At 37.6% G+C, this 72,089-nt stretch overlaps 2 protein-coding genes and 1 pseudogene across 4 annotated transcripts in view; all 3 read left to right on the top strand.

Moving 5' to 3' along the window:
- The window catches only part of LOC149011052 (protein FAR-RED ELONGATED HYPOCOTYL 3-like), a 13,985-nt gene extending 4,979 nt beyond the window's left edge, over window positions 1-9,006 (top strand). Inside the window, exon 3 of the mRNA XM_089162067.1 lies at window positions 8,305-9,006. Within this exon, the coding sequence (XP_089018193.1) occupies window positions 8,305-8,508 (204 nt within the window). The 3' untranslated portion in view covers window positions 8,509-9,006. The remainder of the gene's footprint in view (window positions 1-8,304) is intronic.
- Window positions 9,007-13,371: 4,365 nt separating this feature from the next.
- Window positions 13,372-45,654, top strand: LOC149011051 (cell division cycle protein 48-related / CDC48-like protein). Of its 3 annotated transcripts, none has more exons than XM_089164440.1 (12): window positions 13,372-13,609; window positions 13,988-14,082; window positions 14,506-14,733; window positions 18,316-18,420; window positions 18,556-20,355; window positions 20,439-20,627; window positions 20,751-20,893; window positions 25,237-25,482; window positions 42,633-42,819; window positions 44,224-44,289; window positions 44,374-44,623; window positions 45,131-45,654. In XM_089164440.1, the coding sequence occupies exons 3-12, from the start codon at window positions 14,515-14,517 to the stop codon at window positions 45,529-45,531; spliced, it is 3,606 nt and encodes a 1,201-aa protein (XP_089020566.1). In that variant the 5' UTR covers window positions 13,372-13,609; window positions 13,988-14,082; window positions 14,506-14,514; the 3' UTR covers window positions 45,532-45,654. The 3 variants fall into 3 exon arrangements, with proteins under 3 accessions (XP_089020566.1, XP_089020564.1, XP_089020565.1); XM_089164438.1 differs by having other exon boundaries at window positions 13,373-13,609; window positions 45,128-45,654; XM_089164439.1 differs by having other exon boundaries at window positions 13,373-13,609; window positions 14,449-14,733; window positions 45,128-45,654.
- A 23,452-nt stretch (window positions 45,655-69,106) lies between these two features.
- LOC149011050 (putative carboxylesterase 8 pseudogene) lies at window positions 69,107-70,415 on the top strand (annotated as a pseudogene).
- Window positions 70,416-72,089: the final 1,674 nt, after the last annotated feature.

The following is a 72,089-nucleotide window of genomic DNA, read 5'->3' as shown; positions in this document are numbered from 1 at the left end:
CCCCATCAGCTCTTTCTACGGTCTCTAGTTCCACCTCCCCTGCACTTTTTACCTTATTACAGTGGCATAGTCATCTTGGCCACGTTCATTTACCTATTTTGCCCAAATTATTCCCTTATCTGATTAAAATGTGCAATTTAAATAATTTTTATTGTGAGGCATGTATTTTGGCCAAACAAACCAGGCATGTTTACCCTATTTTAGATAATCGTAGTAAAATTCCTTTTTCAGTCATCCACTCTGATGTGTGGGGTCCTTCTCGGACCGCGTCTGTATCTGGTCATAGATGGTTTGTTACCTTTATCGACTGTTGTACTAGGACCACATGGGTTTACTTACTTCACCAAAAAAGTGACGTATTCTCGTGCTTTCAAAATTTTCATAATATGATTAGGACTCAGTTTGGGGCGACAGTCAAAATCCTTCGTATGGATAACGGAACTGAATACTTGGGTGGCGCATTCCCTTCCTACTTAGCAAATCATGGCATCATACACCAAACTAGTTGCGTCGACACTCCACCTCAAAATGGTGTTGCCGAACGCAAGAATAGACATTTACTTGAGGTAGCACGTTCCCTCATGTTTTCTATGTATGTGCCTCTTTGGTTTTGGGGTGAAGCCGTTCTTACTGCGGCATATTTAATTAACCTAATGCCTTCCCGACTCTTAGACCAACGCTGTCCCCTTGAGGTTCTTTTAGGAACAACAGTTTTTACAATCTCACCTAAGGTTTTTGGATGTGTTGCCTTTGTCCGGAACCACCATGTTCATGGAAAGTTAGATCCTCATGGGTTAAAGTGCATTTTCTTGGGTTATCCTCCTATGCAGAAGGGGTATAAGTGTTATCATCCTAGTTCTCGTCGTTTTTTCATCTCTATGGATGTTGTGTTCCAGGAACAAATCCCCTTTTTTTCCCCTACACCTCTTCAGGGGGAGAGTTTTAGTGATGAGGTTCCAATGTTGATTCCTCCTTTTGATATTTCTCCTGAGATTCCTACAGATGATCCTCCTTTGGAAGATGGAATGACCGGACAGGAACAACTAGTGGATGATATACAGGGGGAGACTAGACCTCTGAAGACCTATCAAAAAAAGCAACAAGTGACCCCTTCTGAACCAAGCCAATCAAAAGCTTTGGTTCCTGGCCCCGAACAATCCGTTCCTCCAGGTGAGTCTATCTTTGACCCTTCTTATAATCCTACTTTAGACTTACCAATTGCATTAAGAAAGCAACCTCGAACTTGCACCAAACATCCTATTTCCAATTATGTTTCATATCAGTCTCTATCTCCAGAATTTCAAAGTTTTATTTCCTCTTTGTCCTCTACTTCTATTCATAACACTTGGCAGGAGGCATTATCTCACTCAAACTGTAAAGAAGCTATGGATGAGGAAATGCAAGCTCTGGAAAAAAAACAAAATGTGGGACCTGGTGACTTTTGCCCATAGGAAAGTAGACTGTTGGGTGCAAATGGGTGTTTGTGATCAAGTACAAGGTAGATGGGACTGTTGAAAGGTACAAAGCAAGATTGATGGCCAAAGGTTTCACTCAGACTTATGGCGTTGACTACCAGGAGACATTTGCCCCTGTTGCCAAGATGAACACAGTTCGTACTATTATTTCATGTGCAATTAATAAAGGGTGAAGTTTACAACAATTAGATATGAAGAATGCATTTTTGCATGGAGAACTCCAAGAAGAAGTATATATGAATATACCACCCGGGTATTCTACTATAGAGGCTTATAGGAAAGTGTGCAAGTTAAAGAGGGCTTTATATGGGCTGAAGCAATCTCCAAGAGCATGGTTTGGAAGGTTCCATAAGGCAATGATATCTAATGGCTATAAGCAGAGCAATGCAGACTACACTTTGTTTATTAAAAGAGATGGTTGCCACTACTATACTTTTAGTATATGTGGATGATATTGTGATCACAGGCAGTAGTGAGGATGAGATTTCAGCATTAAAGACTTTTTTGGGAACTAAATTTGAGATTAAAGATACGGGAAAACTAAGATATTTCCTAGGTTTAGAGTTGGCATATTCTACTAGTGGTGTATCTCTATCCCAAAGGAAGTATACATTGGATCTTCTTGAGGAAACTGGAATGCTAGGATGTAAGCCTGCTGAGACTCCTATTGAGCCTAACCTACACTTGAAGGCAAAGGAAGGAGAACAAGTTGACAAGATAAGGTATCAAAAATTAGTGGGAAAATTGATCTATCTATCTCACACTAGACCTGACATCACATTTGCAGTTAGTCTTGTTAGCCAATATATGCATGATCCCTATTCCTCACATTTGGATGCAGTATATCGGATCTTGAGATACTTGAAGACTACTCCAGGAAAATGAATTTTAATTTCAGCTCATGGACATTTGAAGATTGAGGCATATACAGATGCAGATTGGGCAGGATGTCCAGATGATAGGAGGTCTACCTCTGGGTATTGTGTATATGTGGGAGGTAACCTTGTGACTTGGAGAAGCAAAAAACAGGTTGTAGTTGCGAAGTCCAGTTCCGAGGCCGAGTTTAGGGCGATTGCTCAAGGCATTTGTGAGGTACTATGGCTTAAAGGGCTACTTCGAGAGGTTGGGACAGATTTGGAAGTTCGTATACAGTTATACTCAAATAGTAAATTAGCAATCAGCATAGCTCATAACCCAGTACAGCATGATAGGACTAAGCATGTGGAGATTGACAGACATTTCATCAAAGAGAAGCTTGAGGCTGGGCTGATCCATATCACCTTTGTTACTTCAAACGAGCAATGGGCTGATGTGCTCACAAAGAGCTTGAGCACGAAGATATTCAATTACATTATGATCAAGTTAGGCATGATAAATATCTATGCTCAAACTTGAGGGGGAGTGTTGAAAACATAGACTGAGGTTTCCTAATTAGAATAGGATTATGTTTCCTCATAAGTTTAGAGTTTCATTTTTATATTTCCTTTTCCTACTTAGTATAGGACTTAACTAGGTTGTAACTATAAATACCCTATTGGGGTCTTGTGAATAATATACTTTTAGAGGAGTAATTCCTCACATTACAACAGGCAAAAATGAGGATGCTAAGATGGATGAGTGGCAAAACTAAGGTGGATAAGATAATGAATGATTATATTAGAGTTGGTTTGGGAGTTGCTCCCATAAGTGATAAGCTTTGAGAAAGTCGTTTGAGGTGCCATGGCCACGTTCAATGGAGACCTATAAATGCCCCTGTACGGAGAAGTGATATATTCCAGATTGAAGGAACTAGAAAAGCTAGGGATAGATCTAAGATAACCTTAAGAGAACTGGTGAGAAAGGATATGCATAGCTTAGGCCGAGTATCTAGCATGGCCTAAACAGAACTAATTGGAAGGCAAGAATCCATGTAGCTGGCCCCATTTAGTTGGGAAAAGGCTTATTGTTGTTGTTGTTGTTGTTGTTGTACATGATCTCCTGTTGTTAGACAGGGATTGAAAATGTGACTTGAGTTTATGTCTGTGGGAGCCTATGTGGCTGGTGAGTGCGTGCTCCCTTGTATGCCCCCATCTTATGCAGTTTCATCTTCCCCTTTATTCCTATTCTTCTAGTTCTCCTTCTATGAAAGCCCATTATAGCAGACATTTCCCGGGTTTGCATCAGAAGTTCAACAATGTTTTGAATGGGTTTAAATAGGGTAGGGGGACCAAGGATAATGGTTGAGATTGATACAGAAAATAGCAGATACAGTTTCTGATTTTTGCTATTATAAAACCATTATCAGTTTTTCCTGGTAAATTCTCACTTGGACTTCACCTGGAACAATCAAATCAATCAAAACCTAATAAAAGTAAAAGAGAATGCGTGGAATTCCACAGATTTTTTTTTTTTTTTTTGCTTGAATAGAATAACAAATCTATTTATACTTAAATGAGTACATTCCATGAAAAATTTTGCCACTGTTTTTATATACTCTTTTTTTTTTTTTAATTGTTTTGACATTTAAGCCATTGTCTTGTTAGTCTTCGGCTGAGGTGGACCCAGAGTGATACTGATAGGGTTCCAAACCCCACGTTAACCACTGACTTGGAGATATTATCAATACCTTAACCATGTTAGCCAATGCTGAGAGTCTTCAATGGCTAAATTCCCATATATTGAAACAGATACAAAAATTAACACTTGCTGAAAGTGTTGATTCCATCACAGTGGCTGTGAGTTCCTTCCATACTATCATAATATCCATACAAGCTTCTATTGACCAATTGGTGCCTTTTGATAAAGTGAAAGAGCCCACACCAAACAATCTGGGAGTTCTACTAACCCCATCCCGAAGGGTCCGTCTTGGGGTACACCACTGCATTATGGAGTTGGTTGATATGATGAATATGGGGTTGAAGTTGGTTGGTATTATGAGTATTGTGCTGAAAGAGGAGTAGCTAGGCATTTATGATTTTTATGCGAAATAACTAGGCAGAGTGATATCTTGATTGGGAAATCCTTTTCAAATGGTACAGGCTGTTGAGCCATGAAGATTTTATTTATAGAGGTTAATCTGAAAGGCACATTTTGAATCTGGAGGATCAAGCGCCTGCAATGGAGTTGGACTCAATGCATTGGTATAATCACTACTTGGGATGAACTAGATGGATGGAAACATGAATCGGAGATTCTTGTCTATTGACTACAAGCAGTGCATACAGCTCAGGTTTCAAAGTCAGGACTGGAAAGCATAATAGTTGAGGAGTACATTGCCAAATTCTTCCTCAGTTGTCAAAGCAACACCATATTGGCCTTGGCTTGTATTAGATCCTCTCTAATGCCTTGGGTTGCCTAGATGCTGTGACAACCATGGATTGTACTATATTGTCACTCAATCTGATTTTTAGATCCTCTCTAATGCCTTGGGCATTGCTGAGTTCTGCAATGCTTTTCACCCTTAGATTAATGCTGCACTAGCATCTAGTCAGCTATCTAGTCGACAGACCTATAAGGGAGGATGCAGTATAAGTGGGATGTCTGGTAGAAGAAAGTCAGCAGCAGTCATACGCGTACAATACATTTATAGATACTTTCTCGAAGTGTAATAGTCTCAGTCGGCAGTCAGCAACAATCCTATCAACAGGGAAGTCATTCAGCAGTGGAACCTTTGAGGCCAAACAACCCTTATGCTCTGCCTCAGCTTGGTTCTGACAAACCTCCTGTAAAACCACATGCTGAATTTCAGTGCTTCACAATTAAGGTTATGGATATTTTTTCTCCTATAGTCCAAGTTATTTGATTTCTTTTGCCAATTAGTAGGAAGAATTTGTGGCTATTGATTCGGACTTCTGGAGTCAAAGTGCAATCATTAACCTAGGAAGCCAAGGTCTGTATAATGATGAGGAGCCACAACATTGCTATATTCCTTGTCCATGTTTGACAAAGCTTCTGACAAGGATGATTGGCATCGAAATAGCATTATCTACAGTGAGGCGCAACAACATTCTGGGCACCATCGTAATTGACAGTGTAGTTGCGCTTCCATGCTGTCACCAAAGATGGTATTTGCAAACTTAGTTTAAAGACAGTACCACATCCTAATTCCTACAAAGTTCCGTAGGAGAACAACACTAATTTTCAAGATTAACGATCAAGGTCTACCTACTTACTAGGTACTCTATTGGTGGGTTGATTGACACAGTGCAATGTGATGTGATGTCATACTGTAAAAGACACGTGACGTCCTATTGAGGCGGCCTCAGTTGATTGGTAAAAGTGCACAACATTTTTATGTGTATGTGTGCTCCTTCATAAGGTGGACTTCAAATGAGTTCCTCCTGGTTAAAGACTTTCTGATGTGTTTGTCCCAGCTAATGACCTGACAATCTAGCTTCAACAGATAGCAGGAGCTTTTCTCATCTAGCATGTTCAGTCAGATGGTTTTCTTGGTCCATGTCCAGACTTGTCTCTGTATTCTTTTCAAAGGAGGAGTGTTGATGCAGCAGACTTGACTAGTTGGATCAGCAAGACTGAGTTTGGAAATGCAATCCTTGATAGCTGACCTAGCCTGGGTTTTTGGTCCTACTAGGGTAGAAAGTAGAAAGTAGTGTAGTTAAATTTTTTCCTTCTCTATTTTCACTTCTTTTAATTATTTTGAGTTGGATACTGAGAGATAGGCAGTGCCGTTTCATTTTCATATTTCGATAAGGCTTCCTTTGGTTTTCATTTATTTAACCTTGTAACATGACATTAGAAACACAAATGTTGAATGGAAAGCATTGGGTTTGCGCTACGAAAGTGAGGGTGTGTCTGTGTTTTCTCTTCCACCCAGCAACTCTGAGTTTCTTCTCAGATTGCTCCTCTTCCCAAAGTGGCCCTCCATCAAATTATCTTTGGTGCATCTGCAATAAGATGGCCCTTTTCGAGCAGGTTTTGATCCTTCATCCACTGGGGTCTAGCCGACAGGATCTTAGGGCAGTATCGATGATCTTTTCATACCATTCAGTTAGAATTTTTTGGGGCTGTTACCACACTAGATCAAATAGGGGAAGGATCTAATTATTCTGTATTGCACTTGACCAAAAAAGAAGGCATCAAAATATAGAAATGTGAGGAATATTTGTTATCTTCATGAGACTCAACGGAGGCCTTTTAAATACCCTTCTGTGGAGAAGTGATTTAATTAGATTGAAGGAATTAGAAGAACTAGGGGCAGACATAAGCTAGCCTTTGGGGAAGTGGTGAGAAAAGATATGCATAGCTTAGGCCTTGTATCTAGTATGGCCTCAAATAGAGCTTATTGAAGGAAAGGATCTATGTAGCTGATCCCATATAGTTGGGATAAGGCTTCTTGTTGTTGTTGTATCTCCATTAGAATATGAGTGTTAAATTTATTGCAATCACTTCTTGGCTGCTCTTGTGACTGGCCAGGTCTGTCAACTAATACCACCCTAGGCATTTTGTGAAGGCTCACAGCTTGCTGACTTTATAATAAATCTTCCTCTATACAAATTTCACTATTTTGCTAGTTCTGATCTTAATTCCGTGAATAAACAGATGGATTGAATAAACTAGAAAAGCTAGAAAAATTAGTGACAGACCTCAAGATGATCTAGAGTGGCTTCAATAGAAGGTGATTTGAAAGAGAGATGTTTATATTGTATGAGCATTTGTGAAATAGGCCATTCAGTGTACCTATTGGAAGGAGTGATATTATGTTTGCCTTCAATTCTTGTATCTGGTTTCAAAGATTGAACTGCTCTGACATGCTTTGGTGGCGATTTGAATGACCCCTTTTCTTGAGATCTGTGATGGAAGTAGAGGCTTGTGCCGACCTGACAGCACGTTTACCCAATTGGAGCACTATTCATATACCTTGCATTTTCTTGTAAAGTCATTGTGAGATTTTGGGATATTTGACTAAGAGTTCTGGGCAAGAGTCTGTAACACCATTTTGGGTGTTCTAAGAGGTCTCAATTGTAATCTTCTTAAATATATAGTGAAAGCTTTTCAGTTTAGTCAGTTGATGTAGCACATTACATTGATGTGTGAACCTCCATTTCTGTTTTGTTGTTTCTTTGTGTTTGTTCTAACAAGTGATATGATGTGGATGAAAGTAGTTAAAATACTGTGAATTGAACTGAATATCAGTACCCAAGAAGTGGTGATAAAATATGTGAATGGCTTTGTGGTGATCATAAAGATGGCCATGAAGGTAGTTGAATGGCAAAGCAGGATTTATCCAGCTGAGCCCTCTTGAGAGTTTCTACATAATAAAGAAAGAGGAAATGAGAAGAAAAAAAAGTACACACATCGATCGTTATATTCTAACGTAAGTAGTGGTTAACTTGAATTCTGATTGCCAAATCACCACATTGACATTAAATTAATATGGAGTTTATTCACGTTTACCCAAAAAAATGTAGCTAATGGCCATCACATGTCAGAATACCCTCCCCCTGTGCGGGATTTGTACACACAATTATGATATTACTTTGTCAGTTAATGCATTTCTTCAGATTTGACAAGTCTTTTACCCTTGTGGCTTGTAGCTGTATCAAATTTTTACCCTTTCAGTTATCAGTCTTTCTTTGGTTGCAAGGAGAAGTAAAGGGAAGGGAAGTGATTCCTGTTGTTGTTGTTGTTGTTTTATTTTTTATTTTTTTTTTTTTGTAATCTTTATTTACTTACTCATAAATAGCCCATTTCCTTTTTGTATGCATGTTTAGAAACTACTGTTGTGTTCTGAATATACTTTGATTCTTAGTTCTAGCTGTATATCCATTTCCATGTTGTATTACATGGCTTTTATGTCTAGTGTGTTTATTTATTTATTTATTTCTTGTAGGATGAAAAAGATAAGAAAATCCAGAAGTTATCTGATGAGCTTCGTCGTGCAAACCAAGAATTAGCAGCATGTCATGAGCAGCTGCACTTGTGTATGAAATATATTGAAGAACATACAAACCACATCTCCTGTACAGTTGACCTAGTGGTTCAGAACATCAGAGAACTTGAATCTGAAGACCAAAATCTTCTGCAGCAGAGATAGGATCCAAGCATTTTACTCAATCTTCTGCACAGTGCCTTCTTGTATTTCCAGTAAGGAAATACAATGATTGTCAATACAGCAGCATAGTTTGGATACTTAAAATTTGATAATTAGCTTAGACACCTCTGTTTCTGAAGGTCTGTAAATCCATCTATGTCCAACCTAATGTCTGTCTTGAGATTCATCTCAATGTATATTTGAAAGTGATACCCCTACTTAGAAATTCAAATCGAAGGGCGTGAGAAACCTTGCATCAAGAACAAGCCCCTGTTTGACATTCTCATTCTTCTGTCTGGAATAGTTTCCCATCAAGTGAAAACCCAAAAACCCAGAATTATTGTGTAATCTTGTATAATTTCCAATGAAAGGAAATCCTAAATTCTGGATACAACTTTGCAAGTGAAACTTCTACTGGTTGGACCACTTAAGTTCAATGTGTGGTGTTGCAACGGATTTTTAGATAGATTCAACTTTCTATACAGTGTGCCTGATCTGTATCCAAAGTGCCAAAAAAAAAATTCTTGAAATTTCTAGTTTCTTTTTTTATTTTTTTTGGGGTTGGGGGGGGGGTTGTGGGTAGAGTTCTTAGTCATAATTTCAATTTGTGAAAATATCATCTAGAGATGCAAGAAAAAGTGTTTGTTATCCATCTTACAAACTGTTTTCAGCCTTTAAGCTATGATTTGATCTGAATTATGGTGCCAAAGGGTTCTAAGAAGCCAACAGATGAAGAGTGGAACAGAGCAGCAATGAAAGCCTATGTTCTTGTGAAGCTTTGCATATTGAAGGTGTCTAATTCTCATCCAGCTTTTAAAGATAATCTTTCCTTGAATCCCTAGAACAGATTTTGTTTTACCACCATATGGAAAACTTGATGGGCTGAAAGATTGTCCCACTTAATACAAGCCATTGCAGAATTTCTCTATATGAACATCAGATAACTTCAGGCACCACCGCGGTGGAACACGGAACATGAGAGCACTGGAAAATCGCAAACTCATTTGGGGTACCATAGCTGGTGACGACTGCAGGCGGACAAAAGATAATGATCATTTAGTAGAGAGGTTGGAAGCCCATGCTAACACAAGGAGATCTGATTCCTCACGTTTCGTTGAGGGCCCGTGAGTTGAGATTAGGGAGGACCCGTCTTAACTCGCATTAGAGAAAATATACCGACTAGTAAAGTCTAGCCTTTCTGGCTCGCTCTTTCGTTCCCTGTGCTGAGCTGTGGAACTCATGACTCCATACGCAAGTAGAATTACTGAATTTTAAAGAAATTTAAAAGTCAATGAGATTAGGCTTCCAAACACAAGGAGAATTTCTTTCCTCTTTCCATATCTCATGATCTGAATGCACAATGGAGAAGATCGATTCGAATCCCCTCACATGAATCTCAGAATAAGAAATTCACATGTATCATTTGAAAAAGATGAAAAAGTTGAATCTAAAAGGAATTCAAAATAATTAATTAGATAATCATCCATATTTTCATATTCTACTTTTTTTTTTTTTCTTTTTTTTGAACCAGAGGAAATATCATATCATATAAAAGAGTTCCAGGAGATCTGCTTGGTCAGAACAAGGGATTGGTCGATAATGAAAAAGAGTGGGGACGACCACCAGACGTGTGACAAATATAGTTTCTTTGCACCCAAAGCAAGGAAATCAGCTAAGTAATTTTGCTATCTATTAATATATACAACCTGAAACAAATCAAAATAAATACTTCATGAAAAAGACTTTTGCATAACCAATCAAAGCTGTAGTTTTCTTTAGCAAGTGTAGAAACCACAAGTTTGAATTCAGTGTGAATACGAACTCGTTGAATTCCAAGGTTCACAGCAAGCAGAATTGCATTCCTAATTGCTTCTAATTCAAGTAGGGCAACAGAAGCAATTTAGCAAGCAATAGATTTTGCCACTAGAAATGAACCAGATGGTGTCCAAATGATGCAGCCTCATCCCCCTTGAGAAGAGTGGGCATCCCAAGTAGCATCGGTGAAAATGAGGTGAGAGTGAACATCATCCACAGTTCTAGTTGAAACCTAGCTAGAGGGGGAGGGTGAAGAAGAAAGCACCAGAGCATTCTGCAATTTGCAATTCTGCAATCAAACTTGAAAATTGGATTAGAGTTTTATTCAAATAGGGGGTTTCCCCTTGAAATATGAACCTGTTCCTGCTTTTCCAAATGAACCAGCATAAGGAAGACCATAATGTGTCCACCCATTTCATATTTGAAGGACTTCTAAATCGGGTAAAAAAATGTCATCCATTCTTGAATTGAATTACCAGAAAAATCCAACACATACAATATAATAACATATATAATTGTGTCCACCATTTAGTCTTGCAACTTTATATAATAACATACAATATCCTCTACTTTCCAATATTTACAGAAAAAAAAAAAAAAAAAAGGGGGTTGGCCATGTAATTAATTACTAAATGACGCTGGGTTACCTTATTACATTGCCATCTATGGTTCAATCTAAATACGTTGTTTTCCATATTGGGTTATAAGAAAGCTCCCAGCCATAGTGATATCTTGTGGTCTTGCCCTTCAATATAGATGTAAGGAAGTTAATTCCATTTGAAGTTTGCATTGACCATGAATGACTAATGTAATAGATGAATCACTTTACTACGAAGCTATTGTGAGACATTTAGGGTGCGTTTGGTTAACGTTCTTAGAAAATGTTTTTGGTGTTCTTTTGTTATTTGGGAACGGAATAACGAGTTAGACTTTAGAGACGTCAGTTAAAACGACTCGTTCTTCTGTTCTTTAAGAACGGACCCATCAGAAAAGTGTTCTAAAGAACCCATTTTGTAATACATCAAAAAATGTTTTTACCAAAGAATAGAAATGGAAGTGATAAAATTAGTTCAAATTGAAACCTTAGATCGAGTTTATCAAATACCAACTTATTCTAATAATGTGTTGAAAATATTTTTGCACAGAAACATTAAAAAATTGTTTTGCATAAGAACCGGTCTCTCAAACCAGACATTACCAAACACATAATTAGTCTTTTCCCTTTTAGCATATGTCAATTCAGTAAATAAATTGTTTGACAACTTGTATATGATAAACAATCTAAAGATATTCTTGACCCAACACACATTATATAGTCTTAGGTAGATGTAATCGTCTTCATAGATAATTCTCTCATTTTCTACTGCTTTTTTTTTATGAAAAGAGAATAAAAAGAACAATGAAACTTATGGCCAGTCATTAGTGGGACTCATATCAGGTCCATTTCTAACAAGAAAATGGACTATTCATGTGACATGTGTTCCAAAATCACATCAAATGGTTATAATTCGTTTATAAGTTATATCAATCATTTATTTGATGTGACTTATAAATGATTTTCAACAATTTGATGTGATGTTGGGACACATGGCACACATTTATAAGAAAATGGACTTGATAAATTTCTGGCATTAGTGAAGCTTGTGGCCCATTGGTTGTATAATCTTGGGGGTACATTCTATGTTGACTTTGGAATCACTACAACAACCCAAAATATCAAACACAAATTTAGTATTATTAAATGGTGGAAGCAATGGTTATAAAGCAAGCTCTCGTTGGAGCCCTAAAGCACCAACAAATCCCGATTGATGGGGACAATTTATACCTTTTTCCAACTTCTCAACATAAGGATGACGTTGGAGGCAATCTCTTAGAAGATAAAACATGTACCTTTAAACATCTTGGAAGATGAAGAAGATCTTCAACAAGTTAACCAAGAGTTTCTCTTATTTTTACAATACCTCACTCTTTCATGTGTTAGTCAATATTTTTTTTTGATAACATATAATCTAAATACCTAAAATCAATGTAGCAGAAATGAGAATGATAAGATGGATGAGTGACAAAACTATGAAGGCTAAGATTATAAATTATTATATTAAAGTTAATTTGGGAGTTTCTGCCACAAGTGATAAGCTTCGGAAAATTTATTTGAGGTGGCACCACCATGTTCAACGGAGACCGATAAATGCCCATATATAAAGAGTGATATAATCCAAATTAAATGAACTATGAAAATTTAGGGGTAGACCTAAAATAATCTTTAAGAGAAGTGGTGATAAATGATATGCATAGCTTAAACCCTATATCTAGCATAACCTTAAACATAATTGATTGGAAGGCAATAATCTATGTTGCCGGCCCTATTTAGTTGGGACAAGACTTATTGTTGTTCTTGTTATATGATTTTTTTTTTGACGTATAGGATCTAAACACCCAAATGTTTCAAACTTAAATAAATTCATATTTTCATACATTCTACTTGATTAGCTAGTTTTAAGTTTTCATTTACAAAAGTAACCATTCAAAGTTTCACTTAACAAAACTAGCTAAAACTGAATTTGAGTTTACAAAACTAGCCAAAATAGTGATTTTTAATTTCTTTAACATTTTTAACCCCTAAAATTAATCATACCAATATGAGGGTAAAAATGTCTAAAGAGAATGAAAAATTAGTCTATTTTCCCTTTTGAACAAAATAGTAAATTTCCCTTTTTAGGGGTTAAAAACATCAAAAGAATGAAAAATTACTATTTTGGCTAGTTTTGTAAACTTAAACTTAGTTTTAACTAATTTTGTTAAGTAAAAGATTGAATGGTTATTTTTGTAAATGAAAACCTAAAAATGACTAATCATGTAATTTTTCTTTTTTTGTTTACATTGTATGAATATGAGATATTTTTGCTGATTTTCCATCTGTATCCTTCCCATTTGTTACCTCATTTATTAGGCCTCGCCTTGTGCACATTGGACTCCAACCATAGCCAATAAGAATAATAAATTTCCCCTCGAGTTATAAAATTACACGTGTGCTCTCTGTAATTCCGTTCCTTTCCCGACCGGAGAAGGCTTTTAGGTTCCCCCTTCTTATAAGCACTCCATTTCACTGTTTTAAGCGAAGCGAACAGAGCTCTCCAGCTCTCTCTCTCTCTCTGCCCGTCTTTCTCTCTCTTTCTCCATTCTTCTTCTCTCTGTCTCTGCTTCCCTTTCGTATTCTCTAACTTTCTCGTTTTCTCCATTTTAGCCTCTTAGCGATACTTCATTTTGCTGTCATTCTTGGCTGTTTCAGGTAAGTTTCCTTTGTTTCTACATTTCTTTTCCTCTTCTTGTGCATGCATACATAGCTATAATTGTAGACATACCACCTTTTTCAAGTTTTGGTTCGAATAGGATAACGTTTTTCTTCTTCAGCTTTCGTACATTCTACGATCGGACAGAGCTCATTGAAATATTTCTCAGAGACTCTGAAATTATGTTTTTTCTGTGCTTTATTACGAATTCGTTAAATTTTTTCTCTTTCTTTTAGAAAGATTTCAATCAGTTAGACTTAGGGTTTCAGTTGTTGAATTTTCAGAGCTTTGATGTTGCTTGTTGGCTTTTGTTTTGGAGCCTTATTCTGGTTTTCTTGATTGTTGCTGCTATTATCTTTTCAAATCTGTGCGTGTAGGAGATTGCTGCATGGGTAATTAGAAAGAAATATATATATACACCAATGTTAGCGGTTCTCTATGGATCATAAAAGAATCAGCAAAGTGGTCTAAGGTTAGTGTCCTTCTTTGTCATTAATCCTATATCGGTTCCTCTATTGATTTAACTTGCAGAGGCATCATTGATTTCAATTTCCAATTTTTATTGTTGTCACTATTTCTTTCTTGAGGCGTCCAAATTAGGATCAAACAGGGGTTTCTTCTAATGCTTCTGCCTCGGACTCTGAAACTGTTGTTTGGATCTATGATTCATCAGAACTCATGAATCTGTTTCACTTTTATATGTAGTCGTGTAGAATTATTGTTAGTTTGGCTTTTCTAATGTTCATTTTATGATTGTTCAGGGCTTTGATCTTGGAGCCATTATCTACATTTATTTTATAATTATCGTAGCGTCTATCTTTTATATTTCTCCATTTAGGAGATAGGAGATTTATTGCTCAAGGTGTATTTAGAAGGAAATATTTGTCAATGTTAGCTGTTTCATATGGATCATAAGAACTCCAGCAAAGGGGATGGGACAGAGACAACGCCTCTCCGCACAAGTGATCGGCTTCGAAGGCGACCTAGCATGTATGGTCGAACATACCTCTATTATGGTCCCACCATCATTCGCAAAAAGAGTAAAACCAAGCAACGGACAGCTTCTCAGATTGCTAAGATGTTACGCCCAGGAAATCGGCCAATGCGGGCATCCAACCCCAGTGTATGTGCTTCTGATTTTAGTTCATTGCATGCTCCAATATTTGTTGCTAACAGGTTAAGATGGGAATGTTGTTTGGTATGTAGAATGAAAAATTCATAAGCTTGTTGTCTTATGCCATAAACTAGCACAGATAATGTTTTTCGTTGTATTTTGATGATTGTCAACCTTCCACTGAAAGACAAGGAACTGTGGAAGAGGATCTTACGTGTTAAATGATTGTCTTGTGAATTATCATTGTCATTGTAATATTAGAGAACATCTATCTATCCAGATAAGTAATGTGATTACTGCTTTTCAATATGTTCCAATGAACGTTTGCTTCTTGCATTAAAAAAGAGGTGCTGAGGAAGTGAGGAGATCACTGAGGAGTAGTGTGTTTTGCATGTTAAGCTCATTGATTGTGTATAAAGCTATATGGTTTCTCCATTTTTTTCTGCTTTTCCTTATTTGAATGATTAAATGACTTGTAGGTCATTATTCAGATAGGAAGCTGATCTGCAAGCTCATGGCTACCTCTGTGATACAATTGCAAGGCTAGGCTGATCTTATAAAGATATCTAGCATACTTTTGGATTATTTATGTTTTTGGATTTTATTCTATAAGAAGTGGACAACAACGAAGAAGTTTGAGTTAGAATTGCCTTCACTAATAGAGTCTGATTAGGGACTTTTCCCTTTCTCCGTTATACTTGAACGCTCTCTGAGATACACTGTCGTATTTGTGTAGTTTTTCTACATTGTATGTTGCTGTTGCCCAAGCTCTGTGAATGCTTTCCCTCTCCTTCCCCTCATTGTTTTCTCTTGAGTTGAATCTGTATTCAGTAATGCTTGATCTTCTCTTTAGCCTCCTTCCTTCCTTTCTTCTTCTGCTACTTTGCTCTTTTCTGGAAGATAGTTCCAATAAGTATTTGGGCTATCTATTTTATTTACAATTCCATTTGAACTGGTATTTTGGCTTGAATTCCTCAACCTCGAGCGACATAAACCCTTGAGTTTCAACCACCCGTAAGACCCCCCCTCGTGTGATCAAAACCAACTGCATCAGAAATTGGTTTTCACATAGTGAAAACCTTTGTTTCAAATAGTGAAAACCTTTGTTTCAAATAGTGAAAACCTTTGTTTCAAATAGTGAAAACCTTTGTTTCAAGTACATGTTTTTTAAATTCAACACTTCTAATTTGATTAATTGTTGATTGAGCTTTGGATATATAATTGGATTAGTTACCTTATCCTATTATTTCTCCTTGATTGGGCATCTTGTGAGAGAGTTCCTTGATTGTTCTCGAGTCTGGTTTCTGCTCCCTTTTCTTGTTGAGAGGTAGAAGATGGTGCTTGGTGATGTTTATATAAATGCCACCTTTCCTACTTTCCCAAAAATACTTGTCTTTGTATAACTGTTTCCCCTGTTTCTCCAATGTTGAAGCTCTCTCAATTCAAAGAAGCCCCAAAGCTTATGTTGTGGGTCTGAAAGCCATGGCAGATTGCTCCTTCTCACCGTCTACCAATTTCTTGTACAAGTAATTGGTAGAAGAAGTTCTCCAAGAATATCAGTGGGAAATTATTTTTTTGGCCCACAAATTTAAAGCATAATATTAGAATTGATTAGATTCAATTGAAACACTAAAGAACATTATTAAACTTAAGATTCCCAATAAAGTGGCTTCCTATTAGAAGTCAAAAGAATTTGAAATTGGACTAGGTGAGAAACCATGAGAAACTGCATGCAGTTAGGCCGCATTAAGTATGGCTTCTTAATTTTGGGTTAATCTGATGAAACAGTCGACAAAGAGACTTCTGTCTAAAAATTAAAATTGTTTTGGTTGCATTAATATCATGGTTCAAATCTCCCCGAAATCTTGGTGAATTTCACCAAAATTTCAGTTTCCTAGTGAACTGAGACGAAATGCAGCAATAGAAAAAAAAGTAACATATTTTGGTCCATCAAATTTTGACCTAGATGGACCATATCGACTGTTTCAACCAGGATGGACCATTTTGGTCCATTTTTCTTTTAAGTGCCTGGTTTCAACGAGATCTGCACATTTCACAGATCTCGTCTTGGCACCACCCCTCCGTTTTGTTTTTGCAAATCTCAACCTAATATTCAACTTTTTGGCTTGATGTCTCTACTTTCCTTTGTCAACAAAAATCTACTTTTCTGGATAGTTGGGGGATCAAACTTAGCTTGAAGAATATCAACTATTTTTTATACAGCTTTTCCTGCCTAAGTCAAGTGCATAAGTATCAGGACCTAGAGAATTTGTGGAGTTTTTTTTTTGCAGTTTTACTCGGTGTGAGTTCGGAATTTCCACGTCAGAGTATGCATATTAAATCTTTGATGTGCCTTGTAAGACCTGTGTTACAAAAGAGAAATGAGTCAAATATTTCAACACTTCTATTCTTTGCCTCCCTATAGTTATTATGGAATAAGGGAGTTTCCTTCCTTTTCTTGCCTCTGAAATTCCAAACATCTATTACATCATTAATTTTGAGTTTGTGTAGTAATCCTTTTGGAATCACTACTTTATTATTAGGCCCCTCTCTTATTCCAATCATCTGTTACACACATCTCTCAATCAGTAGGATTTGAATGAGTTCTTTTCATTGATTTTTATGCAAAATACCTCTTCCAGTGTGTTAATTGTGCTTTAATAGGGTGTATGCAAAACCCCAAGTGAAAAATCCACCAAAATAGGGCCGAAATTGGCCAACAAACTTTCTGGCAAAATCACTCGGATGAGGTGGCCGAAATTTCAGCCATATTTCGGTTTTGAGGCTGGCTGAATATGCCTCGAAATCAAGATTTCAAACTTTTGTTTAACTTGAAATATTTCAAGAATAAAAGAATTTTATTTGGTAGTTCAGTTTCTGAGAATTGAATCTGTTTATTTTGTTGGGAATAGGGGAGTTCTGATAGTGGTCGGGTAGAGGTAGTGGTGGTGGTGGTGGTGAGAGTAGTAGAAATAGAAGGTGATGTTTAATGTTCAACATGAAAGTACTACTTTGCCTAAATTAACCATGAGGTCATTAAAGAGCAAGGTTGAAGTCAAATGAAATAGAAATACTGAAACAGCTTCTTATTTATTTCAGGATTTGAACTCCACTTAGTTTTTATTTCACTGAAGTAAGTTGTAAAGATCAGACCAAACAATTTCTGGTATGGAAATCATTCACTAGTTGAAATAGAAATCATACTGAGTCAGGACTTAGAACTCCTCAGTTTATTTTCTGCATTGGCTTGGTTGTGACTTCACACTTTTAATGGGCCATACTTTTGTTTCTTTGGGCTTTTCTACCATTTTGCTCTTAGAGAGTCTTTTACTGCACCTGGAATGTACTGACCTCCTTATGTGAAAAGAGATACGATATTTGGGAATTTGGGAAGAAATAGTCATGTTATTTCTCTTCTTTTACTTCTGACATCAGAACTGTATGGCTACATTTTTCGTCTTTGCCGTTTCAAAATTTTTTAAACTGATGTCAGTTGCATGTATTTTCTTTTTGCGTGTGATTGGGCTGCAATATTTACTGTTGATTATGGAGTCCCTGGGTTTCTTATAGTTGCTTCTGACTTCTTTGCAGTCAGTTGTCACGAACCTTCGTCGATCTACTAGAAAAAGGAAGATGTCTGTAAATCTGGAAGGCTACGACACCGACAGTTCTGATACTGAAGACAATGATCTAATGGTGAGATTTTATACTCTCCCAAGCATGGAATATTTGTGGAGGTTAGTTATTAGCTTGGTTTATGAGGAGCTTGAGGCTCGCGCTACGTTATAATATTATGGATTGATTGCAACTGAAGTTGTTTATTTGTTTCAGAGACCCAAGTACCGTGCTACAAGAAACAAAAATGAGAACAGTGCGAGTCGAGAAGAATTATCAACGCCTTCAAGGCATAAAAAGATCAATAAAAGTAAATCATTTCCTCGTCGCAAAGGATTGCGACCTCGCCGATTGAAGAAAGTCAAAAGAGATCAATCAGATCAAGAATCTGGGGATGGTCATGATAGTTCTGAGGATCAGGTTGGACAAGATGAAACAGAAAATATGAAGGATGTTGAGGAGGATGAGGAGGATGGAGAGGGTGAGGATGAAGGTGATGGTGAGGGTGAAGGTGATGATGGAGAAGAAGATGGTGATGATGAGGAGCAGGATGGAAGGAGACGATATGATCTTCGAAATCGTACTGAAGTTCGTAGGTTATCACCAGAAAAGGAGGGAAAACAAAGGCAGCAATCCCCTCGCAGAGTATTGCACCAAGGAATGGGAACTAAGGGAGATGTAAGGAAGGGTGGTTCAAGAGTTCATAAGCGGCATCGCCTACCGAGGGCTGAAGATTCAGATGATTCACTTCTTGTGGATGAGCTTGACCAAGGTCCTGCTATTCCTTGGGCACGAGGTGGAAGTAGAAATGGGCCACCTTGGCTCTTCAGTGGACTGGACATGCATGGGGCAACAGCATGGGGATTGAATGTTGCTGCATCTGGTTGGGGTCACCAAAGCGATGCTTTTGCTACTCTGACTTCTGGTGTTCAAACTGCTGGGCCAAGTTCTAAGGGAGGGGCTGATATTCAACCTCTTCAAGTTGATGACAGTGTAAGTTTTGATGACATTGGTGGACTGTCAGAATACATTGATGCTTTGAAGGAAATGGTATTCTTTCCCTTGCTGTACCCAGATTTCTTTGCAAGCTATCACATCACTCCTCCAAGGGGAGTCTTGTTGTGTGGTCCCCCTGGCACGGGAAAAACTCTGATCGCAAGAGCATTAGCATGTGCTGCATCAAAGGCTGGTCAGAAGGTCAGCTTTTACATGCGTAAAGGTGCAGATGTTCTTAGTAAATGGGTTGGTGAGGCTGAAAGGCAACTGAAATTACTTTTTGAAGAAGCTCAGAGGAACCAGCCATCCATCATTTTCTTTGATGAAATTGATGGCCTTGCACCTGTTAGGTCAAGTAAGCAAGAGCAAATACACAACTCAATTGTATCAACTCTGCTTGCTTTGATGGATGGTCTTGATTCCCGTGGACAAGTTGTTTTAATTGGAGCAACCAATAGAATTGATGCCATTGATGGAGCCCTGCGTCGTCCTGGTCGGTTTGATCGTGAATTCAATTTTCCATTGCCTGGTTGTGAGGCACGTGCTCAGATTTTGGACATTCATACACGTAAATGGAAGCAACCACCATCGAAGGAGCTAAAGATGGAGCTAGCAGCTAGTTGTGTAGGTTTTTGTGGGGCTGATCTAAAGGCCCTGTGCACAGAAGCTGCCATTCGTGCCTTCCGTGAGAAATATCCTCAAGTTTATACTAGTGATGACAAGTTTTTGATAGATGTTGATTCAGTTAGGGTTGAAAAATACCATTTCTTAGAAGCCATGTCAACGATTACTCCTGCTGCTCATAGAGGCTCAATTGTACACTCGAGGCCATTGTCTTTAGTTGTTGCGCCATGTTTACTAAGACATCTCCAGAAAGTCATGGATCACATATCTGAAATTTTTCCAACACTTACAGCTTCGTCAGATATGAGCAAACTTTCTATATTTTCCTATGGTTCTGCGCTTCCTCTTGTCTACAGGCCTAGACTTCTAATATGTGGCGATGAAAGCATGGGCTTGGTAATAATCTTTGAGTCTTCTGGTATTTCAAAAACTATTGCTTACAGTGCATATTGTGATCTTAATTTACTTATTCCTAACAGGATCATGTTGGACCTGCTGTTTTACATGAACTGGAGAAGTTCCCTGTTCATTCACTTGGACTCCCATCTCTTCTTTCTGATCCCAGTGCAAAGACGCCGGAGGAGGCCTTGGTACATATATTTAGTGAAGCGAGGAGAACAACACCATCTATTCTTTATTTACCTCAGTTCCACCTTTGGTGGGAAAATGTTAGTAGATACTTGACCTACTGTTTCATTTATAATTGGTGCAAACAATAGTTTGTGTAGGACAGGGTTTTGAAAATTCTTCAGTTGTATCATTCTCAAATTTTTTATTGGCTGAAATTCCAGGCACATGAGCAGCTTAGAGCAGTCCTTGTGACCCTTTTGGAGGAATTGCCATCAGACTTTCCCATATTGTTGCTTGGAACGTGCTCACATCCACTTGCAGAAATGGAGGGGAATCCTTGTGCAGTATTTTCTCATCGTAATGTGTATGCTCTATCAAATTTAGTGACATCCATTAATGTGAAATATGAGTGCACTTCTTCCTCTTTCATTTTGATTGGAAACAAATGGAACAATGTTGTGGAAAATGGGAAGATGGAGAGACTTTTGAGAAGGAACCAAATTATGCTTCCTGAAACCCCACTAATATTGTTTACCAACCTACACCAACTCCAGATGTAGATGTGAGGAAGTACCCTCTGCACTTCGAAACTGCGCTCCAAACAAGAATCCCAACCCCCACTCCAGACCATCAATGATGTGGATTGTTTTGGATGAATTGTCTGACAGTTGGATTGCTCTGGTTTCTTTTGGACTTACACTGATATGACATTTTTTGAGCGTCTTGCTTTTGAATTTGGATTGCCTATTATTGATGTTTAAAGCATTTCATACTATCTATTTACATACTTATCACACCCGACTAACAATAAAAAAAAACACTACGTGCATGACATTGCCACTTGCCCTTCAGAACACGATCACCGCTTCCAAGAACCAAAGAGGAGCCAAATAAACCGTAAAAAACGAAGAGGGGGGGGGGAGGCAAGAACAAGACTAACGAACTGGAGAGCTTAAAACTTTCTTGGAGGATGAGATTAGACAGTTATTTAGCTAATTTCCTAGTTAGAGGGTCTTATAGTATATAGGCCCTTTCCCAATCACATAGTTCGTAGGCTTATGTTTAGACCAGACAGCCCTTTTGAATTTGTGTGGTTGTTATTAAGCTTTCCTTGATGGAAAGTATTTTGTCCTGTGTTCTGCCATTCACCCTTCCACCTTTTTCTTTGGTTGGTTAAGGAAATTTCTTATTTCTGTATGTGTCTTTGTGTAGCTTCCTGGTTATTTGTTCATTTGATCTTGGCTTACCTGGTCCCCGGGGGGGGGGTTACTGTTTGGAATCCTTAGTATGCATCTTTGCTTTTCAGTGGGGAAGTAGGAGAATGTTAAATGTGAGGTAGAAAAGATGAAAGATGTATATATGTTTAACAAATCAGCACCCCTTAAACTATGGCTTGAGACAGCCATGGAGAGGAAAAAAGCTATAAAAAGAGAAGGATGGTTGACAAGGAAAACTAATGTGCTAGCCCTCTATTTTACACGACCAATGGTCTGTTCCATACGATCAGGTTAATAGCTTTCCAACCCATAGATGGCAACATACATCAATCGCCAATAAAACAAAGCTTTTACAAGTCTAATTTGTGATGTAGGATGGGACCCTGTAATCTCAGTTTCTTCTGTTGAGCCATTGGGATTTCAACCCTTTCTCACGGGTACTAGGTAGATACCACTTTATGTAGAGCTAGCTAGCAAGATGTAGGAAATGGGCAAGACGATTTTATCAAGCATGATTAGTTTCTAGGCCACAGATTTCCTTTGACATTATTTTTGGTAGAACTGTGTCTAAATTGTGCCATCTTTTGGCTATTTGGAAAAATGGTTTGGGCCTACTCTGCTGTAGTTGGGAAACTAGAAGGCTGGCCGAAACCTTTCAATTTGTTATCCATTTTCTGTTTTCTATCTGAATTATCTGACTCTAAGTCTATTTGTCTCACAGTCCTGTTTCTATTTTCTATTATGTTTGAGGTAGGTTGAATTAGGCTATACTCCTGCAGTCTAATACAAAAGCAGGAAAGGCACCAGGACCAGATGAGATTCTAATAGAAGAATGGAAAGACTTTAGAGTTTGTGGGGTTTATTTGTTAGCCTATTTGTTTAACAGAATTATGATCGCAAAAACAACGCTGGATGAGTGGAGAGAAGCATTTTAGTCTTGATCTACAAAAATAAGGGTGATACTCAAGACTATAATAACCATAGAAGCATAAAGCTTATAAGTACAGTATGGAACTGTGGGAGAAAGTTACTGAAGTAGGTTAAAAGAAGAAAAACTCATATCATGGTGAATTAGCTTGACTTTATGCCTAGGAGATCCACAACAGAAACTATCTGTTTATGAGATCCACAGCAGAAACTATCTGTTTATTAAGGAGACTTATGGAAAGACATAGAGGTGGAAAGATGGACCTCAAGTTGGTCTCCATATACATAGAAAAAGCCCAAGATCGAGTCCTTGGAGATTTAATCTTGCATCTTGTAATGAAGAGAGGAGTGTCAAGTAGCTATATATATGTACTTGAATGTATGTATCAGGGAGTGGTGAGTCCTGGGAGATCTGTGGAACGTCAGGGTAAACATTCCCAATTACAATTGGGTTACTTGAGGGAGATCAGCTTTAAGCTCTTATTAGTTGCACTTATTATGGATGTCCTATCCAAGAGAATTCAGGACGAGGTCACATTATGATGGATATTACAAAAGTCTATAATCTTTCCCAATGATATGTTTTTGGATGATACAAAAGTAGGGATAACAACAAGTTGAAAACAAGAAACTTACAATAGTAGAACAGAGACAGAATGATGAGTAGTTTGTCACATTATGATGGATATTAACATGGTGTGAATTGAGGACCAGAGTGACTATAATAGATATATGGTGTCAATCGTAGATAAAGAATGTGACACAGAAGCAATGTTCCATGGAGAATTAAAATGGGATGGTTGAAGTGAAGATGTGCATCTGGAGTGTTGTATTCCTTTAATGTTAGAGGAAAGTTCTGTAGAGTTATTTTAAATTGGCTATAATGAATGGGGCTGAATGTTGGCTGTTTCCCTTAGTCTGAAGTTGTGTAGTCCTTATTTTTTCTACTTCTTTCAGGTCATGGAGGGGTTTGATTTATTTTATTTTTGTGTTCTGTCTTGGGCAATTTGAGGAGTCAGTTCTAGAGTTGGGAAGTTGTTGCCTGGCTGCATTTCTTGCATTTTGTTTGCTGGTGTCCCTGTTGTCACCTTGGCAATTCCTTGTTGGTGTCGTCTTAGCTTTTTGCCCCTTCGAATGCCTCGATCTGCCTAGATGCTGTGACACCATGATGTTATTACTTTCTGTCTTGGTTCAGTTCTGTGTTTTGCTTTGCTTGTTGATACTTCGCTATTCTTTGACATGGGACCACCACAATGTTAAGATTCTTGGCATGTATTTGTAATGAGATTTTTATCCTGTCCATTTTTGACAAGGAAATGGACCATCCATTTCCTTTTGGATGAATGACACATGTTCATGGGTCACATCAAAGGGTTGGGATTAGATTTAAAAGATAACATTTTTTATTTTAATTTAATCTTAACCCTTTGATGCGACTTATAGACACATGTCATTCATCCATAAGGAAATGAATGACCCATTTCCTTGTCATAAACGGACAGGGTAAAATTCCATTTGTGACACTTTATTTAAAGACTCAAAATGGTACCTAATAGCAAAATTGATTTTTTTTAATATAATTTTTAATTTCAATGGTTTAATCTGTCTATCTAGTTAAAGAAAATAGCAACAAATCAAATGGTCAGATTGCTAAAACTCAAAAGTGAGTTGCCTATTTTCAGGTTACGGAATACCTACTGAAAGTTTCAGGCCAATGCAGGGCAGTTATAGTACTGCTAGGAGAAGGCAATTGAGTAGGCTGTTCAGTAAAGATCAGATAGCAGAGTTAATGCTTGTAATACCACAGGGTGTAAGTTAGGAAACTAAAGTCAAGGGTGGGGGGATCTTGGTCTGGATTCAGATATTTAATCATAACAAAGTTGTGTTGAATCTCATGATTTTTAAATTACATTTTGAGATCCTGAATCCTGATATGAATGGTATATGTAAATATTATGTGCTTTGATTGGATTGGCTAGTAATCTGATCCATTGATGGCCGTATCTGTAGCATTTTTTGCTACCAGTAGAATACGAAAGGGTTGGTAGTCCTTGATGTTGTGCTATTCTTGAGCCTAGTAAGGCTACGGTTTCACTACCTATTGTTTGTGCATTATATGGTGAGGAGGGAGACATTGTAGTAGGATCAGCAGAAGCATGTGGTATAAGTCTCTCAATACATGAAGCAACATAATCTTTGTGGTCCATTATCAATGTGGAACCAAATAATTTACATATGAACTTTATTGTCATTCATTATCCAGTTCAAAAATAATATATACATAAACAGGAACACAGGACCTATTCTATGAATGTTGGAACTTGGTTGGATTCTTTCCTTTCATGTGCATGTGAAAAATGTTCTTTCTGGAGCTAGCAACTTCATAATGTTTAAGTTGCTGAAATCCTTTCTCTATCTTTTATTTGCTGATATTTTGTGAATGCATTGTTCTCCTTCTTCTTGTTTATGTTTTATTTATTTTTGTGCTGAATTTTGTCTTGGATAAATTCCATGAGAACAGTCAGGATTGGAGTTTGTCTCTTAACGTACTTACTGTGGGCAGGTATCAAGTGGACAAGCCAGGTGTACAAGATAGGGTGATGTTCTTTGACCGTTTGATCCAAGCTGTCCTCTCCATCTCTTCTGAAGGGTCAACAGACAAATCAAAGGAGCCGGCATCCCTTCCTGATCTCCCAAAGGCACCAAAGGCCACAACTGGTCCAAAGCCATCAGAGATAAAAGCCAAGGCCGAAGCTGAGGAGCATGCCCTCCGTCGACTGCGAATGTGTCTTCGAGATGTCTGCAATCGGTTAGATTACATTTCCCATGCTTCAGTCTCTTCTACTAAATTAATCAATTGATCGTCAAAAATAGTATATTATGTATTTTTTTTTGGTTTCTCCTATCTTTTCATTTTCGAACATAGTGTTTACACAATTTGAGTAATGAGTGCTAACCTTCTCCATTAAGATATGTATGTTGAACTTCTATTTGGGGTTCATCACCTATCAAAGTGGTCAGGATTCTGATTGAGGATTTCTAGACTTAAGCTAGAATGGAGATTACATTGTTGAATCTTGAGTGGGATTAGACATGGCAATCAGACCAGGATATATTCTTATATGTTGATTGAAGGAGGCAGTGATGCAGATTCATCGCAAATTGGTGATGTAGGTCCGGCAGTAAGTTGGGTAAATTGGCCAACTTACCTAGAGATCAGTTTAGGTTTGATAGATATGGATGTTGGGCCTTTTTTCAGCAAGTTGATGTGGTCATGGGCCAATACTATGGGCCCACAAGTTTAATGTTTAGGCCAAGTATTAGGTTTTTATTTTAGTTTAATTGGTCTAGTTATGTAAAGTCTGCCCAACTTGAGTTTTAAGGGCAGATTCTTTTTTATTTTTTATTTTGGTTTATGTTATGTCTGATTCCTAGTCTAGGTTATGATAAGGAGTCAGTTTCAAGTTAGTTGTAAGGGTCCTATTGAATTTGGATTAGCATATTGAGTACAATGGGAAAAGTCAGTATCTAAGTCTTAATTTCATCAGGACTTCATATGTACGGCTATAAATGAAGCCCTGGGTATGAAACAGATCACAGATTTGAGAATACAATTAATAAAGATTATGTTGCTACTTAAGAGTAAGGTGTTAGTAGAGTTTCTCATCAATGGTAATGGACCTCCATGTGATCGAGTAAGCAAGTGGGATTTTCTATTTGACCAACACAAATCTTTGTTAAAATTTGGATTCACCAAAAAATTAATTATTTTAGGTTTATTTATTGAGCTAAATTTGTTTTGTTATTTTAGCATTCACGTTTGGGTTTTAACTGAGGATTTGGGTTACTTAGGTGTGAAGTCTTTTAATCTTTTTTATTTTTATTTTTTATATTGTAATCCCCTTTTAATACTCATGTAATCATTCTTATCGGGGATGGAATAGGTAGATGAATTGAAGTTTTGAGCTTGTATGTGCATTCGCCCTATTCTCCTCCCCCTTCCCCCTCTCTCCTAATAACTTCTTTTCTTCCCTTGTCTTCTCTGTTGTGTCCCCTTGACAATTCATCTTAGCATTGTAAGATATCATGGATAATCTTGGCCCGTGTGCAGTTCAGTTGTTGCTTAGTATAGTTTACTTTTCTTCCTTGTTGCTTAGTTGACAAGTAATCTCCCTAGAATAGTTTCTTTGTTAGTAATTTGGGAGATCCTATGTAGTCTATGCAATTTTTACTTTTTTAATTTTGCTGTAATTCAGTTTAAGAAACTTCTCCTAAACTGAGATTAGTTTCTAAGTTATAAATAAAGCCTCATAGGGGAGAATCTCATACATGCGAGGTCTCTCCCTCTTTCTCCCTTTCACCTTCTTCTTCTTCTTCTATTTCTCCCTGCCGTTCTGACCTCCTCAATTGCAGGAATTGGTACATGGTATCAAAGCAAATTTTCTGATCCTTGTCTTGGTTTTGAAAACTGCAGTTCTAAATTATAAATAAAGCCTCATAGTGGAGAGTCACATACATGCGAGCTTTCTCCCTCTTCTCTTCTTCTCTTTCTCTCTGCTGTTCTGACCTCCTCAATTGCAGGAATTGCTACATGGTATCAAAGCAATTTTTCTGATCCCATCTTGGTTTCTGAAACTGCAGTTCTGAGAGGTTCTCTTCTTCTTTTCCCTTCTGCTTCTACTACCTGCTACCTGATTACTAATCATACCATTATGTTATGAAGGACCATCCTTCTCTTAGTCTGATTAGTGCTGCTATTGCCTACAATGGAGTATAATGGGACCAGATGAAACTGTACTCATCTGTTTTGGCCAGCCAGTGGAGTATATTGATCAGGGGTTATTTCACTCCTAGAAGGGCCATTTGATTCAAAGAATTATTACGGCCGGCTATTTTTCTCTTCTGTTTCTGAACGCATTGATTCTTCAGTTGAGGTAACAACCTTTACTTCCTGATTTAGTGAAAGCTAGATATGCTTGCTGTCCTGGTTCTCTCCTAGTACTGCTTCTGCGTGAATGATGCACCATCCATGTGCTTCACAAGCTGCACTACTACTACTGTCACTGTCCTTGTGTTTGACAAGCCGTACTACTGTTTGTACCTGTTTATTGAAGTCTACTGCTTTTACTCTATTTTCAGCTGCTGACTACCCTTAGTTGAGACACAGGGCTGAAACAAAACCCCCAACTGACATTCTACAAGTCCATATTACTACTAGACAGCTGAATGTTGTTTCCAACTTTTTATTATGGGCCCAAGCTGTTGAAGCTTATATACATGCCAAGGGTAGACTGAAATATATTAAGGAAGATCCTCCAAAACCTGACCTTAAGGACCCTAAGTCTGTTGCTGCCCATGATGAGTGGATGCGAGAAAATTCCACTGTTAAGATTTGGCTGTGGAATAGTGCTGAGCCCTTTATTGCTGCAAATGTAATGTTCCATACTTTGGCTATGGGATGATCTTAATGAAAGTTACTCCTAAGTATCTCTTGTACTGATGAATTGTATGAAAAAATTTCTTAATTTTCTCAAGGAGATAAATCTCTTCATGACTACTCCAGTACTTAGAAAGGTTACCTCGAGGAACTACAAGTATATTAGCCCATCACTGTTGATCTTGAAAAATTGAAAGAGAAACAGGCTGAATTTTATGCTGTGACATTCTTTGCTGGAGTTCAGCCTGTTAAAGGCCAACTACTTACTGGAGAGAAGGTACCTTCCTTGAATAAAGTCTTCTTTTGTTTGAGTTGGCTGGTTTCCAACTGCTCTAAGGCCTTTTTTTCCTGCTCAACGAAGGAGAATTCTGCATTTTTTGACCGACTGTGAAAAGCCCTTCACGGAGGGTTGTGGACAGACCGGAGGATGTGGTCGTCGTAGTGTTGGGTGTGGGGGACAGCAACTGATGTGAACATTGTGACCCCCCTGGCCAAGCCATAAAGTCATTCCCAAGGCCCACACATGCAAGCTGGCCGAACCCTCTAGGAGTGGTATTTTGGTCATTTTAGCCCTAATTTAGTGGCTGGTTTTTTAAATCTTTTATTTTCTAAAGAGTTTCAGTCAGTTAAGAAGTTCAGTTTGAGTTGTGTTTGAATTGGTTTCTGTTAAGTTATGGATAAGATCAGACTCTTTTCCATAAAGGGTTCCTATTGTTTAGGAGGGTTCTTATCTTTTAGGAGTTTTCTTCTGATTAGATTTTGTTTTGAGTTAGTTATTGAGTCTTCGGTTATTTTAAACTCTAGCACTTGGGCCATTGGAGTTTTAATTAGAATAGAATTTAGGCATGTGCTTATTAGAGTTTGAGATAATTAAAGTTTTAATTTTCAGCATGTCTTTTTTAGATTCCAATTCAAGAGTCCAGATTATGTGTTTGAGATCCTAGTTTGCTGAGGAATCACACTTAGTGTTAGAGTCTTTTGGTAGGCTATAAATAAGGGGTCCGGATCCTCAACCCGTCGGGTGCTCCCTGACGGCTTTACCACCAAAAATTACAGGGGGGCCCAGGGGTTGGTGATGGGAGTTTTTTTATTTTTTATACTTTTTACCTGTGGGGCCCACCGATTTTGTGGTGGTAAAACCGTCAGGGAGCACTCTGTGCTCCCCTGACAGGGTGATGATCCGGATTCATAAATAAGCCTATTGTTCATTGTAATTGCTAAAGTCTGATTATTGAACAAAAATTATTGAGTTCGAGGACCGCGGTTCCTGTAGAGGGGCCTCGGCGGATTTAGTAAAAGTTCTTCAATATTCAACATCAATCCCAACCTCGAGCATCTACAAGCATTCAAGCACTCTTCTTCAACTGAACGTCTGTCTTCCTTGTATTTTTGCCTTCTCTTCTTCCCTGCTGTTCTGGCCTCGTCAACTGCAGGAACTGCTATGACCCCCATTAAGATCCATACTGGCTGCTTGTTATCTCATAAACCTGATTTCTTTTGTTCAGAACTAGTCTCCATTTTTATCGTTTCTTTGTTATTTTTGTTGCCTTGTGCATTTGGGTATGTATGGTTGTTTTTATTTTGCAGTTTCAAGCTGGAATTTTTCTCGATGAACAAAATGTCTTTCATGGGCATACCAGAACCCAAAAAGCATATTAGTTTTATGACCCCTATTGTATAGAGGCACTTAGCGCTGATGCTTCCTCTTTAAAGGTAATCCATTCTTTTCATTTTGTTCTATCCCTTCTAAGTGGTGGTCTGCTATTGAGTCTCCTCCTATTGCTACCTGGTTCCTTCTTCTGACGCTGAGTCCTCCGTCCTCACCCCAATTCAAACACATCAATGGTGGGGAAAATTGTTCAGCATAATTAGGCTACTTGTACACCTTCTGTTCCTATGCCTTTCATACGGTCTACTCCCTCTACTTGCGCTTTAAGGTCCTTGTCCTCAGATGACTTATCAGTTGCCCTTTGCTTAGGTTCTCAGCTGTTTTCTTTGAAATACAAGTTATGTATCCCAGTATAATATTTCTTTATCTCTTTTTCCTTTGTCTTTTCATAGCTATGCTTTTTCTTTGTCTACCTACATTATTCCTAAACATCATAATGAAACCTTGTTACTAGCTGGAAAGCAGTCGTGGTTGCTGAAATGGATGCTCTTGTAACTCGTTAGAGATGGACTTCAATTGATTGAATTCCTAATAATGACTTGGTGAAGTGTTGCTTGTCTTCAATATTAAGTACCATCTCGAAGGCTTTGTAGAATGGCTGGAGGCTCATTTGGTTGCCAAAGGACATACATAGACCTATGGGGTTGATTATTTTGAGACTTTCTTTTCTGTTGGGAGATCAAATTCCGTTCATTTACTTATTTCTCTTGCTGTCGAGTTTGATTGGCCTTTATTTTAGTTTGCTGTTAAGAATGCCTTCTTGTATGCTGTTTTGCATGATGAGGTGTATATGGGACAAAAGTGCAGGGTATATTGCTTAAGGTGACTAGGTGAGCGTGTTAGTTGTGTTTGCTATGGCCTGTGATCATCTAGGGCCTGGTTGATATACTTTGTGGACCTGTAAATGGATTGGATTTGGCTTGGGTACACCACTATCCGTATCCAAATCCGATAAGCAAAATCGTTATCTGACTCGGATCCGATATCCGGCGGAAATTTACCGAAGGTATCCAAATTCGGATCTGGAATTTTGTCGGATATTCGATAATAATCCAATTTAATAAACTATCCTATTACTGATTGCTGATTGTCATTTTTTATTTTCGATTCCTGATTTCCAATTTCCTTTTGCTGATTATTGGTTTCCGAATCCGATTATGAGCCTTTTTAGGGAAAAGATCGTTTAATCTAATAGGTTTTCCATGGTTTGGCCAGTTGGCTATGGATAATTGATGGGTATATTCTCACAAATTATTTTTTCATAGTTTAAGAAATTCACATAAATACACCCCGAATCAATAATCCTATTACAAAACCAGCATAGTTTATGAAATCCAAAGCAATCTAACACTATATCATCCATAAGAATCATGACTAACTGTTACAAACCAGCCACTGTTTAATAAACCAATCCATTACAATCACAATATCATCCATGAGGACCATAAACCTGTTACATTCAATGGAAGTTTAAAGAAGAGGATAGGAATTCAAAAATTAAGCACCAAAAAAAAAGGGAAAAAAAAAGAGAGAAGAAAAACTAGAAGATTAGGAAAAGAATAAAAGTTCTGTCACATACTTGGAATGGATGGAAGGATCAGAGCAGATAAGGAACAAGTACATGAGCCAAGCAACCTACCTACTCCTTAACTGCAATCCCAACAGTTATTAGTAGCATCTCACCATAATTTTTTGCGTCTCACAATAGTTTCTGAATCTTAAACAAATAAATAAATTCCTAAACAATAAATAAATCAAATATAAAGATTAGACAATTTGAAGTGGATACAAGAGAACTAGAAAAGGAAGCACAACATTCTAAAGGTGTTTTTAAAATAGGTTAGAGTTTTTAAAATAGTGAAACAATTAGAAAACAAAATAAATAAATAAAAGAGGAATTCCCAAACAAGGAAGCACAAAATTCTAAAGATTATAGTTTTGGGGAAGTTCATTTCGCTTAGCCAAACATGCTAGCCTTTGGTATGAGTTCCACCTGCTTATGGAAACAAAAAAGAAATAAAACTAGCAATATGTAACTTGCATTGAGATTTAAATATATCTGTATCTAAAAAAAGTAATATTACCTAAGAATGAAGCTTGAAATCAACAAACTCATAATAACAAATTACCTCAGTGCCTATAGCCAATGATTTGAAAATTCAGAATTGATTCTGAAACGTGATGAGTCGGAGTGCTTCACATTAGTTTCATTATAAGTGCATTTAAAAAAAAAAATGAAAAACCAACATCTAGATAAGTACTACAGTTATTGGATTGGTTAATAGGATCAAGAAAAAGAAGATCATTACAAGCTATTTCAGGATTCTCACCCCCACCTAGATAACATAAATTCCTTGTAGAAAAGCTATTGATCTGACTATATATATTTCCAAAAAATGGCACATTGATACAGTTCATGTCCCTGATTCTGAATCATCCAATTCCAAATTTAACAATAAAGCTACTTAACCAAAAATCCATATAGTTGGCAGGGTCCCAGTTTAGAGACTAACTAGTTCGGAAAAAAGAAAATTACTTCATACATAATGATACCTGCAAATTTGAAGCAATTGATCAGCCAGATTTAGTCCGAGAAAATAAGCCTAGAGCAGACATGACAATAATGAAAGAATAATGGGTCTGGAGGACTTAAGGTCAAAGTAGCTGCTGCTTGGGGATTCTGTTGGATTCTATTAGGAGTCTAATAAGAGTTTGTATAGGAGTTAAATTAGAGTTTGCATTCATGTAAACTTCTATTCCTTGTAATAGTCTACTTTCCACTTAATTATAAATAGAGGGCTTGAGATCATGGATCAATAAGCCATTCACCACAATCGTTTCTTTCAACATGGCATCAGAGCCTAAGTTCGATTAGGATCTTCTTCTATTTTTTTCTTTCTTCAAACCCATAAACCCATAGCAGATTATCTTTTTTCACCAAAACCCTTCGCAGTTTTTTCTTGTTCTTCTACTACCTAATTCTGCAACCATCGCAGAAATCAATTCTTCAAACCATAATTCTGCAACCATCGTTTGGCAGAATTTTTTTCCCTTTTCAAACCCATTGCACCGCTGCACTATCGTTCAGTTCCACCTCGAAGATCAGAAAAAAAAAAAAAAAAGGAAAAAGGAAAGAAGAAGAGAAGAAGAACCACACTTCCTGCTGCTTCTCGCGACAAGAATTCCTGTTGGTGCTATTCTTGAATTCCTCCTGTTGCTGCTTTTTGCGATAAGAATCATAGACTAGAATCGGTTACCGCTGCTTCTTCTGCAACTTCTGCTGCCGCTTTCTTTCGCAACTCCGCTTCGCTGCCCATTGCAGCTCTCTGCTATTGTCGCTTCTATCGCCGGAGCTTCTGCAACTTCCGCTGAAAGAGACTCCTGAAGAGTGAAGACTACTGCTGTATTTATGTTTTCTGTTTCGATCAGCCCAACCAAAATAAAAAGAAAAACAAAAAACGTAAATACTATGTTTGAGGGTTAGATTTGTAAATTTGCAAACTTTCAGGACTTGTTTGTGATTTTCCATAGAATCAGAATCAGAAAAAAAAAATGGTATTCTTTATAAGTAGTTTTTGAATTCTATCATTTGTTTGGGTGGTTTGGCTATTGTATTCTGCGACATTTCAGTTTCTTCGAAAGGTTGAAGACTGAAGAACTGCAGATAATTTTGTCAACATGACAACTATTGACGGTATAGCCTCGACCACTGCTTCCTCTACTACCCATACCAACTCCTACCTTGCTATATCAGGTAAAACTTTTACAAGCTTTCAAGCTTCTTCAGTTTCTACTCCTTGGATCATTGATACAGGAGCCACAGATCATATGACAGGTTTATCCTCTTCTTTCTTACAATATTCTCCAACTTCTGGAAAGGATAAAGTTCGAATCGCTGATGGCTCATATTCTTCTATTGCTGGAAAAGGAACCATTCAGCATTCTCCATCACTTTCTTTGTCTAAAGTTTTACATGTTCCCTCTTTCTCTAGTAACTTGCTCTCTATCAGTAGTCTTACACATGACTTGAATTGTAAAGTGACTTTTTTCCCATCTTACTGTGTCCTCTAGGATCTGGTCACGGGGAAGGAGATTGGACGTGGTAAACTAGACAATGGACTTTACTTGCTTGAGCCAATTGGAGAATCTGCGTCTGCTTTGACTACATCTTCTAATCCGGTCCATTCGGTAAAATCAGACCTTCATCAGTGGCAACGTAGGCTATGTTACCCCCCCTTTAGGAACTCTTAAGAAAATATTTCTTGATTTGGTTTCTTCTTATAATGAGGATAATTTTTTTTGCGAAGCCTGCATTTTTGCAAAGCAGACTCGTTCTACTTATTTACCTTCTCTTCATAATAGAAGACCTATTCTTTTTATGCTAATTCATACTGATGTGTGGGGTCCCTGCCGACGTGTATCTATTACTGGCCATAGGTACTTTGTTACTTTTATTGATTGTCACTCTCGTTCTACATGGATTTATCTTTTAAAACAAAAAAAATGAGGTTTTTCGATGTTTTCGTGATTTTCATAATATGATTAAAACTCAGTTCAATGCCACTGTAAAGATCCTTCGCAGTGACAATGGCACCGAGTATATTGATGGTGAATTTCAAAGATATCTCTCTGACTCTGACATAATACATCAGACCAGTTGCGTTGATATGGCTGCCCAAAATGGAGTGGCCGAAAGGAAGAATCGGCATCTCTTAGAGATAGCCCGTTCCATTATGATTGCTATGAATGTACCTGACCAGTACTGGAGTGATGCTATACACACTGCTTCTTACCTTCTGAATAGGATGCTCAGTAGGATACTTGGTTTTAAATGTCCTAATGAGATTCTTGAGGGAGCCTCTTCTTTTGTTGTTCCCCCAAAGGTTTTTGGATGCGTGTGCTATGCCAGAATCACAGCCCACCAGAGTAAGCTGGCTCCCCGCGGCCTACGTTGCATATTTTTGGGGTATTCTGCTATTCAGAAAGGGTACAAATGTTATCATCCTCCCTCCAAGTTTAAAGCTAGACTAGTTGCAAAGGGGTTTACCCCGACCTATGGGATTGATTATTAGGAGACCTTTGCCCCTGTTGCGAAACTAAATACTGTCAGAGTTCTGTTGTCTGTAGCTGTGAACAAACACTGGAACTTGCACCAACTAGACGTAAATAATGCCTTCTTACATGGGGAGTTAGCAGAAGAAGTCTATATGGAAATCCCATATGGTTTTTCCGATGACAATACTGCAGGGAAAGTCTGACGGTTGAAGAGGTCAATATATGGGTTAAAACAGTCTCCTAGATGCTGGTTTGGACGCCTTCTGAAGGCAATGACTTCTATTGGGTACAAGCAAAGCAATGCTGATCATACACTATTTGTCAAGAAGTCAGGTACTAACATCACACTTCTCATTGTTTATGTAGACGATATTGTCATCACAGGGAATGATGGTGAAGAAATTCAAAAGTTGAAAGACTTTCTTGGCAGAGAGTTTGAAATTAAAGATCTAGGGACGTTACAATATTTCTTAGGGATTGAGGTGGCTCGATCAAATAAAGGTATATTTCTATCCCAAAGAAAGTATGTCCTAGATCTATTATCAGAAGTGGGAATGTTGGGGTGTAAACCAGTTGATACCCCTATTGAAGCTGGAGCTAAACTTAAAGAAAAAGAGGGAGAACCAGTGGACAAAGGAAGATACCAAAGGTTGGTAGGGAAGCTTATTTACTTGTCCCACACCAGGCCAGACATCGCTTATGCTGTAGGGATAGTGAGCCGATTCATGCATGATCCATATTTAGCTCATATGAAGGCTGTTACCAGAATACTACAGTATTTAAAGGAAACTCCTGGAAAAGGAATACTTCTATCACCCACCGATAATTTAAAAGTAGAAGCATACAGTGATGCAGATTGGGTGGATCTCCAGACAGGAAGTCAATTTCAGGTTACTGTACCTTTGTTGGAGGTAATCTAGTTACTTGGAGAAGTAAGAAACAGAATGTGGTAGCTTTATCTAGTACCGAAGCTGAATATAGAGCTATGGTTCGTGGAGTTTGTGAGCTACTATGGTTGAAAGGCTTGCTGCAAGATATTGGAGTCCAAGTTCCAAACTCTATGATGTTATATTGTGACAATAAGTCTGCTATTAGTATTGCTAATAATCCAGTGCAACATGATCGAACTAAGCACATTGAAATTGACAGTTTTTTGTCAAAGGAAAGTTGGAACAAGGGCTTATCTGCATGACTTTTGTAAGATTTGGAGACCAAGTAGCAGATGTTTTCACTAAGGGTTTGAAAGAAAGAGATTTCCTTCCTATTGTAGGCAAGTTGGGCATGACTAATATCTATGCCTCAACTTGAGGGGCAGTGTTGGATTCTATTAGGAGTCTAATAAGAGTTTGTATACGAGTTAAATTAGAGTTTGCATTCATGTAAACTTCTATTCCTTGTAATAGTCTACTTTCCAATTAATTATAAATAGAGGGCTTGAGATCATGGATCAATAAGCCATTCACCACAATCGTTTCTTTCAACAGATTCAGAGGACAGTCTTGAACAGGACTTTTCCTGCGCCTTTTGACTTCAAGTTCTTCCACTCTGTCCTAGTCTTGCAAACAAACACAGAACCTTTGCCAATAATAGCCTAGAAAAAATCATAGAGATCTTTAGCCATGTTTGTCAAGGGTTGAATAGAACAACAAAGAGGCAGGAGACAAAGAAGAAGAAAGGCAAAGAACTAACTGCTGGCTGCCGCTACTTGCCGCGGGTTAAAGGGGTAGAGTAGCTAGGGTTTGGGTTTCACCAAGCTTGATAACATCTTTGTTTTGGTAATTCAATTGAGGGATTTAGTGTGAGTTTAAGTGTTTTACATAACTAGGGCTTAGGGTGAGTTCAGCCTGTAAACTAGGTTTAACTGGTTCAGCCGTAGTGAGGCTCAAAATGTCACTTGGTGTGGTACCATTAAAATTTAAACACACTAAGAAAAATTGTCACTTGGTGAGGTACCATTTAAAATTTAAATATACTCAAAAGAAATCATTTTACTCTAATTGGATAAAATTTTAGCTGGATATTATCCAATCCGATAAGCAACTATCCGAATCCAAATCCAGTTGCTTATTGGATGGATACAGATATTTCTTGGAAAAAAAATTCTGGATTCCCACACCCTTGAACAAATACGAAACAAATTCGCTGTCCAGTTACAGGTCCAGGTCGAATATTCTGCACTACTATTACTACAAGTGGTTTTTCCTGTTATTCTGACTGCTTTTTCTAGTTTGTCAAGGACTAAAAGTAAACATTTTGATCATGTATGTCAAAAATTTTATCATTTCTGGAAATGATATGGATGGTATTACAGAAGTAAAGAGTTGCTTACAGCAGTATTCCAGACCAAAGATCCTGGTCAGTTAATTTTCCTTGGTATTTAGGTGATTTAGAGTAAAAAAGGAATCACCCTGGTCTAAAGGAAATCTTTGTCTGATACTTGCATGCTTGCACATTAATCTACGGACACTCCTAGATCTGGTTTAGTGATGGTGAAGCTCTCAAAGATGCTCAAAGTTTGATTGCGAAGTTTATCTATCTCACAGTTACTAGACCTGATATTTCATTTGTGGTTGGTGTTCTTAATTTATGAATTCACCTTAAAAGGTTCACTGGGATGGAGGCACTTCATGCCCTCAGGTACCTCAAGGGTGTGGTTGATAAAGGACACATCATAGACCCAGCAGGCATATGGAGGGAGTGGGTTTTTGAATGCTGATTGGCTGGTTCTGCTTGTGATTGATATTCTGCTATTGGGATTGTACATTTGTACATTGGTTGTTGGTACTCTTGATTTATGCACTCACCTCAAAAGCCTGACAGGGATTTAGTACTTCTTCTTTTGAGGTGTGATGTGAACAATGGCTCACCCCTTGGCCGAAACCCTGTTATGGGCCCAAGTCCCCACCAAGGTGTTTAGGGCTGGCCGAACCCCTAAAGGGGGCATTTTGGTAATTTTAATAGTGCTAATTGGCTGCTGATCTTAATTTCAGAATTTTAGTTTTTTATCTTCCGAGCCCAATTATGTTTTGAAGTCTTAATTTAAGTTAATAGTTGAGTTCGTGTGTCTCAAGAAGTCTTTCTTTTAAGTAGCACTCTTGATAGATAGTTAAGTCTTTTGTTTTATTTTAAGACAGTTCTTTATTTATGTGGCTGTTATTTAAGTGTAAGGGGTATCCTAACTTGTGAAGGAAACCCTACTTGAGTTAGTTTCTAAAAGTCCTAGTTCAGTCTCCCAATTAGAATTAGATTCTTCTTTCTTGATGTAAGATTATAAATAAGCCATTCTATCATTGTAAAGAGTCGCATTGAATAAATAATTGAGAGGAAAAAAAAAAAAAAGACGGAAAAGAAGAAGGTGTCTCAAGGGTGAAGAAGGTGTCTCAAGGGTGTGTTTGATAAAGGACTCATTATAGGGGCAACAGGTATCTAGAGTGGGCTTAGTGATTGGTATTCCGCTATTGGACATTTACCGTTTCTGGGCAGTAATTTGCTAGTGTAGTAAATTTATATATAATAGGCGCACTGCCAAGGCAGTATGTGGCACATACTATTGTTGACTTGATGTGGCTTCCTGCCTCCGGTCCTTACTTTAGGAAATGGGTTTTCTCTGTCTTTTATCAATTGAGATACACAGTGACAATCAAGCTGGTGGAGATATGTTGCTAGTAATCTGGTGTTCCATGAGAAATCAACATGCAGAAGTGGACTGCCGTGTTGTTCATGATTCTATTATGGACAAGCTGATTAAAACTCATTTTGTTACCTCTACATATCAGCTGGAGAACATGTTTACAAAAGTTTTGTCACACCCCTAGATTTCGTACTAGTTGACTAGTTGTAACCTTGAGCATTAGGGATGCTTATCCTTTAGCTTTAGGGGGGAGGGTTTAATAGAAGTGCTTTAAGATTTTTTTGGATGAATGAAATAATCATTAACCAAAACCCCTCAATGGGGAAAGAGAATGTACAAGAGAGGGAGAAACAGGAAGAAAGGAGAGGGGGGGGGGGTGTTGGGAGGCAATCAGTCTACTATAGGGCAAGAAGGGAGAACCTAGACCCCGGGAAACAACAATACGCCTGTTTCTTGGGGAATTTGCAGCTGGGGGATGGGAAGAGATTGAGTCTAGAAAATACATCAAAGTAGATGGCTTTCCAAATCATGTACAAAGATCCTTGGGGAAGTGCTTTAATATTAGTCGGTGGGGAGGGGTGTTTTTGGTTACATTATTGTAAGTTATTCTGTAAGTAAGCTGCTTAAGCTAGCTTGTCCTTTGCCATTCTAAACTTTACATTATGACATAAGCGGTACCTGCAGTCTGATACTTGTTTTTCTCCATGATATGGCTTGTGGTCCTTCTTCCTTCTCTTTCTCCTTGAGTGAGGTTACAAGATTTGGTTTTTACCTAATATTTGGATCCACATGTTATAAGGAAAAGAACCAGAAAATATAAAGTTCAATGATTGAGCCTGTAATGTGGTTCAATTTAGAAGTTAAAGCAGCTCTGGAATAGGATTGATGCTGAAATGTTTTACAGAATTGAGTGAACTTGGTAGAATTAACATAACAGATTAGACTAAGTTTGGTTGAGTATCACTTTTAGGAGGCATAATAATCTGTGCTGAAAACTTCAGCTAGATCTGTAGCTGTTAAGGTGTCCAGGTGCGTTTGTCTCACTTTGTTTGCTGGTGTTATCTTGGTTGTGTAGGTGACACCTTGTCGCATGGTGTTTTAGCATCTCAATCGCTGCTGTTGGCCAGAGGCTGTGACATCCATGCCAGATATGCTGATTTGTGCAAGTTCTAGTGACACTGATTCACTGAGATAGGTCAAACCCCAGTCGGACCAGGAATCAAGACTGATCAGATCACAGATTTCAACTGCTCAACAGAAAATAAATTAAATATCAATATCAAACTGAACAGAACAGTAATGTGTAGTTATTGATTTATGCTTTTGGGTAATCAAACTCAATCCCACTTGAAATATGTCTATCAACTCAGCAACATAATCAGGATTTAAAAACAGAATATTAATGAGGGTATTGCTGATTGAAGATTTCTGAATCAGCATCTAATAGGGAGTATACAACACCTTAGATGCAATAATCCTATTGAGGGAGGACTGATATTGCACAGGAAGCTAGATGGAACAAAATGCAGGGAATGTGGGGACTTAATAGTTACCTTAAGAGAATTAAATCAAGAATAGAAGCACATGGGGTTCCACTGCAAGGTATTGATTGGATTCACCACCAATCCACCTGTTCACTTTGCACCACAAGGAGCATTCTGAATCTCCACAGAACAAAACATAAGCCAATACTTTTTCATGAATGTCTTGTCTAATGCTGAACCTTGACCTCTTTACAAACTTATTTGAGACTCAGAAAATGGACTCAAAAGCATAAAAGGGAAAGGCTTTAATTAATGCGATTGTATATGATGATATTATGGTATGGTAATACAATATCTTATACAATATTATCATATAAAATATACGAGAAAAGGAATTTAAATTCAAAGTTTGATATATGGTGTAGAATAAGATATCTGTGATAGATTTAATCAATAGTTGTCGAGGCAGTGGAGGGGTACCTAAGTGCTTAGGTGTCAAGGTGCCTGCCTTGGGGACCGAGATGCCCAAGTGTAGTTTTTATTTTTTATCCCTATTTTCTAGCCTTATTTTGTATCTTACAATATTTTCCTTGATTTAAAGAAAATGTCATACCTAGTGCCTAAGGCACCTGCATTTTGAAGGGTCAGCGTTACCTCTAATTGCATAAGAGACTGTTTCTAGGACATGAACTTGTGACCAAGCATTCTGCAAATGAGCACTTGAACTCACCAAACACAACCTTCTATCCTAAAGTATATACTTATCAAGCCATGAAAATTCAACATTAAGTCACATCAAGTCATCAAAAATCATTAGTAAGCCACATCAAGCCGTTAAACTCAACATAGAACTAGAAGACAAACAGAATTGAACAAACAAGGCATGGAAGCTTAAAACAATTAAGCACTTTATATTGTTCTTGGAATTAGGTGTTGGCATGGTATAGCTAGTCTTGCGCTATCCCCAGAAAATATTAATTTATCTACAAGAGAAACTACCCCCGCCGGGGGGGGGACTGCTTGTGCGGAAGCCTTTTGCACTGGGTTCGCCTTTTACAAGTCATTAAAGTGCTTTCAAACTAGAAAAACTGTATTTGTTGTTTAAGAAATTTGGCTGAAATATATTTTGTATTTGGTAGAGCACATAACCAGCTTTCCAAGAAACCCAAGATTTTGTTAATATGATTTTGAGTTCTGTTCTGGCCATTTCTTGCTGCTTGTGTGCAAAATGTTGTCAAATTCACTTTGACTGAAAATATTTTTTAGATATAAAAGAAAGAAATTAATATTTTACAATGCTTTTGGTTTTTTCTGCACTAATTTACCATATTAAGAGTTATTGAATTTTAGCATTTAAGAAAAGACCTGGCATTATAAAGTTGAAAATTGCACCCTGAAAAAACAGTTTTGTTCTTGAACAGGGGTTAGACTTTTTATCCTTTTGGAATTTTATTTCTTAACTATCTTATCGGGTTCAAATTGAGGTTATTTGGTTATTTAAGAGAAGTATCTTAAGTAATGATTTTGGCAGAAAAGGGCCAATACATTGTATACCAGTAAGGTGGCCACTACCTTGATCACCCAAAACCCACCTGGACAACTTGACAAGTATGATTGAGTCTGTGGAGGAGGTTTGAACTTACCTATTTATGGTTTTTAGCTGCTTTAAGTGATTCCTTCTGAGATAATTGGGGGGGTGAGGGGGGGGGGGAGGCTTGCGGGTGCAGCAGATGGCTTAGTTCGATTTCAAGTTAACTATTTAGTCCTTGGTTCCCATCTCCATTCACTAGATCCTGGTGGCGTACTGTTGCAGTCTTTTACAAAATCATAACAAGAATCCTATCTCTGTAACTATGGATGGAATTTGAAAAAAGAAAAGAAAAGAGAATCGCTGATTTCTTTTTTTCTTTAGACATGGCATAGATATGTTCTTATGCTAATGGTACTCTTCTGTTTTCATGCAAGATATATTTATAAACTACAAATTGAGAAACTAAATTTTAATTAAGTTCCAGTAAATTGAAATTAAATATGAATGATCAAATTAGATATTTGAAATTGCATTTCCCCTGGTTCTTTAGTTTTTCCTTAAATTTCGAGTACTGAACTAAAGTAGATTTATTGCTTGATAAACAAATTATCCCCCTGCATCCCCTCTTTTCTTTTTTCTTTTTTTTCTTTTTAAAAGTTGTTATTACATGGAGTAGGTGATGCTCCTCCTTCATACTTAATATCAGACATTCTATGGTAAGATCATTTTGGAAGTTGATTTAACATTTCTTTCTTCTTAGAAAGGGTCAAATAATTTAGTCCAACGTATGTTAAATTTTCTTGTTAGCAAAATAGGCTGCAGATCAGATAGCATAGCTTGTCTGCGAATTCCACCACCGCATGCCGCACGGTAGTACGGTACATACATGCATGTATGTTGTTTATTCGGGAAGTATCTTGTCTTCAAAATATATCTTGTAAGACATCCCCCTTGGTGGTGTTTCTTGAGTCTGGAAATGCTTTTTCATGTATGCCTGGGGTATGCACCATAAAAAATGAGTCTGAAAAGACATCTTTATGGCTTTTTGAGTACAGAAAATGATGGAACAATTATAATGCTCATCTTGGGCTAATGAATATAATGTTCATCTTGGGCTAATGAATTCCCATTTTCATTTTTTCATTGGTGCAGGATTTTATATGATAAGCGGTTTAGTGTGTTTCATTATCCGGTCATGGATGAAGATGCACCAAATTATCGCACAATAATCCAGAATCCCATGGACATGGCTACTCTGCTCCAACGTGTAGACCGTGGGCAGTACATTACATGTTCAGCATTCCTGCAAGATGTGGATCTCATTCTGGCCAATGCAAAGGTTTGTGAGTCTTATTTACTGGTCTGTCTTCTTTGACTTCATTTCAATTTTTTACTCTTTAGGTGTTTTTAAAAAAAAAATTATGTTTACTATTTGGAGGAACAAACAAAATGATGATGGTTACACACTCTCTTGGAAACAAAAGATGGTAGCATACAATATACTTTAAGGCTAAGTTTTGGTTATGAGAGTCTGATTAGAGAGGGTATTCCCCTGATTTGCAATGAATCATGAAGTTTTTATTGCATCCATTTCTATACTTTGATTCCTGCAACTTATAGGATCAAAATCTGTCCCCTTTTTTGGTGGGGGTGGGGTGGTGTGGGATCTTAGTTGCCAGGCATCTAGGTGACACCGATACGCCTAGGCGCCGCCAGGCTCCTGGACGCCTAGGTGATGCCTTGACAACCATGGTTGTATGGCTTTCTAGTCTCTAGACATGAAGGATTGGACCTTCATCAGACCTATCTAATTCTAGGCTTTCATATTTGCTTCCATAACCAAATCCTAATTAGATCCATGATGGTGAATCATTATCCCCCTAAGACCTCTACCTTATCTAGGCTTTCATATTCGCTTCCATAACCAAATCCGAATTAGATCCATGATGGTGAATCATTATCCACCCAGGAGCCTACCGTAGCATTAGTGTGGATACGATCTGGATGTTGAAGCTTATTCTAGCTCCTTAAAATATACTAATGCAATTATCAATAACTAGTTGGATTGGAAATGAAGATAGATTCGAACAGTGAACCTTAATCTGTTCAAGATTGAAGATTCAATCATGTATCTTCTATCTACACAAATATCTGGATTACATGAGCATGGTCTAGTGGATCTTGGGCTTACCCCTTCACTTTACACCCTATCTTGACTGCGTAACTTATGGGAGTTCCTCGAAAGGATCCTTGACAGTGCTATCATCCTCATCAATGTTTACACCTTACCTTATCGTGTTACAATACCTAAGGTCTTTCCCCAGTTACTTCAAGAGGGTGGTTGAAGTGTTATCTTCTTTCCTCTTACCATATGATTGACTGTTTCTTGAACTAAGATTTGCTATGTGAAGAATGAATGAGGTGGAACTTGGAAGAGCATCTAGTGACCATGGCTACACCACATCAGCTGCCTAATAAGAGTTTTATAGTTACCGATGACACAATTAACATATTTGTAGGCACCATTGAGGCATTGACTACAGTAATTCATGGATTTTGTGTGTGAACATGCTTTCTGTCTTTTATATATATATCAAAAATATGATTCTCCTTCACTTTCTTAAATTTCACTGAAGTGTTATTGGTTCTTTTCAATGTTGGGGATTATAGCTGACTTGACATCTATGCCATCCTGGATCCTGCTAGACTTATTCAAACATTTTTTTCCACTATTTACTTCCAGGTCTACAATGGTGATGATTACAATGGAGCTAGGATTGTCAGCAGAGCGTATGAGCTTCGAGATGCAGTATGAGTTATTCCTGTGTTGTAATTGTTTTTAGATAGGTTTGAGATTTGTTTTCTATATTTATGTTAAATGTGTTTCTTTCAGGTGCATGGGATGATTTCCCAAATGGACCCAGCATTAGTTACATTTTGTGACAAGATTGCAGCCCAAGGGGGACCTACCCATTTTCCAGATGATATGGGGGGTACTGGCTTCCCTATTTCTCCTGTTGTTCAACATACAGCTGTTGTCAGAGCAAGTGCTCGACTTCGTAATGTCCAGCCTGAGGTTAACCTAACTCAAAGTTATGAAGTATTGAAACGAGCGAAGAAAAGTATTGACTTTGAGAAAGCTGGTATTTACTCATCCTTTGGTTCTGCCTTTGTTGATGCACGCAAAAAAATCTTTTATTTTGATGGTTAGAATTCAAACTATTACTTGAGCATTGTGAAAGTATTTTCAAATGTTCGAAGTTTATGTTTTCAGAAATGAAGAGTTGAATTCTCCTTTTTATGGGTGTAAGGTTTAGGTGTAGCTGGACAGTAAGTAAATTATTTTCATAAATCTAGCAGGTGAATCAGGAGGTTTGGTCCATGTCAAATATCCTTGAGTTTTTCCCCTTGTTTTTATGGGGTGCGGTGGGCGGGGACGGGAAGAGAGAGAGAAAAAGGGGGGGGGGTTGGTTGTATGGGGGATGATTATGCAATCGTTACTGATTTCATCATGTTTGTGAGATTCCTATTTTGGTAGCATCATACAATTTATAGAAGCTTTGTTTTTATTTAGTTTGGTTAAAAACTTGTTTCAATCCAAAGAACCATATACATTTGATCAGGGGGTGGTTTTTTTGTTTCAACAGCAGAAGAAGAGTCTCCGTCTGCAGATCCAGGAGTATCAAAGGCAACACCTGCTCAACCAATTCCTTCTCAGGAACCTGATTCAAATGGTGCGGTCGAGGAACCAGAGAAATCTTTGGCTGATGAAGAGCAGTTAGACACTTATGCAAATGTTTCAAGTAATTCCAGGGATGACAAATCCCAAGAAGATGCTGTGATGTCAGATAGGGAGATCTCCAGTCAGGTTGATTCTCTCAAGCAGTGTTTGGTGGATCGTACTGAAGGATACGGTGTACCAGAGCTTGAAAGCCTTTACGCACGTATGATGAAAGGTGTAATTGGAACCAAACTGAAAGCTGGGGAAGATTTCAAGGCTTCAATTTTGAGATTTTTGTCGAGGTATGCTGAAGACCAAGGAAATTTCTGATACCGATGTTATATAATTTCTTATAGTTTTCTTTCTTACTGTTTTTTCTAGAGGTTAATCAAGTTCCATGTATAATTTCGGCATTTTAGCTTTTAATGAGATTAGGTATTTGAGTGGTTCAAACTGTGTCTTTGTATTTATTTTTCTTTGCTCGTGTGCGTCTGTGATATCTCATATTTGGGTGGGAAGGGGGGGAGGGAAGGGGGTTGTGACATGATAGAACAAGCGAGCGCCGATGGAACATGTAATTGTCATTGTGGAGACAAATTGAGAGTTAAATTTCTGAAACGATCGCCTGAAGTTAAATTTACTCTCAGAAAATCCTCGAGCGTTCTGCTATATGGTTAGTTTCAGAACCAACGACTTTTCATATAAATTCTAATGTATGATGAAGCCCATATAACCATTAACCAAAAACATTTGAGAGGTTTTGGTGAATATATTTTGATAGATGAGACATAAATAGGGATTAATACTAAGATAGAATCATGGATAAAGACTTTGAAGTCGAAAGGCTTTAAATTATGTACATTGCAGACATAATATTTAATAATATTTAGTTTGTAACTTTGTTGTAATTGATTTGACAATGAGGGGATAAACTAGAAGATAAATATATTTTTCAAAGTGATTATTTTAGGTATTTTGATTAAATCATACTACTATTTAAAAGGAAAACTTACAAAACTTAGTATGTATTATACTTGACCAAACTATCCCTCTGAATGGAAAGGTGCTTGCTCATAAAACCCCGAACAACCCACCCCAACACTCGAAACAGAGGCGCCTCAGCAATGGGCAGCATGATCAAAATATGTACCCGTCCACACTCTTGCCCGCTTAAATATTCACCAAAACGTCCACAGCACACTGCTGTGAACCCAGCCGTCTCATCATTAAAGGACAGCACGACCAAAAAAAACCCCTCCAAACACAAACATATTAAATTAAACCCTCAAAACGCAAACTCACAAATTTTTTTTTTTTTTTGGTACTGGTGTTTTTTTAATACTGGAAATGTAATGCCGTTTGCAAGGGTCAAACCCAAGATCTCTCCACTGAGAAGTACCAAAATTATTACAATACAATTACTTACTAAACCACACACTAACAATACAATTATTACAAATTACAAACTAACAATAAACCAAAACATTTGAAATCTCACAATCTGATGTCTCACATCACAAGCACAAGCAAACAAAAGCCTCGGCAGCAGCTGCCACGAAATGCGACCTCAGGACTCCAAAACAAATGAACATGAACACCCTGATGAAAGGCTATTGCGACATTATAACCCATTACCCACAAGTATACAACCCAAAAATATACAAATAGACGCTAAACCACTCCCACCACTCCCAAAGGCCAGATGCTTCCAACAATCGCAAACGAGACAACTCGAGTCTCAGTATTCATTCCATTGACCATGCACAACCATGAGACAACCAATCTAACCTACTAAACTTTTGCAGGGCCCGACAAACACGAACAAACCGCAAAACATCAACGCCTTCAAACTCCACCAACAAGAATGGAAACTGAAGGCCATCGTACTACAAAAAAGTCACATCCATGAATACAACACTCGTAGGGATCCGGGTGACTCCAAAAAGACATACTATTGGATGAAGAGGTCAGTAATCCTACTCACTCCCTCCAACTATCTCTTGTAGAGCACACCAGCACACGACATCACCAACGACCACCTGCCCATGCAGCATTCTCTGCATTGCAAACACAACAATTAGAAGAACTGACTGGTGAATATGCCTACATACCCAACATAGTACACAAAACATTACTGATCCAAACATACAGCAAGTGACGTGCATGGGCCACATACTCGGGCAGTGGTTGGAATTGAACACACATGCCAAGAAGCATACCCAACCCACAACCCACAACACACAAAAAAACTTGCCACAAAAAACGAAAAAAACCCAGAACTTAGGAGGTCTAAAAAAAACAACTCCAGGGATTCAAGAACCAAGGCACAACCAACCCTGCGAACAGAAACTATATTAGCCATTTATAGATATCACATCAAAGAAAAAAAGAGACAGAAGCAGACAACCGAAAAGAACACACAACCAATACCAAGCATGTGAATAGTATATGTCAAACTGCTTTCCTAGTAAATTATGTTCTGGTCTACATTCTGTTGTTTACATCATTGTATGCTACTAATGTTAGTATATTACCATGATTTACATTTTGAGCATGTTCTGTACCTGGTACCCATGATGCTTGTGACTAACAAATTGAGAATTACCATGGTTTACTTTTTTGACAATGTTTTACATCTGTTATCTGACATCCAAATCAGTTATAATATACATTGTTTCCTTTGTTTCTTTTACTTCCTCTGCTGTTGTTGTTGCAATCATTGGAGTTCTTGGTTTTGAACATGTTCCAACCATGGCATTATCTGGGCTCTGTTACATAACATTGTTGGTGTCTGCTTGAGGACCCCTTGTTTCCTACCAACACAAAGGCAACCTTGTTATCATGCCTTATTTTCCAATCTCCAAATGCCTAGGGTCATCTAGCTACCATGTCAAATATGTTGGATACTTTAGCATTTCATCTGATGCAATGGAAATGCTAGGAATGCTAGGGCACCTATGACAGGGATTTTCCATACTACTATACAAAAGACAATACATGTTTCAGTGATGCCACATTATCTAGAGGACCACAATACCCTTCCACCAAAAAATCGTATCACTGCACATTACATTACATACAGCAAGATACCCTGTTGCTATAGATTGCACCCTTTCTGAAACACCCACCACACTCCAAGCCGAAACTAAAGGTGTCTTCCTTTTCCCATCCCATCCCATCCCATCTTGTCTCTGTACGGAGAAGTATCTGTTTATAAGCTTCCATTCTTTGTGGTTCATTATTGCTTTTGAATTGAATTCACAATCGCTGACTCAATCTTATAAATGTTGAATGATCTTATTTGTAGATGTCTAAATTATTTGTTCGTCATTTTACTCTCTTATTGGAGATCAACGAAGTAATTCGATATTTAAATTCTACAAGTTCAGCCATTCTAATGATTCGAAACATGAAATAATCTTCACTGGGAAATTCAGATTGGATCCTGCTCAACTTTTAATGAGGTTCTCTTCAATGAGGCACAGATGGGAGCTAAATCTTGGACTACATTCCTATCCAATGTGCTACACAATTGAAAGATTAAGGGAATACTAGAGTCCCTAACATTTTCTTAGATAATAGGACTATATCAAAGGATAATAATCACTATATAAAGAAATCAGATGGTAGGCTGAACCTTAAATGCAATTAAAACAGTACCCACAGTCCATGATCTTTTCTCACAGAATATGTTTAGGTTAAAGGATAATTAATATACAAGGAAATTAGATGCTGGGATGAACCTAAAGTCAAGTCAACCTCAATAACATGCTGGGATATATGAACTAGAGTTCCACAGTACTTTACTCCCCATAGGAATGCCTATTGGTGATACTCAGACATCTATAACTAGGATGGTTATGTCTCTGGCATATGTTCTGCACTTCTCTACATAAGGAGCACTGTGGTATGTTGGAGATCATTCTCCCCCCACATACTAAGTTTAGCATCTCTATGGACTAAACTTTGAAAACTTCTGAACTAAATTACTGTTATTCATTCCTTTTTATGTTTCCAGTTCATAGTTTCCAATATGGATTGCTTTAGTGATTGAGGCTGCCCCAACTGCATCTTGAGATGCAACATGCTCGTTTAGCATGTCTGTTCATTTGTTGAGGACTATTTGTTCCAATTCATGATTTTTATTTGCACCATGTTTGTTTGGCATTATTGGTAGCATACTCATTTGGCATGTCTATTCCTTTGCATTTGGTTAAGCCACTCACAAATCTACTTACCGATTCACAGGGGACAACAATCCAGGCAATGCTATTCAACGAAACCCTCGACAAATTCGCAAATAGCTTGGTAGAAGGGAAAACATATACCATAGAAAACGGTGTGGTCAAGGCTGTGAATACAAAGTATAGGAACATGCATGAAAAGTATGAGCTGTCCCTGAACAACCACACCACAGTTGACGAAGAACATGGCAACAACACAGCATGCAGCCTGAACTACAACTTTGTTGACCTCAACGACATCACCCAAACCCTTGGGCAATAGAAGGCATATGGTAGGAAGTGACAACATCAACTTTCTATACTGATTGATGAACCTAAAAACCCTTAAACACCAACTCACCAACAGCTACTGCCTTATTCTACAGATGTGATTGGAGTACTCGTGGAAGCTGGACAACTAATCCAACTAAAATCATCCACAGGTGCACAATACAAATACAAAAGAGAGATTCAGTTGGCAAGCCCAAGGCAAGTACTGTTGAAACCTAAAACAAGCAGCACCCTCTATTATCGTTACATTACAAAGCCTAAAACGTACCCACTCACAACTTCAAACTACTTCTTGTGCAGCTGTGATCTAACACTCTTAACACTATGGGGTGATTATGCCACCAATGAAGGCCATCAACTTTTGAAGCTAATGCCAAACAAACCAGTAGTTGCAATCACTTCAGTAATCCCATCATCCTACCAAGGTAACAATATACACCAACTAGCTTCCTCCTATTCTTGACACACCCAACTAAGGGTTGCATAGCATTCTTGCATCATATCACTCATATTTTATGTTGTTATAACACAAGGACTTCAATTATGACAACATCTGGTTTAACATTCCAAATAGACCCCCTAATCCAATAGACCCAGGAATTGAAGCAATGGTAAGCTTAGACCTTACACATTAACAAGTACATAAAACATAATAATTGGAAAAAAAAATACCATAACCTAAACAATGTAGGACCCAAACTCCTGCAGGATAGAAGGGACATCTCCCATTGTCGCCCAGCATATGAAGTACAAAAAGGCTGAGCATGTCACCAGAAGAGATCTAACCTCTAGTCCCGCATCCTTATTCCAGGTAAGCAATTTACTACAGAATGAACCCCCCCCCCCCCAAATACCACCTTCCACATTGTTATAATGAATTAAAGCTTCCAAACATCCAAAACTTCCAGGCACAACAACTGTATGTGGAAGGAGTGATTGAAAATCTTGAGAATGCGGAGCCATGCTATAACGCATGCACAACATGCCACAAAAAAGTGCAACTAACAACGCAGATGGTTTGATGCGACAAGTGCAACAACATGGACGCTAAGTATATGAAAAAGTCTACAAAATCCATAGTGTCTAACTTATTTTTTGGTAATTGATTCACTCATGTTGTATCCAACCCTAACCCAATCTCCCATGGTTACATATACATGCTGTGAATCAAGGTGACAAACACAACAGACACTGTTACTATAACACTTTTTGATGGTGTTGAAGGTTGCACAGCAAATGAGTACCGCAACTTCATCAAAGAGGTAAGTATACAACACAAAACCTCAACCCCCTACCTCCCATATTCCTCAAAAAACACCCAAAACACTGAACAAATAGTGTTCCGCCTAAAATTAGACTCCCAACATTATCAACAAAAGTTGCAAAGCTGCATAACCAAAGAATATCGATTCTTCTTCAAGATGACCAAAGTCAATGAACAAAGTAGGATATCTAAGAAAATAGTAGTGGGCCATGTTATAGAAGTCATCAACCAAGCAGCACCCTCTATCGCAGACACAAAGCGAGCAACAAAGAAAAGGAAGACATAGCACTAAAGCCCCCCTCCCTAGCAGTGACAACCATGTATCCACCTAATGGTGAACAACATCCATTCAATTTAAATCTTGGTACAAGTGCATCATCATTTTCAATAAAGTGAGGCCAAAGATTAACAAATATGAAAAACACAATTTATGGAACACAACTTACATACTCATAGAAAAAATTTAAAAATGGTTTCAAAATTATATTTTAAAAGTTTATCAAATATCCATAAATTATCTAGCCAAAATAGACTACTCAATTACAATTTGCCTATTATGGATTTCTAAATCCTATTGTAAGACTCTTTATATGTGACATTTATGTTTGGACTTGTGAACCTGGAGTTATGACTAAATTGAAGCAACAGGCTGCTATACGCTGCTAATAACTTGGGTAAAGCAGTAGTAATGTGAACATCAATCAAATTATAAAATATAAAAGTAAACTCTAACTCATAGAAAATAAAAACGTATATATTTGTTCTTGTCCACAAACCTCCATTCAGGCATATGTGATCACAAAGAAATATATTTCCGTACATAAGGTAAACCAAATTCTCAAATCATCAACACGGGGAACAAATTCTGCCAAACCAAACATAGCAGCCTAACTTGAGTAAGAAATTGTATGATGAAACCAGGAAAGAATAATGACATATCCAAGTCAAATTACAGAATTAAGAGATCAATGGGAACTCAAATGAGGGACCAATTTACTTGGTTTGACAAATAAAATCCTTCCAAATATAAGGTGTTGAAGCAACCTTGACCTTCCTGTGGTGATCTTCAAGAAATCGATGTGACATTCAATTTGAAAGAAACCAAACAGCTTTTACCACTCTTTAGATCTATTTGAAAAAGACGATTTGATTTCAAAAATTGATGGAAGGTCATGATATTAATATCTCCTTCTGTTAATAAATGGTAATGTAAGAGAGCCTCAGTGGAGAAACCAAAGTTGGTAGGTGGTTGAACTTACCAACACCAGTGGTAGAAAGTTTTAGTATCGCTTTTTCTTATCCATTCTCCTGTTCAATACCTATTTTCATGTTTCTGGCAAGATCCCAAACCTATCAACAAAGTATAGGGAGAATGCACTTCAAATAACAAAATGACTCAAACCACATAATGTTATCTATAGTATGGAAGTTGAGATTATGATCGTACCACTTATTCTGGTGCAAGCTATTCAATGTTCAACCCAGTCATTTGTTTTGTATGATCAACCATTTTCTAGCAAAATAAATGCAGTCGGATTATTATACTTCAAAACTCTATTAACACTATTCACGTGCATTACATGTACTCAAGGAGGTTCATCAATTGAACATAGTAAGATACAAAATTTAAAAATTTCGTTGGGGAAATTGAATCAGTCGCAACGACAACACCAAAAAATGAGATGGGCAAGTAATACCATTGCCACACCACTTAGTAATGACCTAATTCAAAAAATACTAAAAAAATAATTTCTTTGCACCTTTGGCATGTGGGTCTCCATGCTCTTTTTTTGCTACAATGCTAATGAACCTTGCTAAAATTGCTTAAATGTATTGAATACCAAACTCAACTCTTCCTTATTGCTACTTGCGCAAAGCAGTAGCAATATGAACATCAACCAAATTATTAAATATACAAGTAAACTCTAATTCTTAGAGAACAAAATTCTAACAGTTGAATTCTCTTAGAATCAGTATATTAAACGGGAACAGGAAGAAGACAACCATTTTCATCTATCAACTAACTAAAAATAAACGGAAATAACACCATGCCAAACCAAACAACTTTCCAAAGGTAATTGTTGGTTATTCTCCAACAGTAATACCATTTGTAAAATGGGAACATAACAATAATAAAATTCTAACACTTGAATTCCCTCGGATTTAGTATATTAAACAGGTTCACAACATCAGTGAAAACCAAGAAAGGATCGGAAGCCTAACAACCAACGCAATAAAACATACCATTACCTCCCAGCTACAGCCTCCAAAGCCCAACATACACACTCCTTGCTAACCATGCAACACCCTACGATCGCCTGGGAAAAGCATGCCTATAGTGGGACACTAATGCACAAGGTCGAATCACTGAAGTGGCACTGATATTCTTTAGGAACCAAAAGAAGAAAAAGAAAAGATGTACATCCACTGTATGAAAAATCCTGCGAAGAATAAAGTATAACTGAAAAAACATCCAAAATCTAATCATTCAATTGAACGACTAAATGCTCGGGAGAAATCACAAAAATAACTCATACTAACAAGCTATGCTAATTGTACATTAGCACCCCCATACGTTTGTTGAGCTATAAAAAGCCTCACCAATATCACTATTAATTCTTCCAAATCATTTGAAGACAATTTGAAAAATCAAAACACTCTCAAGCTTCCTTTTATAGAAGCTTCTTCACCACTTCAGAAAACTCCTAGATCAGACAAGCTTCGGACCATCACTTCAACATTCTCTAAAATTGACAAATCAATAAAAACCTCTACATCAACCTTTCAAAAAAAAAAAAAAAAAAAAAAAAAAAGCAATGAAACACCAAGTAAGAAAAATTTGGACAACCCAATAAACACATGATCCAAATCAGCATCAAGAACGAAGAAAGCAACAACAGCAAAGGCAAAGATTTGTCGATGAAGAAAATTGCCACCCACGCAAAAGCTGAGTACTTAGCCTATATGTCATTAGATCAAAAGCTCCATCTGGTGGAATGAAAGATATTGTCCTATCATTTTCAAATCGGGCCAAATGTGCAAACCTAGACTAGAAGTGAGCTGTTAGAATACAAAGTAATATTGAGAAAGTCACAAACATGCTATATTACTGAAACACAAATTAACGTTACCTAGGAGTTATCTTCTTTAAAACACAAACATGGAAGGAAAGATATAGCCGAAAAACTTCAACACACCACTAACGTGGTTGGCTATCGTGCATGCCCCAACACGCCCTCTTAGTAAGTAGCTTGCAGTGCTTCCCACTATGATTCATTGATGTCTTTCCTTCTCCAGTTTGCTTTCTCTTCGGGGTGTTTACCAATGCTGATTGGTTAAAAAATAAATCACCAAAACTTTGCGTTGCCACTAGAAAGGGTGAAAAAACTTCCCTTGCGCTTGACCTAGGCCCTGAATCACTGGATAACCTCTCTCATGCGAACATTAAGAACCTTCCATTGGAAACTTAAATTGCCAATGCCCTAAATCACCAAAAAGCATGGGTGGAAAACGAAACAAATCAAACAAAAGTGTGGCTAACAAACAAATAAAAAAAAATCTAAGAAATAGGTACTCAATGTAATCTCACACTCTCATAGCTCTCTACCACAAAGCCACAATACTCTATAATTTTAATATAAAGGAAGGAAGAAAAACAAGAAAGGGATTGTTGTGACTCTTAAAATAAATAAAGAAAAGATGGGATACCACTAAGGAATAAAATAGCACACGGGTACAAAGAAGCACAATAGTAAAATGCATGCTTGATTGATTATGTTTTCAACTCAAAAAGAATACTAGAGCCAAACATGCAACATTGACTTCTAATTACCTGAAATCCACCATTAAGCCAAACCTGCAAAATTGACTTCCAACTACATGAGATTGGCCATTAAGTCAAATTTGCAAATTGACTTCCGATTACCGAAAATTCAGCATTAGTTAAAGTAAAAAACAACCAGCATACAACCGGTTAAAGGGGTATTAAAGACAATAACCAGAGTCCGAACCCACAAACACCCGTTCATTTGATCGACTCCACCAAAAACCAATGCTAAGAAACGACGCTCCATAACGGCGCCTGTACAAATGAAAACCATAACCATGGCTACCAAAGTGGGAAAAACGGCACGAAATTTCATTCAAAAGCCCCAACCCCACCCGCAGACACAAGAACTCGAAGAAGGCATAATTGGCGGGAAAAAAAAGGATCAACAGAGAAAGAACACCACCAAACCACCTTCTCTCAAGGTATTAACACACAAACAACCTTTTTCCTAATATATGTTGCAGGTCAAATGAACACTCACTTAACACTGCAGGTTCTGTTCACACAATTACATCTATAATCTATTCATCTATTGATTCTATTCATTAAAATTCAAATTTGATAAATGCATTATAGGTACAACATCTCACAATCACAACAGGCTATCCAACACTTGAAGTCAAAACCCAATAAGAGGCTCTGGAATTGAAGGGGTTTCTTTCAGTAATTCAAGTGACAAAAATGGAAGACCACCAGACACTACAAGTAACAATCAACAACTCACATTTCACAATAAGAATACAGATATAGTGTACAACTTAGAAAAAACCGATATGGATACCTGTATAAATAAATGCTGCTACTCTTTCTGCACACATGAATAAAACACTCACTCTGCACTAATACCTGCATAAATAAATGTTGATACGCTTTCTGCAGAAACATAAATAAAACCTCACTCTGCACACAGAAGTGGAACAATAGACCAAACGAAAAATGCCCACCAGGCCTCTACTGACAACAATCCAACAACAAAGGTTTAACAAATACAGAAGGCGAAGGAGGTAGTAATACAACACAGAGGGCAACGTGGGCAAAACAACGATCAAACACATACAAATGAAGGTTCATTCAATCACATAATTTTACATTTGAATACCAACATCTTAATGTAGCGAACAAACAAGTAATTAACTCAGTCATTTAAAATAGGGCAGCACTTAGGAACTATGCAGCGCAGGGAAAAGTGGTTGCTCAAAGCCCAGAAGACGAAAGCCATTAGAATGCAAACCAACCCTGAGCAAACCACACAACAGCCTATACTAGAAGATAGTAAGGGCCGAAACTCTATGAAATGTGCTATATACATTCCCAAGAAAATTCTTAGAAACGAAATCGACATGTTAACAAACTCTAGATTACACTGCAAATATGGTACTTGAATGCTCAGAGTTACAAGTGTTACAAATAGTTGAAAAATGCACATATTGTGGTTCCCAAAAATTAGAACATAAGCCACCTTTCTTCTACTGCTCAAATGGTACTGTGATACTTGCACCAACAATGGTTCCAGTCGAGCTATACCAGCTATTCACATCCCAATCAGAAGAAGCCACACACTTAAAAAGATACATACGGGCCTACAATAGCATATTTTTATTCACATCCTTTGGGGTACGCCTAGACAAACAACTGGCAAATGCAAAACAAGGTGTCTTACACATTTAGAGCTCAAGGGCAGGTGTACCATGAGCTGCCCCCAATTGAAATTAACAGCGACAACATGCCACGTTATTTGCATATGTACTTTTATGACACCGATCATGAATTGGACAATATAATGAAAATTATAAAATCCTCCCATCTCAATGAGCCAATGGTACATAAGCTAATGCGGATACTTCATACCAACCCTTATAGAAAGTTTTTTAGAAGCCTCAAGGACGTGGTGTCATTGGAGAGCCATGAGATACTGATCAAAAGCAACGTACAAATGGACCAAAGAGTATACAACCCACCAACAATGGACCAAGTTGGAGCAATATGGGAAGAAGGGAACAACCCAAACACACATCAGAAATGCAACATCATTTTCCATGGCCACTTAGAGAAGACACATCAAGTGTGACATTACTATGGTTGTTATGACGGCTTGCAATACCTTGCTGTTCCCAAATGGAGAAGTCGGTTGGCATAGAAAAATCAGAGAAAAAAAAAACCGTCAACCCTATGCAATAGAAAATGAGATAAGTACAAAAGTAGCATTCTTCAATAGAAAAAATGATGACAATGAAGATATGAATTAAAAGGGATAACTGCCAAAATTACACCAATTTTAAAGATAGAAGACTAATAGCTTTCTATTCTAAAATGCAGGATTTAATGAGAATATAAGAAACATGGTATCACTAAGAGCTTACTATTGCCAAAAGCTACAAATCAATGATGTAAACCATTCAATTCTTCTACATGTGGGGCGTCTATTGCATCAATTCGTCGTTAACATATACATTATAATAGAAGCAACAAGAATGGATTACTACTGTTTAGAACAAACCAATATTCGTGCTGAACTTTACCAAGGGATTGTAGACAACATTTTAGCTGAAGAGACAAGAGGAGAACAAGTAGGGAAAAGAATTGTCCTACCAGCATCTTTTATTGGAGGCCCAAGAGATATGTGGAAAAGGTATTTCGATGCGATGGCCTTAGTACAACAATTTGGATAGCCAGATCTCTTCATTACTATCATATGTAACCCTGAATGGAAAGAGATATTAGAAGAATTGCACCCATGCCAACTTCCACAAGACTGACCCGATCTTATAGCAATGGTTTTCAGAGCCAAGCTACATGACTTAAAAGATCAAGTCTTCAAGAAATTAGTGTTGGGCAAAGTCGCAACACATGTTCATGTTATAGAGTTCCAGAAAAGGGGTCTACCACATGCACATATATTAGTGATTCTACAGAAGGATTACAAGCTCACAAGTGTTGATCAATTTGATACAACTGTGTTAGCAGAGATACCAGAGAAAGATAGGTACCCAAACCTATACAATAAAGTCATCGAACACATGATGCATGGCCCATGTGGAGTTCTAAATAGTAGGAATGCATGTATGAGAAACAAAGTATGCCGGAACCGATGTCCCAGTCTATTCACAGAGCACACAATCCAAGGATGAGACTCATACCCCATATACAGGAGACGGAATATTGGGACACGAGCGAGGGTACGCAAGCAAATATTCGATAATAGGTGGGTAGTCCCTTATAATCCCTACATTTTTACAAGATATGACTATCACGTCAATGCGGAAATTTGCTCTGGACTGAAGGCAGTGAAATATCTCTACAAATATGTGTATAAGGGTCATGACAGGATATCATTCTCAATGATAAATGAGAACGGGCGATTCAGAGATGGAAGATGGGTCTTTGCACAAGAAGCAATATGACAAATTATTGAGTTCAACCTAAATGAGATGTATCCTCATGTTATGAACTTGTAGTATCCATTTTTAGTCTATCAATAATAATAAATACAAATACATGAATCAAGGCGAATAGTACAATAATCAATAAAAGGTTACGGAGTCCAAATACTCCAATAAAATCCAAGAACGACGAAAGAAGGAAGATCAAAATCAAAAGTAATATCGAGTTCGCGGAGCAAAATAAGTAACTAAATAGTCTTCATCTTCGGAGGCTTCATGCTCGCAAGTTCATGTATCCTTTCTTCCACATCCTTCAACGAGAAGGCTCTTTCATACGAATCATCTCCAACTTCGCGTTGTGCAACCATCATCGGTTTATATAATACATACAATGAAAGGAATGAGTTCCAACGAACTCGGTAAGGAACAAGCAATTCTCATATATATGTCAATACAATCCACGAATGCACATATGAAATGATATGGATGATATGCGAAATATGAATGCTACTAAGATCTAACTATGCAAGTCTCTAATAGCTGACATGCTTTAAGATATACACCAGCCCTCCTTTGGGTAAGTCTCATCACTCGATCCGGCAAGGGCGGTTACCTCTGTAGGGATCCTGGGCAAGGGTAAGTCCACACGGGCTCTCAAACCATGGCTGGGGTTAAGTCAACACTCTCTCACCACGACCATTGGCAATGAGTCGGCGCATGTCGGGGTTTCTAATCCAATGCAAGGTCATAATGGTAACATACTATATGAAGTCCGAGATACTTCCCCTATGGCACCAACCAACTCGGTTCGGTATCCTTCGCAACCTAGGAGTGTGAATCCTCACGGCTGGCTACCTCTGTTGGACTCCACTCCTTAACCCTATGGTCATCCACATATTATTGGGCGGATGCTCTCATGACTCCTCGCACACCCGGTCCGCTCCTTGGACTCCATGAGCCCAACCCTAACATATGCAACCCTACCATTACATGACCAATAGTGGACCACGAGTCTCCGCACGGCTGGTTACCGCTGTGGATGAAACATAGTCACGTCACCATTGTCACGGGTCACCCGGCTTCAATTCCCCTGCCGAAGGGTAATAGCATGTGGGGTACCTAGCCATGCAATTCTAGACTCCCTAAGTATGTCATCAAGTAATCATGATAGTCTTGGAGACATCGGCAGCATGTGTCCCATTCCACCCTTCGATATCCCAAGCCAAGATATCCCAAAGGAATACCCTTCCATCACAATCACACTACATCACTCTTTATCATATCATGAACAATGTCAATATCATAAAAGATGAAGTACATCAAGGAATACCACAAACAGCAGTATACAATAAGATTCACATGCTTTATACAATTACGCAAGATACATGATCAAAGAATAGTAAATAGAACAACGAAACATCATGTATATGTAATTGCATATAAATAAGAATGCATGTCCTTACCGAATTTAGTAGAAGTCCTCTAACTTGCAATCCAAAAACTATTATAAGACTTTTACTTGAAGCGAGAACACCTATATAGGGGTTACAAGAATATAAGGCCAGAGTCAAAACAAATCCAAAATCAAACTTACCGGCACGGACCGGCCGGTCGCTGGCCGGTCGCTTAGGTTGCGCCGCCACTAGTGACCGCCCCACGTGAGCTTCAATTCAAACTCGGCTTCGATTACTCGATTTCAATCCGGTTTTCGAGTAATCTCATCCTAAGTCTCGAATTAAACACTCCCTAAGCCAAAAGGGTAAGAGAAACAATCCCCTATCATCGTGGATTATCCCTAACCCTCTCCTTTATTGAATTTTCCATCTCACGAGCGGGGTTCTTTTGGTTATTCCATCTCACACGGATAAAAAAAAGGTAAAGAATAACCAAGGGGTAATCACGTGGCGAGGAAAAGGGGTAAACCAAACTAACGGAGATAAGAGAGTAGAGACAAGGGTTGTTCAATACCTCACACCAGCGGAGAAGAGAGCCGATCCTCCAAACCACCGGTCTCCAGACTCTTTCGGATCTTCCCCGCAGCCGTCTTAACTCCCAAATAAGAAATAACGAATAAAATAATCGTTAAAGAGACGGAGTTTGCCTTTTATAAAGTCGGGGCAAAATAGGGCAAAATCCCCGCGCCGGGCGGTCGCTTGGCCGTCGCTTGGTTTAATCAACCGCCACTGTCCCCCCCAGTATATTGCTATACAGGGTGCTTTGCTCATGGGGTTGAAGACCAGTACAACCAAACCCAAATGAGCATGGGGGAGATCATAGTCCGAAAATCAATCATAATAGGTTTGTAACAAGAGGTTGGGTTTCATCATAACATATGGCTCATGAAAGGTTATGATCACGGAAGAGAGGGAATGATTGTTATCAAAAAATAGCAGAAATCATAGGAAATCTAGTTTATGTTAACGAAACATTACCCATGAGGTTTCCCTCACTTGAAGGTTACGAGGTTTCCGAAAGATCATTCAAGGGTTTGGTTGGTTTCAAGAATCTATTAGCTGGGTTAAGATCATGATGATGATCATAGATCTCAAAGAATAGAATGAGATCATGGAATAGATGGTTGCAAGAATGCATCATCTTCTTCCGATCTCAAACAAGACAAGAACGAAGAAAGAATAATTAGAAATCCTAATTAGGTTAAACATGGATCATGAATAAAATATAGTGATCAAGTTTAGGTTAACACAAATATCACCCAAGGGAAAGAGAAACAACGAATGCACAATCTGCGGGTGTTGGGGAGTTTCCAACGGATAAAAGAACAATAGGGTTTCATATTGGTTACCTCTCATAGAGTTGGTTACCTCTCATGAGGTTACCCATAATTAATTCTCATAAAAACAACCCAAGATAGATAAAGGAAAATCTCATTAGTATTTCAAAATAAAGAATGGAATTAGAAAGGGTCTACTAATGAGAGAAATAGGTTCTCAATTAAAGTGAAGGGAAACAAATTCAAATCATACAATTAGGGATTTACTAACAAGAATCCGTGTATCCCACGAAAGACTAAGGAGATAAAGATTCACCCTTAGGGCAGGAATTTACAATCAAGAGGTTTTGGGGAGGGTCCAATGAATTAATAGAAAATAAAAGGGTTGCCAATTGTTCCAAAGAAAAACAGGATCAACTCCTCAATCTGGGACACAAGGGAAGGTCATGGTAATAATATGAGACTTTCCCCACAATAATAAAGATAGGTAGGAATTAGGGAAAGTATCATTAAGAGCTTTGGTGGAATCAAATTCAAGGATCATCGCCATATGGCTTCAAGATCATAGAGTGATTGGGGGATTCACTCTAGGGCTAAAAGAATTAAAGAAGAGGTCATTACGTAGTGTAATACCCTTCTCATGATCAGAAAATCAGTAGAGAAGAAAGAATGAATTAAAGAAGAACTTGAATACCAACATTTTAGAAGAGAACCGTGAGAAATCCTGCTTGGGGATCTTTCTTGGCTTCGAGGAGAGGTCTAGGGATCTTCCCACGTTCTCCCAAGGACTAGAACATAGTGGGGTGAAACACTGGGTTCCCCCTTTTAAATAGCACAAAGAGTTCAAGGTTACTAGGGTTTCCCCCCCACCCGCCTGTTGGTTGTTGGTTGCCAGGGAAGTTCAAGGTCTCCCATGCTATCAAGAGGTTTAGAAACATGGTGGGAATAGTTTACCACGAAATTAAAAGAAATAAAGCTTTTGAAAACCTTCAAAACAGATATTTACCAAATGCCACTGCCGCGCTTATTCAAAAATAGGGTTTAATGGGCTAAACTTCAATATTTTTGGTGGGCTTCTTCAACACATCATACTACTTACCTAGTATGGAGGGATGTCTTCAAACCAGGTCCAACTGCTTTGGTCCATCACCAAGTTCTTCTTCACAAATAACGTTCAACCCAAATCAAGTGGTTTCCATGGACACCATCATCAATATCCTGGGTTTTGGGTCAAACACCATATCTTCTACTGGTGGCCCACAAAGACATCTTCCTAAGATTTTCAAAGATAGAAAACTGAAATCACGGTCAAACTTCAAGTCAACATTAAATACCCGACTTCCGCCGTCGGGTTCCGCTAGATGTGGGTGTCACACCAAGGAAGCTAAAAGAATCAATTGGTCATGTCAATTCAGCCAATCCTATAGAAGGTGAACGTTTTTATCTAAGGCTACTCTTAAATCACATCAAAGGTCCCACTTCATTCGAAGACCTCCTGTGCATCAACGGCATAGAATATCATAGCTTAAAAGAGGTAGCCCAAAGAAGAGGTCTTCTTAAAAGTGATGATGCAATCTCAGAATATCTTACAGTAGCAACACATTTCCAGATGCCAAGAGTAATCCTAAAGCTTTTTGCACTACTACTTTGTGTGTTGTGAACCAGCAAATGTTTGGAGGTTATGGGATGAAAACATAGAAGTTATGTCTGAGGACTATAAGAATTAGGATGGCTTGCCTAACCACATCATGCTAGTGTGCAAAGATATCCGCAACCACCTACAAAGCATGGGCAAAAACATTAAAGACTATGAGCTATCATTGTTCGAAGACCAAGCTACCGAAGACCAAGAAAAGGAAATCAGAGATGAATATGCTATAAAATAAAAAAAAACTAAGTAGAAGACTATGAAGCTGTCCATAAATTGAACTCTGAACAGAAGGCAACTTTTACATTAATTCTACAGCATGGAACACAACAAGAATGCCATCTTCTTCATCAATGGTCTAGGAGGCACAGGGAAAACTTATTTATATAGAGCCCTTCTGGCAACCATAAGATCAAATGGACAGATTTCTCTAGCAACTGGGACATTAGGAATAGCTGCTGCTATAATGCCAGGGGGTAGAACAACACACTCGACATTTAAAATACCCATAAATATCAACGACACAACTATGTGTAGCTTCTCTAAACAAAGCAGCATAGTAGAGTTGATTTGTTAAGCAAAGTTAATTATTTGGGATGAAGCCCCAATGGCTAAACGACAAGCAATAGAAGCAGTAGAGCAAACCTTTCAAGACATTTTCGGCAGCAAAGACACCTTTGGAGGGAAAACAATTGTTTTTGGAGGTGATTTCCGACAAGTACTACCAATAGTACCTCGGGCTATCAAAGCAAAACAAGTGGATGCAAACTTAGTGAAGTCATATTTGTGGCACAAGATGATGAAGATACAACTCCGAACTAACATGAGAGCAAGAACATACCCAAACTTCAGCAACTTGATATTGAGGGTGGGAAATGGTGAAGAAGGAAGTAATTCAGATGGCCTAATTAACATACCAAATGAGATGTTGGTCCAACATTCAGAGGAAGCCTCGGGTGAAGATGAGCTAATAAAAGTAATGTTCCCATCACTACAACATGATGCACAGTCAGTCACATATATTAAAAATCTAGCAATCTTGGCAACCAAAAATGAATGGTCGATCGGATAAATGAGAAACTTATCCACCAATTCCTAGGAGATGCAGTAACATACTACGTCTTTGACACAGTGGTAGATGATGCAGAAACACAATACCCACAAGAGTTCCAAAACTCTCTAGCTCCTAATGGCCTTCCACCACATAAATTGGTCCTCAAGAAGTGCCCAATAATGCTGCTCCGCAATCTGGATCCAGCACATGGTGAATGCAACAACACAAGATTAATTTGCCGAGTCTTCAGGCCTAACTTAATAGTAGCTGAGATTACAACGGACCAATTTACATGGACTCTTGAGCCCCTACCAAGAATACCATTATGCCTGGTTGAAAATGAAGGATACCCATTCCACTTACAAAGAAAACAATTTCCCATAAGGCTATGCTTTGCAATGACTATCAACAAATCCCAAGGACAAACAATTCCATATGTAGGGATTTATCTACCCAACCAGTATTCTCGCATGGACAACTATATGTTGCACTGTCAAGAGGTATCTTCATGGCAATAAGAAAGGTCTTAATAAATAAATCAACTGTTAGAAAGGAGGACAAATGCTACACTAAGAACGTGGGTTTACAAAGAGGTCTTACTACAAGTTGAGTACGTGCCTTATTAAAAAAACAACTCCCAAACCCAAATTTAACAAGCTTTTTAGAACACTATTAGCAAACAAGAAAACTGAAGGAAGACATCTCTGATTTGGATGCAGGGAACGACAACAAAGACTATTACTTCTCAAAAACCACCAACTAGCAGACATGGAGAACAACACAAATATCAATTATAAATGAAAAGGAACTTCAACTAGCTACTCCAACACTTATCATTATAGCATGAATGGCAAAAACACTTTGCACAAGGGCCATAAACCTTCTCTAAAATGCCAAAATTGTTGTCTCAAATGTAAAAGGTATCTGTAACCTGCATTCTTCTTCCCTTTGTGGCTCTTGTCTCTTAGGCGGATTGGCTGATTGAATAAGTTATTTGTCAATTACCAGTGACGTGTTTAAGAGTAACAAACCTTCTTTCTACAACTTGTCATTATCTTAATTGCATTGTGATCAACTGAATCTGAATCGAAAGGTTAGACTTATTATATTTTACAAAATTGAGAATGACAATCTTTGGGGGTTCAAATTCCATAGGCTTACAATAGGATTTTATATTTTACAAAATTGAGAATGACACTTTTTGGGGGTTCAAATTCTATAGGCTTACAATAGGATTTAGAAATCCATAGTCAACAAATGGTAATTGAATAGTCTATTTTGATTGGATAATTTTAGGATGTTTGATCAAGTTTTAAATTGGAATTTTGAAACCATTTATAATCTTCCCTATGACCATCTAAGGTGTGTTCTATAAATTATGTGTGAAATACCAATTAGAAAATGAATTTCCCTATCCATGTCACAAATAAATCAACTAGTTCATCTCAAGAATCTAATGTGAATTAAAAAAAATGAGTGGTAATGGTTTCAAGATTAATCTCATGTTACTCTGTATAGTTGTAATTAATATTGTAACTATAAGGAATAAATAGAAACAATCAATAATTCAACATTGTTAAGTGATAAACAACATTAGGATTTCGATTTAATTAAAAAAAAAACCACTTATCTTTGATGAGTAATAATTATTTACATGATTATTATTGAATAGGCCAAATAAATACTTACAATTAATAATTTAGAAAACATGTAAAAATTGAGCGGAACTACAGAATAGCTGTTATTGAGTTGAGAATCAACTTTCTGCTCAACTATTTTTTATTAATACATTTGATTTACACGCCCTAACCTATAAACCATAATACAATAACATTTAAGATAAGTGAATCTTTGATGAGATCCACTTGATCATCTCCATCAAATGTAAGTCAACCATGAATGTGCACAGGGGAACACTGAGGCTGACAACAGCTACCAACCCAAACTTGCCCTTGTTTTCATGAGTTGGGTTTGTAGCAAACCCATTGCTTCAAATACGTACGTTACAATCATAATGCTTATAGTATCTCCTCCCACTGCATCAATTCTTAGCTGCTTGTTTATTCATCTTCGTCGTCTTCATCTCTTCAATTCATTTCCTTAATACTATCATGTTCTCATCCACTAACTTTCCCCTACTGCACCCACCACTCGAACTTCATTAATCTCCTTTTGCAGCAGCTATCATTTTGGATTCCGTGGCCGGGAATTGGTTCAACAAGGCTGTAGACGATAAGGAAGAAGCAAAGAGGAACCATTGACGGAGGAGGAAAACTTGTGAACCTTGGCTTTCTTTCTACACTTTCAGCGGGCGACATAAATAACACAATTCAAAGCTACACTAACACGGAATGGCACAACAACTATTACGGAGTAACAGAGAACATGACTTCTTTCTAATCAAATGTCCACTAGAAAAGGAATTCTCGTCTCCATGTCAGCACATTTATAACTGAGGTAAACCTTCTGCAGTTAAGATAGTCATTAGAGTTGAAGTAAGTGAGACATAAAGTAATGTATATAACAGACTAACACAAAACACTGATCTTTGATAAGTCACAATTATTTACATGAATATTTTTACCCTAAACTATATATTCATATAGTTGTATGGATATGTAGTTCTACATGCAACTACAAATCAAAGAAAAGAAATCATCCAAATGAAGCGACAACGTCAGTAGTTAATGGAATGAACAATTGTGTTTTCTTCACGAATGTATCTATAAATAAAACCGTTGAACCAAGAGGTGATGTTAAAGTGAACACAAAGAATAAAACAAAACTAGAATTCTATTGGAAAAAAACTAACTCTTTAAGACACTGCAAAGAAAGGCATTTAATTTGTGCATAATAAAGTGTGTTCAAATAATAGATTTTATTATTCATATACTTTTGATCATGATAAATACATCTTCGGCATGGATAACAATTCCTTTCTTACTACAACTATTTTCCTTCATTAGTATTACATCCTTCCAACAACTGTTCCTACAAATTAATAACTCATGATAATCTCATTCACTTTAATGCATGGTTCATTTCTTCAAACATATAATGAACAATTAGTAATATGTTAAGACTTCTTCATTCTGCATACTGTTTTATAATGATAAACACTATAGAAGTGGTTTGTAATAATGCTATTTGGAATTGATGAACATGGGTATCATCTCCTCAAATGCTATGATTCAAAGATGATTGTTATACAACAATTTCTACTAAATTATTATAATTTTGTAAAATTTACTCTTTATTATTATAAAAAAATGGAGAATGACATTAATCTTTCTGTATTTGTTACAGAAAACCATGCCAAGGTGTATTAGGGTACCCATGGCCATTAGGACGTCTAATGGTCAATGGTATGATTGATAATTTGCTCGTCTAAAGATGAATCCAGATAATAAAGGAGATGATATAATTTGTTTTGCAAATTTTATTATAAAATTTAATGAACATTTGTTGAAACTTGTTGAGGAATCTGCATGAATACTTGAACGGTTGTTGTAATCACAACACTTAGTCAGAAGCTGAAACGTACTAGAGGTATTTTCTTTAAGGTATTTAGACACCCCAATTTGTGCAATACGGATACTAAATGTGTCTTCACCCCAAGATCAGTTAGTTCAAACCTTTAAGGTTGCACCACAGAAAGGTTACTTAAGGTGTAATCAGGTTATGTTCAGTGCTTAATAGAATAACAACAAGGAGAGAAAGAGAGAAAATGAGGAAATTTAGTATCTAAAATAAACTCGAAAATAGGAAGGTACTTATCCAGCTGACATCCCTAAAGGAAAGTGCCTCTCTAATGGCATCTGCACGCTTTCACCCAACAGTGGGCTTTCCAGATTAGGGCCCATCACAAAATAGACCTTCCAGATCAAGGCCTATGACCCACGTCCCAAGTCTCAGGTCATATAGAATTATTAATATTAATTAATATATATCTATATAACCATGGCTGGGTCACAATATGATTTATGTTTGGTTCGCGTCGCACAAGGTTCGATCCTTGAGCCAAATTAATATTACATAGGCCCTTACCATATATAAATGAGATAATCAAGTCCTTTTAGCTCGATGTGGGACTAAAGTTTTCGTTATAAAACCATAGGGTAAAAGACATGATTAAAACATATATTTGTATAAAAATATAAAATAATAAACATGAAGTTTTAAACATAATTACAATAAAATTTCCAAGATATAATCTAAGAAGATGGCTTAATTACTAACTGATATAAAAAAATATATGACATTTAGGTCTGTGTTACCTATACCGACTAAGAAGGCTGCTCTAGAATCACTATGGAGAAAAATAAGTACAAATGGAAGTTATAGAAATCTTGTCTCCCTTGTTGCAAAGAAAGTTTCATGTGTTTTTTAAAGATTACCTACCCATTATCATGGAAGATGAACAATTTTGAGACAACGAAAGCTACCTAAAGTGAATTATAAGCTTCCATATAAACTAAATAACCAATTAATTAAATCTATCCTTGTAAGATATAAGGGAAATTAATTCCAATAAATGTACCTTGTATTTTTTCAGTATAAAATTGTTAATCTTAAATTTCAATATGCTATTGTTTCAGGAAACACTTGAATGTTTAAAATGGGTCACACTTTGTAATGTTTAAACATGAAAATGTTTGGTAAACACAAATAACATAAACTTACATTTGACGCCAACATAAATATCACAACCCCAACAAAACGTCACTAGATCACGTGCATCTGCATGTAATATTTTTTTAGTTATAAATAAAAGAACAAATTGCACACGTAGTCCAAAATGGAGGCTTTAAATTATTAATACTCTATTATATGTTTAAAAAAATATAGACTCTAAAATTAAATTTTCATTGAATACATTTGTTTAATTTATCACCAAAAATGGTTAAGTGACCGTTTATTATAAGATCATTTTAAAATTTCTATCTATCTAACTTAATAGTCGGTTGAGAAATCTTTTATGAAATTCAGAATTTCAAAAACTAATGATAATGGCCTCTCCAAGGTTGGTTGGACACCATTATCGAAAATTTCATCCATGTCAATGCCAATAATGGACACACAACTACCAGCAAACAACTGCTACTCAATGTCTGCTTTTCTAGGTGAACAAAATTAATGATATCATCACTGGATTATCCGTACAACGTGCGATTGGAGTCCACGACAGCGGAAAGACATATCATTTCTTAGCCGTCCGATTGGCATATATTTAGTTAAATACCCATCTAACGTTTTCAAAACCGAAACTTTCATGTGCGGCACAGTTACGTTAATTAATACGCCCGGAAGAAATAGAAACAAAAATTAGGAAGGATCGAGCTTCAGGACATGTACAGATGTTGAAATTTCAACCACTCATTACATCTCTTGTTAAAACAATGGATAGTTGAGTTCAAAATCTTGATTATATTTCGACCATCCAACGGTCGTTGTTCCCCATTTAATGTGAATTTAGAGCCTCACATAAAAGCTCGATGCTTTCTTCAATTCTCCCACAAAGAAACTCAAACTCAAAGGAGACGCTAAAATGGCAGAAGAATCTGCAACACAGAGGTCCATCGATCCTTACAAACAACTCAGAATCACCCTCAATCCAGATGGATCACTCACCCGAGTCAACATCTTTCCCAACTCGCCACCCTCCAGCGAAGATTCCGGTTCGGAGACATCCGACTCGGTCCTCTCCAAAGACATCCCTCTCAATCCCACCCACCAAAACCTGGCTCCGCCTCTTCCTCCCCACCGGCGCTTCCGTTTCCGGCTCAGCCACCGCTCGCGGTGGTCTTCCTCTCATTATTTACTTTCACGGTGGTGGTTTCATTCTCCTCAGCGCCGCTTCTCAGCCTTTCCACCTCTCATGTTGTCGCATGGCCCGTGAACTCCCTGCGGTGGTTGCTTCCGTAGAGTACCGTCTCGCTCCCGAGCACCGTCTCCCTGCGGCGTACGATGATGCGCTGGAAGCCATTCGGTGGGTCCAAGCACAAGCGTTGGACAGATCAAACGGTGATCCGTGGCTGAGGGACCACGTGGATTTCAGTTCGTGCTACCTTATGGGGAGTAGTGCCGGTGGAAATATTGTCTACCAGACTGCATTGAGCACCGTCGGATTAGAACTCGATCCGGTGAAGATCCAAGGGTTCGTAATGAACCAGCCGTACTTCGGTGGATTGGAGAGGACCGCATCAGAATTAAGGCTGAAAGATGACAAGATCGTGTCGCTGGCGTCCAATGATTTGATATGGGAACTTGCATTGCCAACCGGGTCTGACCGGAATAACGAGTATAGCAACCCGATGGTGAGACGGTTGGACCGGGTGGGTGAGGATGGTTTATCGAAACTGAAAAGGAAGAAGTGGTTGGTTAGGGGTTACGGTGGGGATCCATTGGTGGACCGGCAGAAAGAGGTGGCGGAGATGTTGGAGAGCTATGGGATGACGGTGGTGGGTCGGTTCGATGAAACCGGTTTTCATGGGATTGAGCTGTTTGACCCGGACAAGGCTCAGGCTTTGTTTGACCAGATTAAAGAGTTCGTTTGCCCGCCGGGAAGCACCGTTGGTGATTCTTCTCTGTAAACGAATTGTATCTCACTACTCTTTACGTTTTCAGGCGCTGCTGGCCTTTGGGGTTGGAAGGGTTCTTATGCATTTATGTATTTTGAGCTCACTTTAATAAGGAAAGTTTTAAATCTCATCCCTTGAGTTATTCCCAATATTAATGGTATCCCTTGAGTTATCCAATTTGTCAATTAAAACCCCTATTATATAGTGTAAGAGCAAATTGTTTCAGTTCCCCCAACATGAAAGCTTTTAAGGCTATGTGCTGTCTAAGGGCGAGATCGAAATCTCGATAGTTCGTTTTGTAAGTAGGTAAAAAGCGAAATAGATGGTCGAGGTCGAAATCTCGGTCGAGATAGTAGCACAGGGTTAAAAATCAGAGAGAAAAACCATTGAGGCTAGTACACATATTTACACTCCTAGTAAATCGTGACTTATACTTGTTATGTGCTTTGATCATTAAAAACACCTAGAATAGTTTAATTGGAAATGTGATCCCACTCTTGCCCTTAGGTTCCTAATTATTGAATTTGTTTTAAAACATCTTATTAATAAATCGGTTATGATTCGGTAAGTGTCAATATTAATTGCAGAAATCTTTTTTATAAAAAACGTAAGATGCAACAAATGACTTAGTCTATTTTATGGTAACGTTTTAAAAAATTTAAAATTTATTTATTTATACTAAATGATAGGAACAACAAAAAAAATCTTTAGAGCGTACTCGACCAAAATGTTGGGTGAAAATGGCTTACCAAGGTTAATTTGCGGTCATGTATCTCTCCCAAAAATATTATGTTAAATATGTTTGTTTGTTGTTGGGGAGGAAAGGAAGGTGTGGGGTCAGATAACTCACCTTGCCCTTGTCCTTGTTCGGGGTTTTTTAGTGGGCGGGGTGGTATTGAAATTTCCTCCTTAATAATGACAAGGTGATATGATACAAATTTATGGAGCTTTCGAGAAAAAGACATGGCAATTAAGGGCTTTTTGCTATCGATTCTTATTCTCATTTTCTAACATTTTGCATTTTTATTAAATGTATTTAATATCTATTTTAAATCCTGTTTTTGTTTAAAAGAACAAAAAACTCCCAAAATCCATAGTAGACTTACTCTGGATTTTGGGTCCAAAATTTATTCTATTCATTTTTGTGTAAGTCATTTAAAATTCAAATGCAAATTGGGGATCTACGAGTAAACATACATTCTTTTTATGAAAACCCTATTGTTCTCCATTTTTTCATTTTCAAGCCCTAATAGTTTTGTTCTCTTTACCAAAAAAAAAAAGAAAAAGTTTTGTTCTCAATCATCACTATATTTTTCATTTTGACATATCAAAATTATTTTTCATTCCATAATTTATTTTGAACGAAAGTTACCAAACTATTTTTCATTTTTGACAAAAAATAAGAACCCGGTTGATAACCTACTGAAAAAAAAAGTTTATGGTGTTTCTTACTTTGAGAAGCAGAAAAATTGGTTGAAAACCTTTTGATAAAACTGTTTCGTTTCGCATTGAATTTTTGCAACATAAATTGATATTTATGAAAAATTTTGCTTTGAGAAACACTTTCAGTGCAACAACTATTTGTTGTTGTGTCTCTTTCTTGAAGTAAAATTGGGTGCAAGTTGAGTTTAAATAAAACAATTTTAGAATGGACATTTATGAGATTTGACACTCTAAAAATAACAATGACAAATTTTGATTACAATTTTCAAACTTTTTACTTTTAGAAGCAAGTTTTATCAAACACCTAAAAAGTATTTTTGCCTACAGAAACTCTTAGAATTATTTCTGATATTTTCTCCAAGTAGAAACACTTAGGGCCTGTTTGGTTACATGAATCCAGAGATTTCAAATCTCTGGATTCATGAATCTGAGAATTATACCCGT

This window comes from Hakea prostrata, chromosome 7, assembly GCF_041222555.1.
Source record: "Hakea prostrata isolate BN-2017 chromosome 7, UWA_Hpros_2, whole genome shotgun sequence".
In the NCBI taxonomy this organism is placed as follows: domain Eukaryota; kingdom Viridiplantae; phylum Streptophyta; class Magnoliopsida; order Proteales; family Proteaceae; genus Hakea; species Hakea prostrata.
Note: the sequence above shows the minus strand (reverse complement) of the source record. Positions and strands in the feature narration are given on the sequence as shown.

What these genes read in the sequence shown, in the direction of transcription:
- LOC149011051 (XM_089164438.1), top strand. Translation starts at nt 14,515, where the DNA reads ATGGATCATAAGAACTCCAGCAAAGGGGATGGGACAGAGACAACGCCT. An exon ending in CTTCGAGATGTCTGCAATCG is followed by an intron (nt 25,483 to 42,632) that starts GTTAGATTACAT and finishes TCATTGGTGCAG; the next exon opens with GATTTTATATGATAAGCGGT. An exon ending in TCATTCTGGCCAATGCAAAG is followed by an intron (nt 42,820 to 44,223) that starts GTTTGTGAGTCT and finishes ATTTACTTCCAG; the next exon opens with GTCTACAATGGTGATGATTA.